A 71713-nucleotide genomic window follows, 5' to 3' on the forward strand; every position below is an offset into this window, starting at 1 on the left:
AGGCGGGTTCCTCCTCCGAATACTTCATAGAAGATGTTGAACACAATGATAGTGTCCGGCTCTGCAAAATAAGTTCCACATAACACCGTAGAGAGAATAATATTTGTACAAATCTAATCTGCTGACGTATTCCGCAGCGTGACATCATGCCGCGGCCAAGCCTTTATTCGAATCATTTTACTGTCCCACCTCAGCGCGTTTAGCGAGGCGGTTTCCTTAGCACGTCTTGTCAAAGCAGAGATCATGTCCCCTTATTCCGGGATTCTCATCAATACGGGCTTGGGTAACCCAACCGCGCCATTAATCACGGCGCTTGGGATATAAGCGAGTTTTACTTGGCTGGTGGGGGCACATACGGCCACCCATATAAGGGGATAAGGATCCACCCTTTCCATCTATGCCTTCTTCCTCCCTTGCTTATCCATTTCCGCGCACTCGAGCTCCAGCGCCCAAGTCCGCACTTCCCACCTCAACCTTCTCCAACCATGTCCGGAGCGGGAGGCAGGTGGATGGCTTCCTCCGTCATGGAGGGGCAAATCAAAAAGCTGAGGAAAGCCGGATACTTGTCCAACAACATTGCGCACCGGCTCCCAGATGAGGGGCAGCTCATCCCCACCCCCAGGCCCCATGAGAGGGTCGTGTTTCTCCCTAATTTCCTCCGCGGACTGGGCTTCCCACTCCACCCATTTGTCCGGGGGCTCATGTTCTACTACGGCCTGGATTTCCACGATCTGGACCCGAACTTCATCCTCGACATCTCGGCGTTTATCGTCGTGTGCGAGGTCTTCCTCCACATCCAGCCCCACTTTGGCTTATGGTTGAAGACCTTCAATGTCAAGCCGAAGGTTGTGGGCGGCCGGCAAGCGGAGTGCGGAGGCGTCATGTTGGGCAAGATGCTCAACGTCACCTGGCTCGAGGGCTCCTTTGTGGAAACCATAAAAGGGTGGCAATCGGGGTGGTTCTACATCACCGAGCCGCGTGACCCTGAATGGGCAGCGGCCCCCGAATTCCAATCTGGCATCCCCACACAGCTCACCTCCTGGAAAGAGACGGGCCTGTCGTGGGGCAATCCGGAAGAGGTGACCGGACTCCAAACCTGCGTCCAAAACTTGGTGGACAAGAAGGTTAAGCTTGTCAACGCAGTTCAGGTCATGCTCTTCCGCCGGTTCCTCCCGTGTCAACGACGGGCTTTCAACTTGTGGGAGTTCGACCCGGCTCAGCACCAAACTTTGTCCAAGCTCTTCGACACAATGCACGAAGATGCCTGGAAGGTGCTATTCAAGAGCTCCGAGGTTCCCCCACCCATTACCGAGGATCGCGGATTCTGCGCAAAGCGCCAAGCCAGCACGGTAAGCTCGTTTTACCCTTTATAGGATACTCGTTTTCCATAGTTTGATACTATGTGGGATTTAAGCTCCCGCTCCTTTGACAGGACTGGAAGAAGACATCCGGACGGTTTAACTGTTCGGCTCCTTTTCCCGAAGGCCCAGCTGATGCACGATTGGCAAAGCTGCTGGTTCCGGCACCTCACGTGGTGCCGGAGAAGAAGGCCAAGAAGAAGGCCACGGGAACTCGAAGGAGCTCCCGGCGCCTGGTGGTGTCGGACTCATCACCCGACGACCCCGAAGCACACTCCTCCTCCGAAGACGAGGAGGAGGAAGAAGCCTCGCCCCCTCCAGCAGGGGAGGAAAGAAAAGAAAGGCCGCCCCAACTGGGGAGGCCGGAGGGTCCAAGAAGGGGAAGACCCTTCTTCCAGACTACGCCTCCGACGTCGATGACGGCGGAGAGGAGTGGCCATCCAGGGCCAAGTCCTGGCCAAATCGTAAGTATCCGGATACCAGAATAGTTCATGGCTTTCCTTTATTTGCACAGTACCTTCTGACGCCGAATATAATCATGCAGTCCGCCCAAGGCTCAGCTCGACGATTCGTCGAGCGGCTCTCTGGATTCGTCGGATGTGAATAGTCTTTCACTCCCGACGGCTACCTCGCCCCGCCCTACGGACGATGCCGAGGTGGAGTCCCGAAAGGGGCTAAACCGGGAGGAGGTGGTCCTGGAGGCGCCGCAAGGCGACCTCCCGGACTCCAGGCCCAAAGGGGATAAAACCCCTGAGGGATCTAAGTCCGGCCCTGGGCCGGACACCGCACCGGAACCTTCAGTGGTTCCGGAGTCCGGCAGGCGGCCCCCTCGCAAGAAGGGCAAGCCTACGACGCCGGCGGCCTCCGTCCAACCGGAGGCGCCGGACAATTTGCTGGAGGTGCTTAACGGCGCCTCCATCGACGAGGAGCACCGCACTGTTATGAGTGCGGTGATCCAGAAGGTTCAGTCTGCCAAGAGAGAGCTGACAGAAGCCTGTGCCAGCCTTCTAACAGGCTTCGAGGTATGTATTTAAAACATGTAAAAATATTACCGCATAGACTGTAACCCCTGATGCTCAGTTTGATGTTCGGAAAGAAAAGCCGAACTGAGGATCTAAAAAGATATACGTAGGAGTCTAACATAAATATGTCAATATGGGAATGCAGGCTGCGCTGCTGACCTCTGTCGCACTGACTGCGGAGGTTGATGCATTGAAGCAAATCCTCAAGCGGTCCGAGAACGAGCTCGGCCGTGCCGAGAAGCAGCTCGAGGACAAGGAAGGTAGGTAGTACCTTATATAAGTATATAAAATATACCTGGTTGCAAATAATGATAGGACCAACGTGGGTGTTTACAGGGGCCACCGCCGAGGTGGCGACCCTGAAGGAAGCGCTATCCAAGGCCGAAGACAATGCGGCCGTGGAGGGCACCGAGCGAGAGAAACAAGAGGCGCGGGTGGCGGAGGTGCAGCAAGAGCTCAATGCTCTTGTAAAAAAACACGAGAGTTTAGAGCTTGACTCAAAGACTCGAGAGTCCGAACTTGCCTCGGCACTTGAAAGCGCCAAATCTGCCAAGGCCGAAGCCCAAAAAGCCCTCCAGGAAATTGAGGCGATGAAAAAGATAGCGGCGGGTAAGGCATTCTTTATGCAAAGCAAGCACGTGAAAGTAAATTACCTGTTACTTACCCGAGTCCGGAGCTCTCCAGGAGCATTCGCAGATCTACCCCGCAGTGTATCCGACGCCGCCGCATTCTACCGAGCCGAAGAAGGGAGCTCGATGGAGAAAGTGTTCTGGTCCCAGTATGCTGAGGCCGGACACCCGGTGCCCTTGAGCGACCAGCTGAAGCAGCTGGTCGAGCTCCATAAGGTAGTCGAACAGGCCATGAAGGGCCTTATAGGCCGACTGTGGCCTGGGGAAGTCCTGCCTGAGAGCTACTTTGGGCTGGTGAGGCGGCTGGTGGATGCCTGTCCATGGCTTGAAATCATCAAGTGCTCTGTATGCATTGAAGGCGCCCATAGGGCCCTTGCTTGTGCCAAAGTGCATTGGGGCAAGCTGGATGTTGAGAAGCTAGTGAAGGATGGGCCACCAGAGGGGAAGGAGCATCGTAGGCCCGAGATGTACTATGAGGGCGTCCTGAAGGGTGCCCGCCTTGTGGCGAACGAATGTTCCAAGGATTTAATTTTTGAGTAAACTCGCTCGTTTGTATCCAGTGTGCTGAAAACTTGTTCATATGCGCTAAGCAGTGCTTTTTGAATTTAAAATATTATCTTTTGTGCTGCTGTTTATTAAATCTGAGAGATGCAAGTCGTCGACTTTTGCCCCCATGCCACGAGTGCTGGGGTGTTCGGGATAAACCTGAGCGCTCTTGTTCCCATTCTTGGGTCCTTCGAGGGAGGCGCTCAGCACAACGAACAAGGCAATCGGACTTATAATGCTTTATCACTCTCACTTAGCCATAGAATTCTATAATTTTAAATTTTGGCGAAGCCCCTAGTATTCAGAAGACCGAGTTCGGGGCGCTATCCACGCCTAGGCCGGATAAATCCAACTCCTCGCTCTAAGCGGCATAAGTCTTTAGGGACTTGAAAAACCTCTCGAACAGTGAGCGGTCTCTCGCCCTATCATGACGGTCAGTTTTAGCTTTCTCTACTGAGGTGTTAACCCAGCTCAACTGGGGCACAATCGCAGTAGTTCTCCCAGCGCTACCTTAGCCGATATAGTGGAACGTAAGGTACCAAAACATGGGAGCCGGGCAAACCCAACTATTGACCCAAGACATGATTCGGAGCCGATGCATATAATGATATAAGTTCGGGGTGCCGCACTCATGAGAGTGTTCGGTCTTCTCACACCGTATTCTGGGGTACTTAAGCCCCTAGTGTATTAGCCGTACCAAAGTGTACGGTTGCATAATGTCATGACTGAACATATTTACATGAAAAATGAATGCAATAATAGACAAGAGCTATGTATTGTTTATTAAAGGGCTGCTATGAAAGCAGAACGATACAAATAGTGTGATAAGCAAGAGATGGGATTTTTTTAACATGTCCACCTCCAGGGGCAAGCTGCGGGACTTTATGTAAGACAGGTATTTAGCTCGTTAAAGAGACCACCTGGTCATTCGACGTAGCTTGCTGCCTCCCTGGCTGTTGCATCGTGTGTTCGGCGATTGTACTGTCGGACAGGCCTTCCGGAGAATGGAGTCCCTAAAGTAAGAAAAAAAAGAAATCACAAAATCGGGAGCCCCTGCTACGGTCGAGCCGCATTCTGGCATGCCATGGTTATGCCCCTCCCTGTATGCCCATGATATTTCCAGAGCGTAATTATGTAAGCATGGTACTGGTTTCGCAATCTCGCGAGGACTGGGGTAGGGGCCGCACTGCTATGCTTGCTCGAGACGTGCCAGACGGTCTTGTTATAGGTTACTCCGGGCGCGCTTGACGGTGTCCGGACGTTTAACAGCCGGACTGGAGAATTGCCTTGAGAGGATACTTTGTACTTCCGCCATGAGGGCCGCCGTGTGCTCCTCTGTTCGGAGAGAGCGTTTAGTGTTTCCATTGACCGTAATGACTCCTCGAGGGCCTGGCATCTTGAGCTTGAGGTATGCGTAGTGCGGCACTGCATTAAACTTTGCAAATGCGGTTCGCCCGAGCAGGGCGTGATAGCCACTGCGGAACGAGACTATATCGAAGATTAACTCCTTGCTTCGGAAATTATCCGGGGATCCGAAGACCACTTCGAGTGTAACTGAGCCTGTACAGGTGGCTTCGACACCTGGTATGACGCCTTTAAAGGTCGTCTTTGTGGGTTTAATCCTTGAGGGTTCTATGCCCATTTTTCGCACTATATCCTGATAAAGCAGGTTCAGGCTGCTGCCGCCGTCCATGAGGACTCTAGTGAGGTGAAATCCGTCAATGATTGGGTCTAGAACCAATGCGGCGAATCCGCCGTGACGAATGCTAGTGGGATGGTTCCTTCGATCAAAAGTGATCAGGCAGGAGGACCATGGGTTGAACTTTGGGGCGACTGGCTCCAACGCATATACGTCCCTGAGCGCACGCTTCCGTTCTCTTTTGGGGATGTGGGTTGCGTATATCATGTTCACCGTCCGCACTTGTGGGGGAAAACCCTTCTGTCCTTTGTTGTTCGGCGGCCGGGGCTCCTCCTCGTCATCGCTATGCAGCCCCTTGTCTCTGTGTTCGGCACTTAACTTGCCTGCCTGCTTGAACACCCAACAATCCCTGTTAGTGTGATTGGCTAGTTGTTCGGGGGTGTCGTGTATCTAGCACGAGCGGTCGAGTATTCGGTCCAAACTGGACGGGCCCGGAGTACTTCTTTTAAATGGATTTTTTCGTTGACCGAGTTTAGAGCCTCTGAATCCGGTGTTAACTGCCGTATCCTCAGTATTGTCGCCTTTAATGCGGCGCTTGTGCTTGTTGCGACGCGACCTGCCATTGTTGTCCTTGGTATCCGAATTACCAGGGCTCTTGGTCATGGTATTGCTACGAGCTAGCCAGATGTCTTCTCCTGCGCAAAAGCGGGTCATGAGTGTCGTGAGGGCTGCCATGGATTTCGGCTTCTCCTGTCCTAGGTGCCCGGCAAGCCATTCGTCATAGATGTTATGTTTGAAGGTTACAAGGGCCTTTGCGTCCGGACAGTCGACTATTTGATTTTTTTGGTTAGGAACCATGTCCAGAATTGTCTGGCCGACTCCTCTGGCTGTTGAATTATGTGGCTTAGGTCATCGGCGTCTGGTGGTCGCACATAAGTGCCCTGGAAGTTGTCAAGGAATGAGGATTCCAGGTCCTCCCAGCAACCAATTGACTCTGCTGGCAAGCTGTTAAGCCAATGCCGAGCTGGTCCTTTAAGCTTGAGCGGGAGGTATTTGATAGCGTGTAGATCATCGCCGCGGGCCATGTGGGTATGAAGGAGATAATCCTCGATCCATACCGCGGGATCTGTTGTGCCATCATATGACTCGATGTTTACGGGTTTAAACCCCTCGAGGATTTGATGATCCATTACTTCATCTGTGAAGCATAGTGGGTGTGCGGCGCCTCTGTACAGGGCCATATCACGAGGTAGCTCATATGAGCTTTGCCTGTCATGTTCGTCCTGGCCATATTTGCCATATCCGGCGTGATGGTTATCGTCACGTGTCGTGGGGCGCCCACGCGATCCGTAGATCGATCTTGTTTGCCTGGCCTTGTCCTCCAATATGTCTCGCAGGTCTGGCGCGTTTCCTCGTGCCTTGGTACTTTTTGAGCGGCGCCGGGGTGCGGCTTGAATGGATGGCCGAGAGGCCTCTCTGTTGCGGCCATGAGGTGGCCGGTCGGCCGCGTCATACGCTGGTGATGTAGGTTTAGTTGCTTCCTCCTCTAGTTGGGGTAGCAGCCCGCGCTTTGGGTAGCTCTTGGAGGGGCGTTCGAGTTTGTAGTCTTCGGCCGCCAAGACTTCAGTCCATCTGTCGGCTAGCAAATCTTGGTCAGCTCTAAGTTGCTGCTGTTTTTTCTTGAGGCTGCTTGCCGTGGCCATAAGCCTGCGTTTGAAACGCTCTTGTTCGACGGGATCCTCGGGCATGACAAATTCATCGTCGTCGAGGCTTGCCTCGTCTTCAGAGGGAGGCATATAATTGTCATCCTTGACCTCTCTGTCTGCCGCTCTCTCATGAGGGCTGGCTTCCCCATCCTCCTGTGCTGAATCCTGCTGGAGGGGGTTGTCTTCGGCACTGTCCGGGGTGTTATTGTCTCCGGTGCCGGAATCGCCGTTTTTGCTGTGGTGGGATTTAGAGCGGCACCGCTGACATCGGCGCTTAGGCTGCTTCTTGGAGGGGTCATCCTCCGTTGTTCCATCGCCATCCCTTCTTTTGGGGTATCCACCATGTATATGTCATATGACGAGGTGGCTTTCTAGTGCCCTATAGGCGCTGGTTCTTGGTCGTCTCCTTCATCGGCGTCCATACCGTCGATGTCTTCGGAGTCGAAGTCGAGCATGTCGGTTAAATCATCGATAGTGGCTACGAAGTGGGTGGTGGGTGGGCTTCGAATTTCTTCATCGTCCGCATCCCAACCTTGCTGACCATAGTCCGGCCAGGGCTTTCCTGATAAAGAGAGAGACTTTAGTGAATTCAGGATGTCGCCAAAGGGCGAGTGCTGAAAGATGTCCGCGGTGGTGAACTCCATGATCGGAGCCCAATTGGGTTCGATCGGAAGGGGTGCGGAAGATTCGGAGTCCGGAAAGGAGTCCGGCACCTTGGAGTCACGAGCTTCACAAAGGACAAGGCTGGTATTCGGCTCGATCACCATAGAGATTGCAGCCCCCGAGGTGGTGTCCAACCATCCATCCCCGATTGGCGCAGTCGGCTCCGAGCTAAGGGTTGGAGCGGACACCTGAGCGGTCTTCTAGGCACTGTCCGGCGGCAGAGCTAGATCATGCCCATTGTGATAGTGTGGCGCGCTCGGCCGTGGCTCGAATCCGTCGAAGATCAAGTCTTCGTGGATGTCAGCCGTGTAGTTCAAACTTCCAAATCTGACCTGATGGCCAGGGGCGTAGCTTTCGATCTGCTCTAGATGGCCAAGCGAATTGGCCCGCGGTGCAAAGCCGCCGAATATGAAGATCTGTCCGGGGAGAAAAGTCTCACCCTGGACCGCATCGTTGTTGATGATCGGAGAAGCCATCGGGCCTAAAGGTGACGACACATAGGAACTCTCAATGAAAGCAACAATGTCGGTGTCAAAACCGGCGGATCTCGGGTAGGGGGTCCCGAACTGTGCGTCTAGGCGGATGGTAACAGGAGACAAGGGACACGATGTTTTTACCCAGGTTCAGGCCCTCTCGACGGAGGTAAAACCCTACTCCTGCTTGATTAATATTGATGATATGGGTAGTACAAGAGTAAATCTACCACGAGATCAGAGAGGCTAAACCCTAGAAGCTAGCCTATGGTATGATTGTTGTTCGTCCTACGGACTAAAACCCTCCGGTTTATATAGACACCGGAGAGTGCTAGGGTTACACAGAGTCGGTTACAATGGGAGGAGATCTACATATCCGTATCGCCAAGCTTGCCTTCCACGCCAAGGAATGTCCCATCCGGACACGGGATGAAGTCTTCAATCTTGTATCTTCATAGTCCGGGAGTCCGGCCAAAGGTCATAGTCCGGCCATCCGTACACCCCCTAATCCGGGACTCCCTCACTCCCCTGTGTTCGGTGGGCGAGGCTCTTCGTTGTCGTCCTCGCTGGGCAGCCCTTTCCCCTTGTGTTCGACATTGAGCTTGCCGGCCTGTTTAAAGACCCAACAGTTTCTGTTGGTGTGATTGGCAGGCTCATCGGGGGTGCCATGAATCTGGCAAGGCCGATCAAGTATTCTGTCCAAACTAGATGGATCATCTTTGTTTCCTTTGAATGGCTTCTTCCGCTGACCTGGTTTGGAGCCACTGAATCCGGCGTTGACCGCCATGTCTTCGTTATTGTTTTGATGCTTGTGCTTGTCGTGTTGTGGCTTGCCATTGCCATCCCTGGCTTCAGAGGTGCCTGGGTCGCTGGTGCTATTGCTTCTACGAGAAAGCCAGCTATCTTCTCCCACGCAAAAGTGGGTCATAAGTGTGGTGAGGGCTGCCATGGACTTCAGCTTCTCTTGGTCGAGGTGTCGGGCGAGCCACTCATCTCGGACGATGTGCTTGAAAGCCATGAGGGCTTCGGCGTCCAGACAATCCACAATCTGGTTCTTTTTAATTAAGAACCTGGTCCAGAGCTTCCGGGCTGATTCGCCGGGTTGCTGGATTATGTGACTAAGGTCATCGGCGTCCGGGGGGTGAACATAGGTACCTTGGAAGTTGTCTATGAAGGCGTCCTCCAAGTCTTCCCAGCTACCAATAGATTTTCCTGGGAGGCTGTTCAGCCAATGCCGTGCTGGTCCCTTAAGTTTTAGGGGGAGCTACTTGATGGCATGTAAGTCATCACCGCGGACCATGTGGATGTGGAGAAGGAAGTCTTCAATCCATACTGCGGGATCTGTTGTGCCGTCATATGATTCAATGTTCACGGGTTTAAACCCTTCTGGGAACTGGTGCTAATTTACCTCATCGGTGAAGCATAGGGGGTGTGCGGCTCCTCTGTATCGAGCAACGTCACGACGCAGTTCGGATGGAGTCCGTATGCAGTTTTCGGCCCGGGTGAGGTTGTGCTTATCGTGCCAGGCCTGATGGTCGTCTTCTCGCACTAGTGCATGCCCCCTTGATCCATAATTGATCTGGTATGACCGGCTCTATTGTTCGGGTCCTGTCGTAGGTCGTGCATGTACCCTACAGTCGTTGTTTCTCTGCCTCTAGGGCGAGGTGGTGCAGGCTAGTGTTCGGCTTGGGTTGCCGCTCTGTCCCAGCCACGAGGTGGTTAGTCAGGCCCGTCAGCCACGTTACGCGCTATCGGTATAGGCTCTAGGACCTCATCGTCGAATTGGGATAGCAACCTGCGCTTTGGTTAACTCTTAGTTGGGCGCTCGAGGCCGTATTCCTCGGCTGCCAGGACATTAGTACATCTGTCATTGAGTAAGTCATGGTCAGCTTGAAGTTGTTGCCGCTTCTTTTTCAGGCTTCTTGCAGTGGCTATTAGCTGGCGCTTAAAGCGCTCTTGTTCGAGGGGTTCCTCTGGCATGATGAAATCTTCGTCGCCGAGGCTCTCGTCCTCTTCGGAGATCGGTAGGTAATTACTATCTTCCGAGCCCTCATTTCCGACAAGATCGTTGGGGTCGACTTGCCTCTCTTCCCAATCATCCTGTCCGGATGTTGGCTTGATCGGGGCGTCTTGGTCTTCAACGTTCTCCGGGGTATTATTGTCTCTGGTGCTGGTATTGCTGTCTTTTTCACGACGCGATTTTGATCGGCGTCGCTGACGTCGACGCTTCAGAGGTGCTTTAGCAGGCTTGTCCTCTAGATTCTTCTCATCGTTGTCGTCATCCTCTTTGGGTGTGTCCACCATGTATACGTCATACGAGGAAGTGGCCGTCCAGCGTACAGTGAACGGAGGGTTTTGGCTCTTCTCATCTCCGGTATCGTTGTCCATACAGTCGATGTCTTCAGAATCGTAGTTGAGCGTGTCGGTTAAATCCTTGACAGTGGCTATGAAGTGGGTGGTGGGTGGGACGTGAAATTCCCTTCTCTCAGCCCCTAGTAAGGGCTGGGTGTAGTTTGACAGTGTTTTTTCTACAATGGCGAGAGAATGCATTAAGTCCAGGACCTCCTTCAAGAGCGAGGTTTGGACAGAGAAGCGAGAGTCTATGGAGCAGAGCGGGACAGGGGTTCCTTGGCCAAGCTTGTATAACACGGATCTCGAGAGTTCGGAGTTGGTGTTCGGAGGCAAGTCTGACTTGATAAGGATAAAGGGAGCCTGGCGTGACTCCAGGCCTGCCGGTGATGTAATCCCCACTGGTTCTTTGGTGCCAGGCTCTATAGCGGCAGAGAGTCCGGCGGGCTTTAAACTCCCGTCTTCGAACCGGGTGGTGCGCTCCGGATCTAAGGCCAGAGCGGTGATTGGGGACATGAACCCTTGGAAGATCAAGTCTCCTCGGACGTCAGTGACATAGTTCAGATTTCCAAAATTGATGTGATGACCAGGGGCGTAGCTATCGATCTGCTCCAGATGGCCAATCGAGTTGGCACGCATTGCGAAGCCGCCGAATACAAAGATTTGGCCGGGGAGAAAAGTCTCCCTTAAGGCGGTATTGTTGTAGATGATCGATGGAGCCATCGAGCCTTCTGGCAATGGCACAGTGGAACTCTCAATGAAAGCACCAATGTCGGTGTCAAAACCAGCAGATCTCGGGTAGGGGGTCCCGAAGTGTGCGTCTAAGGATCAAAGGTAATAGGAGGCAGGGGACACGATGTTTACCCAGGTTCGGGCCCTCTTAATGGAGGTAATACCCTACTTCCTGCTTGATTGACTTTGATGAGTATAGGGGTTACAAGAGTTGATCTACCTCGAGACCGTAGTAGCTAAACCCTAGATGTCTAGCATGTATGATTGTTCTTTCCCTATGGACTAAACCCTCCGGTTTATATAGATGTCGGAGGGATCTAGGGTTGTACAGAGTCGGTTTAAAGAGAAAGGAAGATGCATGATCCGAACACCAAGCTTGCCATCCACGCAAAGGAGAGTCTCGTCTAGACACGGGGAAAGGTCTTTAATCTCATATCTTCACGACCCATTAGTCAGGCCCATATCACATAGCATGTACGCCCAAGGACCCCTTAGTCCAGGACTCCCTCAGCTGTGTTGATTTTGATTGGCATTATTTACCCCTGCGAGGTAGATAGGGAGGGATCTTACTTAGGGTTAACTGTGTGAGCTTAGAAGTCTTGAACATAGTTCAAAGAGAGTTCACCGTTAAATTTCGAGTTCGATTGAAACTTGATGGGCTTTGATGGACTTTAGTGGCAGTATATGGATCAACACAACCAGAGCTTAAACCTGATTTTCTTGCGGCTCTGCTTAGGGTCTACGGGGATGAGAGGTTAGCAATCCTAGTGGGAGGGGATTTTAATATAATCAGGAGAAGGGAAGAGAAGAATAATGCCAACTTCGATGGAAAATTTTCATTTATGTTTATTGTAATTATTAAGAGTCTTAATCTGAGGGAGATTGTTCTTTTGGGTAGACAGTTCACATGGGCGAACTCTCACCAAATCCAACCTATGAGAAATTGGATCGGGTCCTTACTAGTGTTGACTGGGAAACAAAATTCCCTCTTGTGACTGTGCAGGCGTACAACGTGCAATCTCTGATCATACACCATTGCTGGTCGACTCAGGCGAAGCGACGCACGCAGGCAATAAAAATACCTTTTCCTTCGAACTAGGATGGTTTGAGAAGGAGAATTTTTTACACATCATCGCAAGAGAGTGGTCCAAAGAGGTTGTTGGACATTCCTATGTGGATCGTTGGCAGAATAAGATTAGACGCTTGAGACAATTCCTAAGTGGTCGGGACAGAAATGAAAGAGGGATTTACAAGCGTGAGAAGGAGAGACTTACTCAATTAATTAATGCTCTGGACTTGAAAGCTGAATCAAGTCTACTCAGTGTAACTGAGCATGAGGAGAAAACTGAGGCTGAGCATAAACTTCATGTTCTTTGAGAAGAGGAAATGAAGTTGGCCCTTAGAGCCAAGGTGCTCAAAGGGGTCCAAGGGTATGATAATACTCAGTTTTTCCACATGATTGCCCATGAGAAACATAGAAAGAAAAAAATCATTCAGCTTGAGAAAGATGAGGGTACGATCGTTGGGCAAGACAACTTGAAACTGTACATCTCAAATTATTACAAAACCCTCTTCGGGCCCCCCGAGGACACCTTCATGTCGCTCGATGAGCGCACGGTTGGGGACATACCCTAGCTTCGGATAGATGAAAATGAGATTTTATCTGCACCGTTTTCAGAAAAAGAGGTGTTCGAGGCGGTCGCACAAATGAATCCTAATAAAGCACCCGGCCCAGATGGGTTCCCAGCAGAGTTCTATAAGAAATGCTGGCACATTATTAAGGGTGACCTCTTACCGGTGTTCAATGGTTTGTTCAATGGGCATCCCTATCTTTTTCACCTTAACTTTGGAACGATCATGTTGTTGCCAAAGAAGGAGGAGGCAGTTCGCATCGAGCAGTTTAGGCCGATTTGTCTTTTGAATGTGAGTTTCAAAATCTTTACTAAATTTGGTACTAATAGATTGACATAGATTGGTCATTCGGTGGTGAATCCGACTCAGACAGCTTTTAAGCCCGGGAGACACATCCTAGAGGGGTTTGTTGTCTTACATGAAACTATGCATGAAATTTACTCAAATAAGCTAGATGGAGTGATTTTCAGGGTGGATTTCAAAAAAGCTTACGATAAGGTCAAATGGCCCTTCCTCCAACAAGCTATGCGTATGAAGGGGTTTGCCAAATCCTGGCGGAGACAGGTTGACTCCTTTTTGCAGAAAGGTAGCATGGGGGTTAAAGTTAATGAAGACATAGGTCATTAATTTCTAACCTACAAAGGCTTAAGACAAGGGGATCCGATGTCTCCGGTCTTGTTCAACATTGCGGTAGATATGTTGGCAGTCCTGATAGGTAGGGCCTAGGATATTGGGCAAGTAGGCGGATTCGTCCCTCACTTTGTTGATGCGGGCATGTCCATCCTACAATATGCGGACGACACTATCATATTCATGGAGCATGACCTCGCAAAAGCTAGAAATACGAAGCTCATCCTTTGTCTTTTCGAACAACTGTCTGGCATGAAGATCAATTTTCATAAAAGTGAATTGTTCTGCTTTGGACGAGCCAAAGAAGAACAAGATATTTATATACAATTGTTTGGTTGTGAAATGGGTTCGTTGCCATTTCTCTACCTAGAGATCCCGATTCACCATAGCTGTCTTTCCAATAAAGAATGGAAATGTCTAGAGGATCAATTAAAAAAACTAAGTTGCTAGAAGGGCAAGCTTTTGTCGTATGGAGGGCGGCTCGTGTTAGTTAATTTGGTGTTAACTAGAATGCCTATGTTCCTTCTATCTTTCTTTGAAGTGCTAGTAGTGGTACGGAAAAGGTTAGATTTTTATCGGTCTCGCTTCTTTTGGCAAAGTGATCAGGCTAAGTCCAAATATATATTATCCAGATGAGACATCATTTGCAGACCTAAGGACCAAGGAGGGTTAGGGATCGAGAATTTGGAAATTAAGAACAAATGCCTGCTTAGCAAATGGCTATATAGGCTTTATACCGAATCCGAGGGCATGTGGGCATAGAATCTGCGTAACAAATATCTTCATACTAAGTCCCTAGCTCAGGTCACCGTTAGACCTTCAGACTCGCCGTTTTGGAAAGGGTTAATGTGAACGAAAGACTCTTTCTTCCGCAGAGTGAAATTTGTTGTTGGAGATGGTACATCTACCAGATTCTGGGACGATACTTGGGTAGGAGATTTGCCTCTAGCTCTTCAGTATCCAAGATTATATTATATTGTACAGTGTAAGGAGGCTTACATGGCTACAGTATTACAATCCCCTCTGTTGAATATTCAATTCAGAAGGTCCCTTGTGGCGGAACATTGGGGCTCTTGGTTGCATCTAGTACGAAGGTTGATGGATGTTCAACTTTCAAACTAGCGAGACGTGATTCATTGGAAGTTAACTAAGACCGGTGCGTTCACGGTGAAGTCTATGTACCTGGATTTATTTATTTTTTGCCCAATCCCGAGATCAATTCACATTTGGAAAATTAAAGTGCCACTGAGAATCAAGATTTTCATGTGGTTTGTCCATAAGAAAATGATTCTTACGAAGGACAATCTCTAGAGGCGACGGTGGGTCGGCAGTTCTCGATGTTGTTTTTGTGATCATGATGAAACAATACAACATCTCTTCATTGGCTGCCCACTAGCCAAGATACTCTGGCGCACGATTCATATAGCCTTTAACATTAGCCCTCCAACTAGCATAGCCACATTGTTTGAGACTTGGTTAGAAGGTGTGGAGCCTATTACTATGGGACGTATTCGGATTGGAATATGTGCTTTACTCTGGACTATATGGAACTGCAGAAATGATATGATTTTTAATGACAAAAACTTTACTATTTTTTTGCAGGTCATCTTTAGAGCTACTGGATGGATCCGTACGTGCTCGTTACTCACTCTTACGGACTGCAGGGAGCTTTTGGTTATTGGGTGCAACCGGTGGGAGACGGTAGCACACGATATCATCAACCGGTTTAGATGGCGGTCAACTAATAGGATAGGTATTTAATCACTCGGTCCTATGATCTGCCGGTTGTGGCTTGATGAGTTTTTCAGTTTTTCGTTTGGTTTGTTTGCTCGTTTTGCGAGTTGTACTGGATTGCGGACTTGGCTACACTTTATTTCATGTTCATAAAATGGTTGCATGCAGCATTATGATGCAGAGGTCAGGGGTCTTCTTCCTTTAAAAAAGGCATATACAAATGAATGAAAACCTTATCTATTGGATTTGGTGAGGTGTGTACCATAGCTTTAACAATGCGAAGCACGCAAAGTTCTGATTGGTCCAGTTGTTTTGTAAGGGAGAAATTATCACGGGCCCAGTACTGATCAAGTCACGCATTGGCGCTTTAGCTATATAAACACCAGTCATGGCTTACTGGCGGAGCCTCCATATATGATATTACAGAGATTGTACTGGCAACATCCTACTGAGAACTACTAGGGGTCATGCACTTGAGAAGATTGAAACGTCTCATCCTAGTTAGGCTTGTGAGACATCCGGAACCCACTCAGCGGAGGCACGAAAAGCAAAGGCCCAGGGACATGAGTAACTTTCCTGAAGAAATGTGATGGCTTAGCAGACCGGCGAGTCGGATCGGTGCTATGGAAATGGAAGGAACGTGTAGTAGTAGTCTATGATGTTTCTGGGAGCCTGAATGTAAGCATCTCCTTGAAGCGACAAGATTGCAACTGGACTCTAAGTCATTACCGTAAAGATGATTCCTGGCAGCTAGAAAGTTTGCGCCCTCAGCTAGTAGTGTTCGGTTGTTTCTCACACACGCCTCCTGTGAGTTTTTTAGGTAAAAATCCATCTATCTAGGATGACTTTATTTCATTAAAATCAATTACATCGTCAATTAACAACCCCATAATGAATTAGGTGGATCATCAACCCAAACATTAGGTTGTGTTCCATGCTCTTTACCTAAAATATGCGCAACGGAATTAGCTTCCCTTGGACAAAACACATACCTAACTCTATTAAAACTCGAAGCTTGAACGCGCGTGCGCGCGCACACACACACCAGAACAGAATAGGTGTAGCTGCAGTCGTCAAGAATCCTCCATTAGTTAATGAATCAATTATATCCTTACACGTCTGACTGCGCAATAATTCTTTGCATCCTAGTTGGTTTGCGATGTACTCCCTCTGTACTATAACACCATTTAGATCACTAAGAATTATAAAAGTGTTTAGATCACTAATTATGCAACATTTTTTAAGCCTTATTAAGGAGGACGTGGACATGCTTGCTCCATCCTCCAGAGCTTTGGCGATGTCACCCTATCAGATGCTCCATTGTCGATCTGGACATGATTTTGGACTTCCCGGCGGTTCGAGCTCAATTCCCCTTGAAGTACCTCGTCCTTCCTCTTTATATTCACCGGTTGCAGGCAGTGGACTTCTAGCATTTGCTTGATAAGCTTGTTAGAAAAATCATGACCGGTCAAGGGAAGTTCCTTATGATGGTTGGCAGAAGCACTTGGGTCAAGTCAGTTTTCACTTCACAGGCCATCCACCACCTCACTTCACTTGTCGTACCCAAAGGAACAATGTCTTCCATTGTCAAGTTGCAACGAGCTTTCCTTTGGGGTGGCACAGACAAGGTTTCCGGTGGAAAATGTAAGATCAAATAGGCCAACATTTGCAAGCCCAAGGATTTGGGCGGGTTGGGCATCCTGGACATGGTAAAATTCGCGCATGCATTGCGTCTCCGGTGGCCTTGGCTGGCTTGGAAGGACCCGAGCAGAGCTTGGGTTGCTTTAGGGCACCCGTGCGATAAGGAAGACATGGCGCTCTTCTATGAGTGCACCACCATCATCGTTGGCAATGGTCAGAGGACCCCCTTTTGGCACTCCCCATGGATTGGGGGCACAAGCCAAGAGACATCACCCCCTCCATTTTTGCACTTTCCAAGCACAAGAATGTCACTGTCCATAGGGCTCTCGAGCTTGACAGGTCGATTTCCAACATAAAGACAAGTTTGGGACTCACAGTCCAGCACGTTCTTGAATTCTATGAGCTCTGGGTGGGACTACGTGAGGTTTTCCTCGATGAGGAGGTGGGTGATGTTATTGTTTGGAAGCTTTTGTCGTCCGGCGAATACACGACATTCTTGGGATACAAAGCTCAGCTCGACGATTCTACGGTGTTACAAATTAAGTCTGCCGTATGGAACAATTGGGCGCCACTAAAGCACAAATTCTTTGCTTGGCTTATCATCCAGGATTGGGTTTGGACAGCGGACAGACTTCAATGGAGAGGATGGCCAACCTGTGGTCTGTGTCAGCTTTGTAGGAAGGAGCCAGAGACGGCAGCGCACATCATCTTCCAATGCCGATACACGATGTGCATTTGGACAGAGATCAAAAACTGGATGGGATTGACCAATCTGGATATCACTGACTGGAGCAACTTCCACACCGTGATGGAGTGGTGGCACCACACGGTGGGTGTCAATGCTAACGTGAGAAAGGGCCTTGCATCCCTCGTCATGTTGGTCTCTTGGGAGATTTGAAACGAACGAAACACACAGGTGTTTAGAAATGTGTCATCCTTGCCAATTGTAATCATGTCTAAGATTAAGAATGTTGTTGGGTTATGGGGCTTGGCGGGGGCTAAGCATCTGCGTTCTTTAATGCCGCAAGAGTAGGCTTATTTTTTGGGTCCTTTGAGGGCCGGCTATGTATTTCCATCTTTTTAATTAATGAGATGAGGAAAATCTTTTGCCTCCATTTAAAAAAATAAACACTTTCATATTGAGTACTTGTTTATAGAGGGAGTACAATCCATGGAGAACAGCTTTTAATTCTGTTGTTGGGGCGTCTGCAGTACTTGATTACCTGCATCTACGGGAATGTCCTTTGTCATTATGGATGGCAACACCCGTAGCTCCACCGCCTGAGCTGGGACCAAAACTAGTGTCCACACTAACTGCAACGAAGTTGTCAGGTGGCTTCATCCATTTAATCTTCTTCTCTGTAACACATTTGTTTGTTGCTTGCACATAGTTTCCTACCAGGATTTGCATGGACATTGTTGTGACTGAAACCTCCTGAATCGGCTCACCATGTACTTCATGTCTTCCTCTCCACCAAATATACCATGTTGTGGTCATGATCAGTTCTCTTTTATTAGCATCTGATTTGTCGTACCCGACCCAAGCCCTCCAGCAATCAAGAAATCAAATACCGCACTCCCTGCTAAGTAAAAAACACATGTTTTTCGATGTCTTCAAGCATACATGTCTTCAAGTAACCACACTACCCCCAAATATGCCTGGAGACAGGATTTTCAACACCCAAGTGCCCCCCCCTCCTCTATGAACAATAAACTCAGGAAAAATTGAAACCAAAATAAAAAAAACATGAACCTTTGAAACATCAAACATGATCAAAGATTCGACGTTCTTGCAAAGTTTCAGCCTCAAATAACATTTGAGGAGCCCTCACCTAAAAAAATCAGTGTTCAAAAATTATGTGTACTTTGGTCATAAACTTTGTAGCGAGGCACATAAACTTTGTATTCACCTTTGTCCTTGGAGGCAAACAAAGTCGCTACACCTACAAGGCTACAAGTATAAAGGTGTGCCCTAGCTGCATCAACGGACACCATCTAATCCAGTGGCCTCAAGAAGCCTCCCGCCTGGGAAACTGAGAGTACCAACCGGTCTAGACGTCCCACAACGCGCACCACATGTGAACGCTCTAGGATCTGCCATCACCATCTTCCGTCGTCCCATCTTCAGGAGGGACCACTGCATAGATCATGCCAGTCCCATCTATTGTCGACATCACCACGACGCCAGACATTGCCACCAACCCGCGCTGTCCAATCACACGCACCTGTCGGTGACACTCCGTTGCACCATGCCACCAAGTCCCGTCATCGGCCTTGCGATAGATGTAACACCGCTCCTCATCTTGTCCCCTCTAGCCAGCTCCTACTCCAAAACGATGCCCCCATGAGGGAGAACGACACCGAAGGCACCGTCATCGTCTGATCTGGGAGACCCAGATCTAGGGTTTCCCCGGGAACATCCCGATCGTGTTGGTGCAACTTTCAACGACGATGCCTTGAGAAGGACAAGACGTTAGAGACATCGCCATGACCGTAATAGGCGCGATTTTCACCGAAAGTCGCGTCGCCCCGATCACGTAGCTGGCTAGGACCGTGTAGAGCCTCGCCATGAAAACGTGTGCCACCACCGCTGCGCCGGCAAGGAACCAGCAACCCTCACCGGCCCCACACTTTGCTCATTGATGATGACCATGGCCCGTTTGAACACCAGATGTTGTTACCAAACTGCCATTCCCATTCCAGGTGATATGCCAAACAAACAGTAAACATACCACATGCCAGCTCTTACATACAGGCCATCCTGTCATAAACACATTTAAGTCGTCTGACCGGCAACTAACGTGATGTGGTAGGTAGTGGTAATCTTTTGCTAGGGCTCTGTAAAGTGGTAGTATTTTGCAAGGGTCACACCAATTGTGATAGTTGTTAGCTATTTACTCCCAGTTTCCTCGAGCATCAATCACCTCTAACCAATATGAACATTTAAGAGTCCTTGATTGTCTATTGCTCCCTCGACTGCTTGTTTAGTTAGGGAGTACATATAGAGCACCCTACACTCATAGATGACCCATCTCCTCCTACGCATAAACACCAACTTTATTCCCCCCTTCTCCCTTCTCCACCGATCCACCTTCATTTTATTTTTCCTTGGACAGAACCATAGCAGCTATAGCATCACTTTTCTTTCTTGACCACTCCAGACCAAACACCACCAACTAAAACTACACCATCGTTCCGGAGGAAGGTGTCACTAAGTCCATGCCAGGGGCGCTCACCGGGCCTCAACATCAATGCACTTAGGAAAGTGAGAGGACATCTCGGGAACAACTCGGGCATGCCAGGTACCTGGAAAGTGCTTGACAATGGCGCTGTACTTAGAAGTTCTGATGTGTTGCACGACTGTACTGTCCATGGTGACTTGCGCGCTGCTAGGTCATTTTCCTTTTTTCAGAGAAACAAGGCGAGATCGTGATGGCCAGTTAGCTCTTATCTTCCAGAATAACTCAAGTCAAAAAAAGTCAAAGTAATAAATAAAATGACGAGGGGTAATGACTTCAAACGTGGCCAACCCGTATAGTGTGGCGGGCGATGTGTACAAGTCTCGAAAACAGATTCACTGGCTTATTTACTCTTTATACTCAACTTTTTATTTAAAGTTGTTCAATCTACATAAATTGTATCTACAAACAAAGTAATAAATATACTTCAAACAAAGTAGGAATTTGCAAAATGGATAAAATCATTGCAATATCCAAGATATGTTGCATTCTCTAGTGTTGAATCGGGTATAGAACCCATGATGCTTCGTTACAATTCCAAATCCACTAAACCATCAATGGGGGAAAAGTATTATACAGAGCTTGTGGGATTGACGTGATAGGGTATAAAATGTACCCCGAGAATTCGAGACAACTCATTTGAGTGCAAATTGTTTGCAAGATTAGACAGACTATAAGCAATAAAGATGTTGAAGCCATAAAGTTCGTAAAACAACAAACCCTGTTACTTGCCAATTTTGTGAGAACTTTAGAGGTTGACTTACAAAGGATACACCGAAGGATCATGCACTTTGTTGAAATATATTCCTGAGGCCTTGTTTGGTTAAACCTCTCCTGGAGGGGATTGAAGAGGGGGATTGAGTGAGATTTTGACTTGTATGGGATTTAATCCACCCCAATCCACTTCAATCCCCTTCAATTTTGTTGCAACCGAACAAGCCCTGAAGGATAAGACATGATATGGAGCAACGACGATACGTTAACAATCGTTCATTCGATGTGCCTGTCTCAGAACATGCTCTTCATGTTCTTTGTCAAAAGGAACTATCACTTGCATATGTGTTGTATATCCTTTGTTTGTGACACTTCTGTCATAACTAGTTTTCAACAAAACATGAATGCATGTATCTATTGATGCTAACGCCCGGAGGTGCCCTTGCCTATATCTAAGTATTACGCGAAAATGGTCTGACCATGTTGCTAGTACAAGGGTGAGGGGTTGTATGAAGTCAGTGGTTGTGTCTATAATGTATTACAACATCGTGCAATTCAACTCATGTTATTGGACATGAACAAAATTTATTGCCAATCACCTCTAGTACTAGTAGTAGTAGTGATGGTGGTGGTGGTGGTGGTAAATAGACCGAGAGGCTGGGGGACGTGATGGCTTGGACAACAACCATCAACCATGTGAACATTGAAGAGTCCTTGATTTTCGATGAAGAAGCATAAACAAATGAGAACCGTAAAGATTGTTACATTCTTATTGGGCAAACTACCTGCCCATTTTGTTTCATGTTAGCAAAGGATCCATCAAGACGGTTGGTCCAAGACTTCTAAACCAAAAATAATACCAAGAGAAACTGATAATTACAACCGACAGTAGCCATGCTTCTGTCGTCTTGCTCTTAAGTAATTGCATGTGGAAGTAGCAGAGATGAGAGTGTACACGGAATAATCTTTAGTCTGAAACCGGCACATCAAGAAGACACTATCTGCAAGCTGAAGTTCCACAGCTTCTTGGCCAATTCTGCATCTACGGCTTGCGAGCTTGGGTTGGCTATATTACAATTGCCGAAGTATTCACCAGTTATTCCCTGGACTTGAGGGTGCATCGCCACATAACATGTTGTTGCAGCACCCTGAATAAACATATCATGAATGTTTTCTTCAGCCATTGAAATGCATAACATGTTCTACCAAGAAGGCAAAAACAACAACCAAATATGAAACCGTGAGGGCTTAATCACCTGTTGGACGCTTCTACTTATGATTCTTCCAACGGTGTTCATGAGAGCTGCAACACAAAAACAGTTAAAATTGTTACAACCAGAACTACCAGCACAATTTACGATTCGGAGCTACTTGCACTTTGGTTCCATATCGTGCTGGTAGCTCATAAGACTCAACTTCTAGTGATTTGAGAGTTACCGCTCACAATGGTCCTGTTCCTGAAAAGGCTTGTCACGATGACGCCCGGATGGACCGTGTTAGCCGAAATGTTCACCCCTTCATCCTGTTCACAAAATTGTTTTTGAATTATTCTTCATCAATTCATTCAGGTGGCAAAGAATCGACGTACCTTGAGAATCCGGGACAGCTCATTCATGTGAAGAATGTTTGCAAGCTTGGACTGACCATAAGCAATGAGGCTGTTGAGCCTGTAAAGTTGAGAACATGGCGAACAATGTTACTTCCCCAATTTCGCGAGGCCTTTAGATGGTTTGTTTCATTCATTCAGCTTGGTCTAACTGACAACAAATTGATTACCCTGAAGGATCATGCACTTTGTCGAAGCATATCCCTTCGGTGTAGGTCATGATATGCCCCGAAGATGACACGTTAACGATCCTTCCTTGGACGCCGCTGTCCCGGCACGCGCTCTTCATGTTCTCCAGAAGCAGGTTTGTCAGAAGGAAATGCCCTGCCATTGGAGTCAACAAGCTGAGCATCAACCTCATAACTCACAGACCACATGAGCACCGAGCGGACAACTTTGGTGTACCGATGTGGTTGGTCGCGAAGTGCAGCTCCAGGCCGTCGCAGGAACGGGTGCAGTCCCTGGCCATGACCCCAGCGTTGTTGCTGCCGAGAAAATGCGAGGAATTAAGCTCCCAGTGTGTGCAACCAATGGCGAGTTCTCTGTTGTAGAGCATTCTTGATGGATGCAAATAGCAGAGGTGGATGGGATGTTGTTGTGGATGTGTTCTTAGATTCTTACATGAGGATGTTGAGGGGCAGGTTGAGGGAGGCGAACTCTGCGGCGAATCTCCTCACGGAAGCCATGGAGCTAAGGTCCAGCTCCAGCACGTCCACCTCCGCGCCGCCGCGGATCTCGGCCTGGATGGCCTCCTTGGCCCTGACCCCCGCGGAGACGTCGCGGACGGCCATGACGACGCGCACGCCCCGCAGCGCCAGCACGCGCGCCGTCTCCCGCCCGATTCCTCTCGACGCACCTGCCGAGAGCGAGCCCGCCGGTGTCAGCTCACGAGGCTGCCAAGATTCGACGAGGACAGCATGCTGAGAGCTCACCGTGTGAGCGGAAAGTGGAAGAAGGTACCTGTGATGACGGCGACTAAGCCGCGGCCGTCGATGCCGGCGGTGACCTCCTCGGCAGTGGAGGCGCCGGCGAAGCCCGAGGGGCCCTTGCGGTAGAACCACCACATCAGTCGGCCAGCAGCGCAACAAGTTCAGATGGGCTAATGATTGGATCCCGATTCCGACGTTGTAACATATACTCGAAGACGAAATGCATGTGAGCTCAGCACTGCCAAGCTCTATTTCTTTATGACAATAGACAGAGATTCCCCCAACCCAACGGTGGATTCGGAACTGAACTCTACTCGAATTTTTTTGAAGGTCAACTCTACTCGAATTTGGAAACTTTCAGCTGAACATTCAAACTCAAGAGTCCCGTCACAAACGTACGTGCGCCAGTAAATGTGCATACAGGGTACCAGTTCCATTCGCTGACATCTACATCTACTGAGAAATTTTACATGGCCAAAATATTAGGGAAGGGATTAAAGCAACAATCTACTGGAGTAAAAGATGCAACGCGGCTACGCACAGCCATCACAAGAACACTCGGACGGCGCATCATCTAGGAATCCTTCTTATCTTCGTGGGCGTGGCCATCGCCGTTGGTGCGGTCGACGCCGTCGTCGCAGTAGTACCTCTGGAGCGCCCTGGGCAGGTAGAAGGGCAGGAGGAAGGCGAAGAGGTTGGCGCCCCAGAAGGCCATGTTGGCCAGCGCGAGCACCCTCCCGGCCACCACGCGCCGCTCCGCCACGCCGGGGCCGCCGCGCTTCTCCTCCATCTCCTGCCGGAGCCACTCCCCGGCCGCGAACATCCTGCGGACGCTGTACATCACCGGGACGGCGGCCCTGACGGGGAGCGAGAACCGCCACGGGAAGGCGGCGGTGAGCCCCTCGGTGAAGACCTGCGCGGAGAGCAGGAACGCGTGCGGGGCCGCGGCGGCGATGCCCGTGGTGTCCCCGGAGCGGAGGCCGTCGAGGATGTAGAGCGCCGGGAGCGCGGCGCCGACGAGGAAGCCGCCCACGGTGTGCGTGGCGAGGAGGAGGCGCGCGGGGCCGAGGAAGACGGGCGCGGACGGGTTGGGCTTCCCGGGGCGCTGCGGGAAGGCGAACGACGCGAGGAAGAGGAGGTAGGGGAGGAGCAGGACGGCGAAGGCGATCTCCGAGAGCGGCACGGTGGTGGAGAAGGCCAGCACGGCGGCCGCGCCCAACGTGTTGAGCTGCTTGATGGAAAAGAGGTAGTAGTGGTGGTGCGGGCGCGCCGTCGGCGAGGTGGGCTCCGGGTGCAGCGGCGGCGGCGGCTGCCCCATCGACGGCAGCATGATGCCGCCCCCCGCCGTCGGGCCCACGCCTCCAGACATCGGCGGTGACGGGAAGACTGTCGCGGCGTTGGTTGATCGGTTGCGGAGCTTGCGGTACGAGGTGGCAGCGGCAGCGTTAGCGGGAGAGTGAGTGAGGTGTCTCCTGTGCAGGAGGCGGGGGGAAGCTTAAAGCGACGGGTGGATGGCATGCGTGGCGAGCTCTGGTGCTCGGCTCGCCATGGCGCGCCGCGTGTGGAGGTTCTCTGGATTATCTTACTGGCCTCAGAGCCTGCGAGGAACAGCGCAGCTCGGGTGAGGCTACGTGTTCCCGGCGTGTCGTTCACGGACTTGCTCGGAGGACCGACAAGTGCGTGCTCGGTGCAAGGAACGTTCTCCAAACAAAGGTGATTCGAGGTTTAGAACCAAGTAGGCACTCCACTTGTGCTGCAGCAGATGATAGATTATTTCCAAAGGAAAAGAAGAGTAGATGATTCCCAAAAAGGAAAAGATGATTATAGCTCTACAGATGGCGCTTGTTTCGAACGAAATTGTCGTGTAGGCTGATTGAGCTGGGATAAGCAGACTGACGCTTCCTTTTTCCTTTCTCAAATGTTGCATTGACGCTCGTTCTCCGTACCATTTTCTTCTCTATCCAAAAGGACCATCATCATGTTTCAAATGTTACAGGTTACGATTTGCAAGGTTTGTGAGAGTAGGATCTAGTACTTGATAAAGTTCACAGCAACAAATACACTTCGCTAGAGCACCTCACGGGTTCATCCCAAATAGGTGTAGTCGACAAACAAAAATACGCTACAAAGTGATTCCGGTACGCCCGTCTCAGCTACAAGACCGGAGACTGAGTTCTGGCCGGGTCAAGGAGGCTACACCTACACGCACACAAGCTGCAGCAAAGCCTTCCAGTACCGTGAGCATGACGGGTTCTGGTGTATCGCCCTGAGAAGCCACGCCCCGGGACTCTGCATCGTTTCCAGCAGTTGCAGTTTCTTCTGCTGAGGACCTGTCGCCACCGCAGTCGACTGGCTCGCCAGAAGATGCATTTGGAAATAGAGCTCAGCAGGCCGCAATTCTGCACAAATCAAAACCAAGAAACGGTCAGATAAAATGAAATGGACGTTTTATCTGTTGGGGCTCTGAGCTTCAGTTTCAGACCTGGGGGCCAAGAGAACCACTCGAGGCGAAGGTTCTTCTCCCACTTGGCTTTGGAGCCGAGGCTGCCTTCTGCTTGGGCCAGTAGGAGTGATATGATGGGTACGGCAGCTTGAGACTTCTGCTGTGCCTTTCTGAGGCTCGAAGCTGCGCGGGTTATATACTGAGGAGCCGCATACCTCCGGGCAATCTCCATATGCATAGCTCCTGCCAGGGTGATTTTGATTCAGTATGCAATGAGAAAGTACAGAGAAGCAAACTCATCTAACTAATGTTTAGTCCCGTTCGCTATCGCCCCTTCAGATTATAAAAATATAACATAAAATTTGCAGGCAGTGGACAGGGTTCGTAAAAACTGAAGGGTTGAACAGGCTGTGTGAATTCTACTTCCCTGATTAACTTGCATAGAAATGTGATATCTAAGCATCTACTTGGTCACTGTAGTACATACTAGATGTGAAGCAGAGCCCAGCAGCTGGTCTTGTGTTATGGACAATGTTCAGGTAAGACCGCGATGCTACTGTGAATGCTCACGATCAGGAAACCAGGTGATGCGCAAGTCACTCACACAAACCAGGTGATAAACAAGTCACACGCAGTGCTACTGTGAATGCTCACTACCAGTAAACCAGGTGATACGCAAGTCACTCACACAACTTTCTAAGTTTCTTAAGCAGATTGCACGATACTGTGATCATGATGCCTACTGGAGTATGGAGGTAACAGAACATCGAGTACAAAATTTAACTCCATATAAGAGGTAACCAAAAAAAGTTTCAGGGAAAACTGACAATTAAAATAAGCTAACCAACAAACAGAAAAAAAAAAAAACAATCTGGCTTACCATTGAGGAATAAGATGCAGCTATCAGCATCCTTTTCCGCACATGCCTGTGCAAGAGCTTTTTCAGCACTTGCAAAGTCCTCGTCCCGCATAAAACACTGAGCACATGCTAGATTAAAAAGAGATGGCCATTTTGATGGGTTGCTACCATTCCTTTCAATGCATTCTTTCAGATTTATCTCTATTTCATCAGAGCCACGGTTCACTGAACATAAAGATTCAAGTTGCTTGAGCATTACCCAGCCAACCTCAGTATTCGTGCGGTTCTGCAAGCATTTCATGTATTCCTTCCTGGAGTTCGAAAGATCGCCTTGCACCACATAAGCCCGACACAGTTGCAAGTGTGCAAAGAAAGTATCCACACTCGGAGGAGCAACTGTTAGAGCATCTGTAACTTGAGCAATGCCGTTTTCATAGTCATCAGATTGCAAACTAACCTCTGAAGACAAAAGAAGTAGCAAGTACTTCTCGTAAAGGATGAGTTTATGCTCTTGTGAATTGCTACTGCTGGACATAATTTGTAAAACCAGCCTCTTCAAAGTGGCACAAATATGTTTGGGGTACTTCTCTTCACGTGCTTTTTGGAAAATAGCAAGCACAAGCAAGTAGCGTGCATCTTGGTTCCATGGTTCTTGATGGACCAACCTTCAAATGAAGTTACATCTTAGTTTGCCAACCAAAGCCAAATAAGTATAATGTTGTCAATGTCGTAAGTTGGAAAAAAACATACCTTTGCAGGTTGCGTATTCCATTGTATTGACTTAGGTACTGGTCTTCACATGTTGGGAATGAGAACTTTGGATAAGAGGTGCAGGTAGCATAGCAAGACATTGTTGCACAAGCTTGAATTTGATGCGGAGACCTTAGACCCCTATTAGATGTGTGCCCATGGGACAACGGAGTAACCCTTACTGCTTTGTGAGAAGCAGTCCAATCTCCGCTCGACAGCAGCAGAGATCCAAGATGGTTTCTGCAGCATGCAACGAAGGCAACATTATGATGAATATAGTCATAGTCATGGTTTACTGTCCCAGGGAAGATGTTACCTTACTAAACTGCAGTCAGGATACATGTGTAGAACCTTTTTCAGGTAAGACAAACCACCCTCGACCCCTAAACAGTTGTTTGATTCCCCACCAAACTACAAGCGAAATTTAATCTATATTATTACAACTAGCATACAACCAAAAAAAGGAAGAATAAAATCCACCAAGTACCAAAAACAATTAGGGTACTTACTGCCTTCCCCAGAGCAATATTTGAGTGGACTTCACTCATCACGTCATAGGATGTAAGTCTAGGAGGCGTACTCAAGTGAGGTAACTGAAAACGCTTGCTTGGCTGCAAAGCATCTAATGCAGAGATGATGAATTTCAACTCTCTGTTATAACTGGGTTGACCAGGGAGTGTATGAATGACCGAAGCTGCAGAATCCTTCCCAGCTATGTTGTATGCTAAGGTGCATATGAATCCCAATGCCCCAGTTGCACTCTCCTGCTTCATATTAGATAAGTTTTCAGCCAAGTTTTGTGATATGGAAAGAGCTTCATCATGCCGTCCAAGTTTCCACAGTGCAAGAGCATATACTTGCAATCCATCAACGTTCAGCAGTCCTAGAAATTTGAGATGACCCGTTAGTGTGTACTACCTCTGTAAACTAATATAAGAGCGTTTAGATCACTACTTTAGTATTCTAAACGCTCTTATATTAGTTTACGGAGGGAGTATGTTGTATATAGCATGTGCGAAATAAATTGATATAATAGTATAATATGCTTGCCATGCATGTTTGTTCAATTCACAAGAAAAATAGGAAATATAAGCTTTCAGTTGCTTGAAGTGGAAACTAAACAGACCTTGTGTTTTCAACTCTTCGCACTCGCACACTGCATCAGTTGCAAGACCAGCCTGCGGTCAATGCGATGATTTTAATTAAAGAAGTGGAAGTGCTTATGGGGAATTAAAAGGATAACCACCTAACTATAAGATTCATAAGTACTCCCTCTGTAAACTAATATAACAGCGTTTAGATCGCTAAAGTAGTGATCTAAATGCTCTTATATTAGTTTACAGAGGGAGTACCACACTAGGAACAGCAAGCTTATTACAGATACAGAAGTCACAGTAAACACATTTTTTCAGATTTACAGTAAACAGCATGATTTAAGCTTCTTGCTCTGAAATAAATAATTTTATCAAACCATGTGATAGTATTCTTACCTTACATAGTGATCGGGCAAGATTCACTGAAACATCAACAAAAGGATATCTATTGTCTAACTTGGACCCGCGCACCATGTCTAAAGCAAATTTCGCATGTTGGTAAGACGTGATTGCAGATTGAAAATCTGATCGCACTTCAGAGACCAGGCCATTTATATTGTGTGATTCTGGGTAATGAGGCGCTCGCTGAACAGCCTGTCTTACAGCCATCAATACCTACACAACATAAAGCACCACATACACAGAGACTGACATGTCAAAGAAGGAAAAGAAGCATGTAATAAGTGTAAACAACATAAGCATTGCTCAAGAAAGATTACATATACATAACCTGGTGCTCTAAATACCCAAACCCAAGCACTAACTTATGTAGGCATAGGTATAAACATGTGCCTAGTGAAACCATCTGTAGCACTAACTTAGTGACAATGCCAACAATTCAACAACACTATGATGTAAAGATGAGACCATATAATAACTACCACCAGGTTAAACGGCTGCTTTAAAAAAACATCACTTCATTTTGAGCATGAAGTGGCCAATATTTACTTCGAAATTAACTTTCAACAACACCAGAAAAATGAAATTGAACATACCTGAGGTGACAGAAGTTCACCAGAACGAGCTGCAATTGTTCCAAGGCCAATCTGGAACTCTGGCAGCTATGCAAATATGACATGAGAATGAGATAAAACTAAAGTACGGAAATAACTAAGCAAAGTATTAAATTACATTAATAATAACAGACAGCTCAGTAAATTGTACTTACAGGTAGTATCTGCACAGCTCTCAAGCAGCTTTCATAAGACTCATTTACTGCACCAGCCCTTTAAGATCATGCCAAAGATTAAATAATTGTAAGCAAAAATTAAGTGCAGCAGTATAAGGGCCTTTTTGGCTTTCAGCAAAAGATGTAGGGGATGGTTACCTAGATTGGTGATTGTTTTCTGCCGACATTCCAGCCCATGGCAAGGCCAATGATGGATCAATGCTTCGAGCTCGATCAAATGCTTGTCTGGCCAATTGCTTGTGACCTGATTGTCTGTAAATCTGAAGGTCCAAATTTTAGTTACCTTCCTACTAGTAAAAAGAGCCAACCAGGCAACCAACTACTGCATAAATAGCAGTACCTTTCCAAGGTATGCCCAAGCTTCAGAGAGAGACGTATCCAACTGCAGTGCCCTGATAAGAGAATGCTGCTTTAAAGCCTGATTACTTGAGACTGAACCCAATGTAACCCAGAAATCCTTATTAACTGGTTCCAGCATCAAACCACCCAATGACATTTTTTCTGGAAGCTCCCTGTTGTACAGAAAACATAGTGTGTCATCAGAAATCTCCCAAACAAAGCGAGCATCTGATGAGCAAAGAAGTTTACCAAACAATGGGGTCTACAGAGTTATTTTCCTCCATGGTACAAATGAGATCAAGACAAATAGCAGTATCAATGTGAATATTAGCTTCCCAAGGAGTGAGGCGCAAAGCTCGTTGATATGAGAGTTTTGCACTATTTGCAGCTGACAAACATGTATTTCTCCACTGAAGGACGGAAGCTTTGAAATTTTGTTCATCCATGCCCCTCTTAATATGCCTATCCTCCCACGGAGAACACCTTGCAAGTGCGAGCTGACATAAAATGTGAGACATATGATTGAATACTTCAAGTTATAAGGTGCCAAGTAAATTTAGGTGATCAATTAATGGTAATAGAGGTACCTGAGTATCTGCATGCAATTTCCAAACACAGGAAAGGTTTCCAGTCAAGGAAGTGCAAACTTTAGCAGTTTCTGATGCTTCCTACATTAAACAACACCCAGGTGATACATGGACATGAAATGCTATTGATTCAGAACAAAGTATCATATACCAAAATACCTTCAGCAGATTAGCTGCCCAGGTAAAGGCCCCAATAGTTACACAATGCTTTGACCACGCAAGCAATGCCGAGGCAAGTCCAAAGTATGCAGAATGATTATGAGGAGCCATCTCCACGGCAGAACGGAACTGTTCGACTCCCTAATATTGTGTAAAGTACAATATCACAGAAGTTATTACCGGTAGCAGCAGCAGAGTCATAGATGCTTAAATTGGTCTTTGCTAATCAAAACCCGTAGGTATCCAACACAACTGATTAACTGAAAAAACTTCCTACCTTTCTGAAATAGCCAAGCATTAGCTGGATGTTTCCACTTTCAATCAAAGCAAAGACCCTGGAACTATCAAGTTCAATAGCTCGCCCATATGACTGCCAACCAAAACTGAAGTAAGCATATTCAGAAGACTCACTACAATACTAAATTGTTTATGATCCTCGAAAGTGAAAACAGCACACCTTTACTGCAGCAGTAAACATGCCCAAACGGTGGTAAGCCAGACCAAGTGCCTAATACCAAATATGGAATGTTAAACCAAATACATTGTAAAGACAGAATGAACGCATGACTTGGGTTTCATCAACTTTGACAAGGAAATAAAACACGCACCTCCCATAAATCCGCACATGTTGGGTAACCTCGTATTGAGTGTTGAAGGCTCTGTATAGCATCTGACCACTTCTTTTGATGAACCTAAATTTGCCATATCGTGTCAATACTTACCATGGATATGTTCCGTTATGCAGTTTACAGAAAAGATAATCACAAGAAAACTGTTAACAAATTATACACACAAGCTTAACCTTATCAGTTTAAAGTATAAACAAAGAACACTCGTAGCTCCTTGATTCAAGGAAACAAAACAGCACAATTGTTAAAGCCTAGAAAGGGCTATAAGCCTAGTCATTGAAGGATAGACAGGCATAACAAGATCTGAAATATCTCTAGGGTCGGAACAAAAAAGGGGTTGAGCACCAGGAAGGAACAGTCACCCAAAGGGCCAGACTGCCAAATGACCTGGGGAGAACCCTCTGAACTGGTCGATTAAAACGAGCAGGTGACGCATGTGAAGCAGGCTCCCAAAAGGCATCAGAACATTTGATATTTTTATGATAAGCGCATTTCAGACAACTGTTTTACTGCTGCTTTGGAACTTGTTTTGTTTTATACTTCTATTGATGCAGCAGTGCAAAAAAAAAAGGTGAAAAGGACAAGCCAGTACCCCATTGTTTTACTCTATGTACCTTGGTAAGCCAGTATGGAAGTATGCACTGCCCACATGTCTTTGCAGTGATGTACTGATGTCCACTAGAGGCACAATTGACTCTTCAACGTCCTCTCTATCAGTATTGCATAGTTGGCACCAACTCTGAGCTGCCCTTTCCTAGAATCAGCCACCTCGACTTTACAGCTTATACTGTGCCTTCAATTCACTTCAGCAAAACCAACTGGTGTGCTAACTAGGTTCAATAGCCCCATGGCAGTACTTAAGATTTCAGATCAAACATAAAACGAGGGTTCTATTTACTCTTTAGTTCCACCATTTGTAATCTCCTGATGTATTGACCATGTATAGTTTTATGAATCTGCCTATGCTCATTATTTTTGCTCTTAGTTTAGTATCTATCTATATAGTGTACTGTGTAAGAGTAAATATGGATATTGTGCGTTGGCAATGGCACGATGCTACATCCAATGGTCAAGTCAAGATCGGGCAAATCCTGCTGTTTAAAACCCTTGGAACAAACCCTTAGTACACCAGATCATGTCACATTGTATTTCAGGATGGTAGTTACACGGAACATTCACCGGCAGCAAGCACTACTGGCGCTGGAACATTGCAGCGTGTGGTGATGCCGATGGCCCAATTTTGACAGATAAACTGTTTGGATTTTATCGGCCCATAATTGCATAGAGATTAGGGATTTCAGTATCACTGTGCACAGATGGGGCTAATTAAACATACTTGTATATATAAAGCATACTGATGCATATTTATTTTTTACCATATTTCTAATCATAAAAATGCTACGCGAAGTCACGTGTATTTTGCCTATAATAAAATTGAGGAATATAACACACAAAGCAACAAGTAATAACAAACATTACTTGTAGAGTTGTACATCACCTATTCAGCAATAAGTACCAAACTTAATCCTGAATGACCTATTGCTGGTGGATTTTGCTTATCAGCAGTATGGATTTTGCTTATCGGCAGTATGTACTCCGTATTCGATTATCCCTCACTGTACATGAGATGAAAATATGTACCATAAAAGGAAAATTTAAACCAGCAGTACTGAGGAGTGATCCCTGGTCGAACAGGTGACTCATTGAACCAAGACCTTAAGCAGTTTGATGACCAGGCTGATTATACCATAACTAAACCTATACAGCATACCTAAGAAACTACTGCAAGAAGGTCATTCGATGGTTCCTACTGATGTAGTTCCTGCTAAACATCTTCTGTTATTATCAGATAATTTCATTATGCTATCACACCTACAAACCTCGTCGCTGATTTATAGAAAAGTATTAACAGAGAAAAAGATTATTGAAAATTCCTGCTTCCCTATCTAATCTCTACAGGACAAAGGCCTGAAGTTCTCTCTAACTAATGCCTATTGGCTTTGCTTCCATAGACTCTAACTTAGGAGGTTCCGGCCCAATTCAAATGTATCCATTCAATCGAAATGAATTCTTCAAATTTGCACATGATGTTGCCATGATCACTTCATCAAGCAATATAAAATGAGTAAAAGCAGCTGTCACTCGAGTGCACCTGCAAGTAGCCGAGTCTCCGGAAGGCCCAAAATGCGCGCGGCGACTTGCCGGCAGCCTCCTTGCACACGGCGAGCTCCAGGCTCTCCTTCCCCTCCGCGTCAAGCAAATCGCAGAGCGCCTCCTGCACTCACCAGCCACCAGACAGAGACAGGCCGCGTCAAAACACCACCGCGAGCAAACCAACCAACAAACGACTTCAATGCAACACGCAGCGCATGTGTGTGCGCCCGCATTCAACCACACCCACCCCGGCCTCGGCGTCGTCGGGGTCGAGGGCCACGGCCCGCTGGTAGCACCTGGCCGCGCGCTGCGCGTCGCCGGCGCGGGCGTAGTGGTGGCCGAGGGAGCGGAAGTGCCCGCCGTCGTTGGGGTTCAGCTTGGCGGCCGCGAGGAGGCGCTCGGCCTCCTCCTCCGCGCCCTGCTTCGCCGCGGGGGCGGACATGGGGGCCGGCGGGCGGGTGGGCAGAGCTGAACCCTCGGAATCTCTGGAGAAGGAGGTGCTGCGGTGCTACTGGTACTCCGCCGAGCAGCAAACGAATCAGCGGCAGACTGGGATGGGATTGAAGGATGAATGAATCCAACTTGGAGTGGATCTCCGCGCCCCCACTCTACGCCGGTACAGTGGAGCGTTGGAGGAGGAGGAGGCTGAGGGAGGGATTTTCTTCGGGCCGGTGGTGCTCCGGTGGAGGGCGGAGAGGGTAAGAGGAGGGGAAGAGGGAAAGTAAAAGCACTGTTGGGACTTGGGCCAGGAACTTGAGGCCCAGATCGACCGGACAATGGCCCGGTGGACATGTGATTGTGTGGATAGACTTTGATGTAACCCTAAAAAAGTGACGTGACAATGGCCCATTTTGGTTCTCGGATGTATATGCTCTCGGATGAACAGTAAATTTAAAATAAATGTAGTGTCAGAAACGCTGTTATATTATGTAACGGAGTGAGTAGTAAATATAATTTAAATTTTCTATTTTTTAGATGTTTTTGTAACAAGTGTGCTTGACAATTTTTATGCTGGAATAGCAGTGTTTCGTCAGTGAAAGAAACAAAAGTGAATGTAACATTTGAAGGTAACAATTGACGCTTGACTTATTTATTTATTTTTTGCAGAGGTCAAACGCTTAAGCTTTTCACCTAAAAATTTGCAGGTAGCATTTTGAGTGTGACAATGAACTCATGTAATTTTTTATATTCTTTTTGAATTTACAGAAAACATTTTTGATGCACAGGAGCATATGCTCCCAAAAGGCGAAATGAATGTCTATGTGTGAATAGAGTAACAATAGAGTAATTATTTGAGGGAGGTCTAGTTTGCCCACCGCAACTTTTTTTCAGGGTTGGTGTAACAACTTACGGCATCCCTAGCCATCAAAAGTTAAATATGGAGAGAAAAATATGCTAACCCAACAAGTCAAAAATAATGAAGACAAAGGCAAAGAAAGAAGAAAAGAGCAGGCCTTGAGTATATGCTAAGATCACACTTTTATCTTTATATGATCTGAAACCATTTCATTTTCTCAATTTTTCACATTGGTGACCTTCCACTTAAACCATTAAACGTAAGCCATTGCTGGCAATCTTTGTACCGTATATAGTGCTACCAATCGTCAGAGTTTCTCAATGCCAATGTGGGACATGACCAACACTAACAAACTGATTATCGAATGATAATCACGATGATCTTTTTTAGAGAGCGTGCAATGAACTAAGCCAAATGAATCATTTGAGAAGCTACACGCACTAGAAGAACGCTCCTGCGTTGCAACGGGACCGTATTAACTTTAAGAGTTCAATATTACGATATACCTTTTTTATCATCAAATCCTCACACACACACTCTCCCCCCTCCCTCTTCCTCACTCTCTCTCTCTAACACACACACACATAGCCTATTCTCCCCGTTAATAAGACTTATTCAATTGCAATAATGTGTGGACTTGTGGTGAGCTTGACTAAACTAATGGATAGTGTGATATATTCTCCAATCATTTAACAATGAAATTTCAGAAATGGGAAGATTATGTAACACCTCAAGTCGTTAGCTACAGTGACCTCCCCCTAATGATGTCATGTCATCAGGCTTGCTAAGCCAAACTGCCACTTGATAAAAATCAAAGCCCAATTCAAATTTAAAATAAAGTCAAATAAATTATTTCGTCAAACAGTAAAACTAAAATGTACACCATATTCTATAAATTCCACCGATCTTTGACATGTTGAGCCCAACATTATTTGACCCAAAAATTAAATCTTGTCAAATTAATAAGAGGTCCAATAGTAGTTAAAATAACCAATTAAATATAAACCTAATTTTATGTATTTTCTTTTGGCCCCAAACTTTTTGTGCCACCTAAAAATATTGTGCTCGAATTGTGTGCATAGTTCACAATTAACAAAATCCATTTAGTTGATATAAGAATAAATAGAAAACGGTGTTAAAAAGGAGAAACGGATTAGAATACATTAAAAACCAAAAGGACGATGAAAAGGGGGATTCCTCCTACCCTACTTCATCTGCCTCCGCTACTTCATCTGCGCCAACGAGATCAAGTCCAGCACCCCCAGATCGACATCGTTGCCATCTTCCTCAACCTTCGGCCACCGTGACATTGCCGTTCGATCCGCGCCGCCCCGAGCTCCCCTGTCTTCCCCTAGGGTGTCATTGACACCGTCGTGATCTCCTCTTGCCTTTCCCCAGTTTCCCCTCTCGTTTGCTCTCGTTAGGTATTTCGCCGTGGCCGAGAACCGTCGTCCGCCATGGCCATTGCAGGGGTAGCCACTGAGCTCCTCGGATTAACCCCGTGGCACATGCCCGCTCCTATGCGCGCCCATGCCCGAGCCTTCAGCTCTTCTTCTGCGCCCGCGGGGCCACTCCCTCTCTGGCTCTCCATGCCCACGCACGTGCCACACCGTGTCCGTCGCGTCCGCCGTTGCCATCACGCTCGCCATAGCCACCGCACCACTGTGCCCCGCGCGACGCACACCCTGCCCGCGCGTCACACTCTCGCTGGTTGCGCTCGCCCCGTCTGCTGCCGGCTATCCCTTCGCTCGCCCCGCTGTCGCGCCCCTGCTTCGCGTCACCTCCTCTCACGGCCATCTTCTGCCGGCCGCATCTCTGCCCTCCATCGTAGGCCGCTCGCCTCGCCTACTGCGTGCTTCTTCCTGCTGCTATGCGCTGCTCTACCACTGGTATGCTGTTGCGCCATGCCCTCGTCACCACCGTGGACAAACGTGGCAGAGGGATTGTCAATGGAGTACGAGGAGGAGGTGGCGGAGAAGGTGTGGAGAGGCAAGAGGTCTAGGGTGGCGTCAGCTGGCTGTGGTGGAGGTGATTATGCGAGAAGGAGCCGGAGCGGAAGGAGAGGTCACAATTGGAAAGAATCGCAAAAAAATCATAACCCGGAGATCTCAAAAAATGCTAATATCGATGGAGGGATGATTTTTTTAATAGGTGGAAAACATAGGAAATATTGGATGTTATCAAGGAAAGGTAAAAATTTAGGAAAGTTAGGATTTTGAACTGATTTCTATGCAAATGGGGTTTTATTGTTTGGTAACATGATATCAGTACCTGCCCGTTTGTGATGTGTCTGATTAGAAAAGTTTGCAAATGTTAAGAAACTATTTATTGGGAGGAAAGTTTGTGACGTGTCTGTTATTTGTTTCCTAAAAAAATTTCACTAATGAGAGAAATCGATTGATTTAGATAAGTTAGGAAAGTTAGATTCAAATCTATTATTTGTTTCTTAAAATTTTGTTATTTGTTTCCTAAGAAAAATTGAACCAATAAAAGGAATTGATTAATATGAATAATTTAAGGAAGTTAGATCCGTGATTTGTTATACGTTAGGAAAGTTCTGGTTGTAATAAAGAGTGGAGAGAAAAATAAACCCATGGACCAGGATGGGAGGGGGTGGTGGGAGGAGAGACGAGAAAAACCAGCGAAAATAAACCGTGAAGACTATTCACCAACTGCTCCATTAAGAGTAGAGATATGCATCATAATGTGAATAGATAAATCACATTACAAATATCATCAATATGCACCCAATAAATTAACTACCATATTCAACATACACAGAAATGGCAAGAAGTTTTTTGCGTCATTGTTTTTTGAGAAAAGGGAATCAAACATGGTCGAGTCACCGGCCCACATCATTTTTCCTTTAGGTTCTCCTCACGCTTCCCCCGTCGGGTAAGATTTTATCTAAAAGAAAAAAAGTCAATTTTACTACCCTAAACAAAGTTGGTGGTTCACATCACCCCCCCCCCTCTAATTTATTTTTCTGCCGCTTTCACCCCCTGATCAAACCCATACCGGACAAAAAACATGGGTGCTTTCTCTCGACCTGGAGCTAACGTGGCGGTGGTCAACGGTGGTTTTTCCGGCTGGTGTGGTAGAGTTGCCCCCGCCGTGGGAAGAATTCCCCATTCTTTCTTTCTCTCCCGCAACGAAATTCCTAACCCTAGCTTCCATGGGCGGCGGCAGCGTTACCTCCACCACCGTGTCCGTCAATGGCGTGAGCGCTGACTGTTGGGGAACGTAGTAATTCAAAAAAAAATCCTACGATCACACAAGATCTATCTAGCAGATACATAGCAACGAGACGAGAGAGTGTGTCCACATACCCTCGTAGACCGAAAGCGGAAGCGTTTAGTAACGCAGTTGAAAGATCTAGGATGTCGCCTAGAGGGGGGGTGAATAGGCACTTTAAAATAATTACGGTTAAGGCTTGAACAAATGCGGAATAAACCTAGCGGTTAATTTGTCAAGCACAAAACCTAAAACATCTAGGCTCACCTAAGTGCACCAACAACTTATGCTAAGCAAGATAAGCAACTATGTGATAGCAAGATATATGACAAAGAACAATATGGCTACCACAAGGTAAAGTGCATAAGTAAAGGGCTCGGGTAAGAGATAACCGAGGCACGCGGAGACGACGATGTATCCCGAAGTTCACACCCTTGCGGATGCTAATCTCCGTTTGGAGCGGTGTGGAGGCACAATGCTCTCCAAGAAGCCACTAGGGCCACCGTAATCTCCTCACGCCCTTGCACAATGCAAGATGTCGTGATTCCACTAAGGGGCCCTTGAGGGCGGTTACCGAACCCGTACAAATGGCAACCCTTGGGGCGGTCACCGAACCCGTACACTTTGGCAACCCTTGGGGGCGGTCACCGGAACCCGTCAAATTGCTCGGGGCGATCTCCACAACCTAATTGGAGACCCCGACGCTTGCCCGGAGCTTTACACCACAATGATTGAGCTCCGAACACCACCAACCGTCTAGGGCGCCAAGGCACCCAAGAGGAACAAGCTCTAGGGTGCCCAAACACCCAAGAGTAATAAGCTTCTCAAACTTCACTTCCACGTATCACCGTGGAGAACTCAAACCAATGCACCAAATGCAATGGCAAGGGCACACGGAGTGCCCAAGTCCTTCTCTCCCAAATCCCACTAAAGCAACTAATGCTAGGAAGGAAAATGAGAGGAAGAACGAAAGAAGAACATGAAGAACTCCAAGATCTAGATCCAAGGGGTTCCCCTCACTTAGAGGAGAAAGTGATTGGTGGAAACGTGGATCTAGATCTCCTCTCTCTTTTCCCTCAAGAACTAGCAAGAATCATAGGAGGGATTGAGAGTTAGCAAGCTCAAAGAAGGTCAACAATGGAGGAAGAACACGAGCTCAAAGGATAAGGTTCAATGGGGAAGAAGACCCCCTTTTATAGGTGGGGGAAAATCCAACCGTTATGCTCACAGCCCGCACATAGCGGTACTACCCCTTTGAAACACAACAGCGAGGAGGCAAAAAGGCCAGAAGAACCATCGGAGCGGTAGTACCGCTTGACCTCACGGTACTACCGCTAGGGGTAGCGGTACTACTACTAAGGGTAGCGGTACTACTGCTTGCGAGCGGTACTAAAAAATTACATCCGGGCCTACCACCGCAGGACTTGGGACGAGTTTTTGGTCTGAGCGGTACTACCGTTGTAGGAGCCGCGGTAGTACCGCTCTAGAGCGGTAGTAAAAAATTACATCCGTTCCAATTCGCGGTAGTACCGCTGCAGTCTTTTCAGAACACCAAAACTGCCACAACTTTTGCAAATGGACTCCGAATTCGATGAAACCAAGTTTGTTGGAAAGCTAGCGACAAGGGCTAACACAATATTGAAAGAAATATCAATAAGAAGCAAATTAGAAAAGGCCCATAAGAAAATGGTGAGAACCCTTCCTCGGATAAGACCGGTAAAACCTCCAACACCGAAAAACATCATAGTAGACGCATGCGAACTCCGTTTTCGATGAACTCAAGCTTGTCATCAAGATGACCATAAGCTCTAAGACTCAAACAGGGAACCAAACAAGAACCAAGAAACATGATGCAAGGATGCAATGGTTTGAGCTCTCTACTAACGATACGATCAAGCTACCAACTTGAGAGCCCCCCTTGATAGTACGGCAAACGATCCTATAACCCGGTCTCCCAACTACCACCATGAGACCGGTAAAATAGAAAACCTATCAAGGGAAAACCTTTGCCTTGCACATGGTCCACTTGAGCTAGATGATGACGATCTTGACTCCCTCAAGTTGGACCACCTTTCTTGATTGCGTTGGCTCGATGAAGACTAGATGATTGCTCCCCCATAGTCCACTATGGATGAGCCACTCTTCGGAACATCTTCACAAGTCCATTGACACCACAATGGATGGCAAGATTCAAGCACTTGATCTCTTCGTGATGCTCCACTTGAACTTGCACATGGCAATCTTGATGACGATCACCACTTGATGCCATCCTTTCCATGGGTTGTATGATATCTTCCTCTTGATGCAAGCCCATGGACACGTACCTAACCCCACATAGAACTCTCACATAGACCATGGGTTAGTACACAAAGTGCAATGGATAATGCTTACCATACCATGGGATCACTTGATCCCTCTCGGTACATCTTCTACGCTTTGTGAGTTGATCAACTTGATTCACTCTTGACTTAGTCTTGATCAACCTTGAATCTTTCCAACTCTCTTCATTTGGATGATGTCTTGAAGGTAAACATGAATGATCACACAATCTTATTCTTCAAGACATGCTTGCAATAAACTCAACACTCACATGACCAATCTTTGGATAGTTCCTTAATAGGACCTTAGTCAACTCATAAACTCCTTGAAACCAACACATGGACTTCAAGAAAAGCCTATGGACAAATCCTTAAAATATAACTCAAGACAACCATTAGTCCATAGAGATTGTCATCAATTACCAAAACCAAACATGGGGGCACCGCATGTTCTTTCAATCTCCTCCATTTTGGTAATTGATGACAATCACTTTCAAGAGAGTTTATATAAAAATTATGCATCACAATGCAATGCAACAACCAATGATGCAGGAGAATGAGATGCAAATGCTTAGGAACAAAATCAAAGCAAGGAGAAAACTTTGAAACCTTCTCCACAAAACTCTCTGAAACTTCTCCCCCATTGGCATCGATTGCCAAAATGGGCGAAAAGCTTAGAAGGCCAAAATAAATTGTGGTCCTCCATAAATTGTGTATTTCTCAACAAGAGTGGAATGCAATACACATATCCAACTGTCAATACTTGGAGGAAGACAAACTATATTGAGGCCCAAAGATTGCAACAGAGAGATATGCCACAAAGACATAACAAAGAGAGACACAAGCAATCAGAAGATACCAATTGAAGCAAGCAATCAACGGATATCAATTGAACCAACTAGACCAATGATCCTACGTGCCACATGAATAAAGATATTATGATATGAGTAGAGGATTGTTCTAAAGAAACTAGAGAAGCTCCCTATGATTTGTGCACATCAAGAATTTTTGTATTTGGATACAAAGTGCAAAATAGGATCATAGCTCCCCCAAAATCAATAGAAACTCACAACCAGTGCAAGTGGGCAAATAGGAGACAAAGCCTAGCACTTGCAACAAGCACATGGTTGAGCAACATGTAACAGAGGCGACTAAGAATAGGCTCAACCAACACCGATGTGTGTGAGTCAAGGCAATGCACTTGAGAAGACTAATGTACGGATGAGCATTAAGCATCAATATAGTCTTGAAAGAATGAGATACACGGTGCAAGGCATGTCATTCCCACACACAACTAGCAAACTGGTTCACAAGATCACTAATAAGCATATAAAGAACCTATGCTTGTGACAACCCATGGTGAAGATAGAAGATGAAAGCCTCGTAAAGATAAGCATGAGGAAATAATCTTCACCACACAAGAGTGCATCAAGATGCAACGATATAAGACACACACTCAAGGCAAAAGCTTTCACGGAGCCACCAAAGAAATAACATAAGAAAGACAAGGTGGACGTGAAAGAAAGGATATCACCTAGAGATGTAATTTCTCTCAAGTGTATAAGGGTCTAGGTAGACGAAATCATGACGATATATATCTACAAAGAAGGATGTACACCCGAAATAGTTACAACACGAAGGAACAAGATATCCAAAAGTAAGTCATACATATACCAATAAGATATGCGCTTGGAAGCATAGCCCAAGGCTAGATACGGTCTTATTGTATATAAATGAATTCCTACCACACAACCATCAAAGACATCACAACTAGCAACAAGAGATCATTGTTGGGATGCTTTGAGAAAGGAAACAAGTATCACAAGAAAGAAAGAATAACATGCCATGATACAACCCACACACGATTGATGCCATAATGTGTGCATGTAGTAGATGATGATACTTGTTACCGAGATAGCACTGGAAGGATGTAGTAGATACCAATTGAAGGTAGAAAGTAGTTCATTGATCATCCTAGCTTGACTCCAATAAGCACATGGTGACAAGACCTTCCTTTTGAATGAACCGAGTATCCAATGCATCTCCAATTGTTCCTAGAACAACAACACAAACAAAATGGCACCCAAACTCATTGGGACCAAAGAGTTAGAGAACCAACAATACATAGGACAAACTCCACATAGATATGTGCATATAGATATGAAAATGAATCTCATGCACATCTCATCCAATTTGAGACTTGGTGGAGTTTCCCCTATATATTGGGTTAAAGAAAGAAAACATGCCAAAGGAACTACATGAAGTTAAAATGCATGCTCAAGACTTTCGAGAATCAATACCAAAATACAAGGAAAAACCAAGTGAAAAGGATACCAAATGGAGAAATCATCACTTGGAAGATATCATTAAAATATACATCAAGGAATGAGATATCCATTGGAACACACAAAAAAGATGTCAAACTCCCAAAGGAGAGGATGGTTCCAAACAAACCAAGCTCTCTACAAAGTTTCATGTTGGCACAAAGTACCAAAAGAAACGACTTGCCATCCACCAACACACACTTAATATGGATCACAATATGAGTGTTTTATAGAAAATAGGATAGCTCCCCCAAGACTAGTGCATTATAGAGAATTTGCATTTGAATACAAAATGACAAGGTGGGATCACCACTTTCACTATATCTAGAAAACACTAAACAAGATCAAGAAAATAACAAGATCCACAAGTGGTATGGAAAACAATGGGAGTTGACACAATCCTAGGCACGAGATAAGGCCAATAAAAGCAAAGGCCAATGTAAAGATGATCAATGATTTCTACCACACATAAGTGAGTACCAATTGTCATAAGACAAGAAGTATTTGGAAATAATTCCCGTTGGTAGATAGCAAGGATATCCAACATCATCTTCACACCAAACACAAGCAAATTGCAACTTGTAGAGCTAACATGCCACCTAGAAACAAGATAATCTACAATATCAACACTAGGTGACAATATCTCAAATGTACACATTTTCTAGGCTAGTAATATACATAGCATATTACTCCCCCATAATGTGATACCAATGAAGAAAACTTAACAAGAGGCAATAAGAGGATCCAACAAGAGATAATTAATGGACAATTTAGAATTTGAATTTCTCATGAGAAGACATACCACATAGTGACTAGATAATCTTGTAATATCAATACTAGATGGTATTCCTCATGTACACACACTTATAGGAGTGTGAGGTGCACAAAGCACATCACTCCCCCATAATGGGATATTCCATTAATCTCTCACAAGAGCCAACTAAGATACAAACAAGATGCACAAAGGCTCAACACACAACTCACACGTACATGAAGTGCACACCAACATACATAAGCAAGTTGGAAGCGCAACATATACAAACACATGCAAGGAACAAAACCAAAACATGCAAGGGGGCAAGTAACTTTCAAAGTAAACAATTTAAGTACAAATTACCGCAAGGAGGCACATTGGATATAAGATAGAAACTTGATAATCCAATTGACTTGGCTTGTGACAAAAATAATGATGAAGTCCCCTTAATTCTTCATAATGTAGCCAAGTCTCCAATGCCCTCCAACAACACGTATTGATCGAGTTTGAGCTTGTTGGTCCCCAAGCAAGTTGGGTCCTAAGAGGTTAGTCACAATAGGCTTGGCAACCCAAATGATTCTTTTCTTGACACCACTTTGAGTACCAACAAACTTGGCAAACACATTGCCAACCTTATCCTTCCCAAGAGAATAGATATCATCAATAGTAATTGGGTTGGATAAGTTACCACTAGTGCATGAAGAAGCGACGTGGCCTTTCTCACGACATAAGTAGCAACGTCTACTCTTCACTTTCTTCTCACTTGATTTCTCAACTTGAGAAGCATTAGCTCGAGTTTTCTTGGGAAGAGGCCTTTCTTCAACTTGAGGTTGAGCATGAAAGTGAACTTGTGGCCGCTTCCCTTGTTGCTTGTCACTAGTGGGCTTCTTCTTAAATGGGCAAGATCTAACATGATGCCCTTCTACTTTGCACTTGAAGCAAACAATCTTGGCCGAATTCTTGACTTTTTCTTGGCCCTTCCTTTTGTTCATCTTGGACTTATTCTTCTTATTGGAGTTGAATCCAAGTCCACCTTTGTCATTGGGGGATTTTTGCGCACTCAAGATATTGTTGAGTGTGGATTTCCCTTGATGACTCTTTTCCAAGTCTTTCTTCAAAGAAGTGACTTGGGCCTTGAGCTCTTTGATTTCCTCTACATGGTTAGTCTCAACACAAGTACTAGAGGAAGTATAAGCTTCATCGTTAGAGCAACAAGGCAAGGAAAGCAATTCATCACAAGATGTACCAACATTGTGAGTAGATGAATTACAAGGACTAGCACATGGCAATATACTATTTTGACTAGAAGTAGTGCTAGTATCCACATGAGGCTCACTAGATGTTACCTTAGCAATCATGGCCTCATGAGCTATCTTTAGCACACTGGGATACTAGAAGATCATCATGAGAGCTTGAGAGCTTTTCATGACTTTCTTCCAATTTCCCATAATTGCTAGATAGCACCTCAAGTTGAGCCCGTAGCTCAGCATTCTCCTTCAAAATGGATGCTTCACAAGTAATAGAGTTAGTAGCACAAGCATCATCATTTACAACAATAGGAGAGGACAACTTGGCAAGCTCTTTTAAATAAGAAGCTTCAAGTTGGGCATGAGACTCGGTGAGTTTGATGAGCTCACCCTTGATGATCCTTGAGCCATTTTCGAGGTGCTCAAAATCCTCAAGGAGTCTAGCATGAGAAACTTCAAGCTTAGCATTTTTAGTTTTGAAATCATTGGCCACCTCAAGAGCTCTATCATGAGATTCCCTCACTCTAGATAATTCTAGAGCAAAAGTCTCCTCAAGAGATTCGGAGGTGGTTTGTTCATGTTCAAGAGCTTGAGATAGATCCGCGATCTCATTTGCGTAATCACGCCCATGAGCTTCCATTTTCTCAATGGTGGCCTCATGCTCCTCTAGATGAGATTCCAACTCCTCAATGTATTTCTTGCCATCAATGGCAATGGACATTATTTCCATGAAGTTGGAACGAGCAATTTTATTATTATGAAGAGCTTTAAAAATCATTTCCCCCTTAGTTTTTAAGGAGGCAACATTATCATTCTCTTCATCATTATCCTCATCATCATTAGCATCAACATCATCATCAAGAGACATATTGGGGTACAAAGTAGGAGATACCTTTGACGCCTTAGCCATAAGGCAAAAATCAATAGATGAGGAAATCTTGTTCCATGGAGTGTTCAGTTTCCTCTACATTGTTAGCACAACAATTCGAGGAAATAGATGCATTTTTATCATGGCAACAAGACATAGCAAGCATATCATCATGAGATTTAGTCAAGCAATTTCTACATGATATGCAAGAACTATCAACACAAGCATGTGAAACATTTGGAGTGCTTGAAGTGTTAAAGCCCAAAGAAGGAGCATTGCAATAATATAGTGATGAAGGATCATCCACAATAAGCATACTATCATCATTGCAATGACCAACACTACTCTTTAAAGCATAGAAAAGCACATTAGAAGCTTGAGCATTGAGATAAGAGTTTTTCTCATCCTCTAAAGATAATCTTTGGGGATCCTTTGGAGGAGAAAAGCCGATATCTACAACTCGCTCTAAATTTGGGTCCATGACCCTAAAGAGATTAAGCATGCGAATTACCCAAACATCAAAATTTGTGCCATCAAAACTAAGAGTGTCAGAGAATCCTAATCCCCTAGTCGACATCTTTACTCTCTAGGCGGTAAAGCCTAATAAAGAGAGACGAGGCTCTGATGCCAATTGAAAGATCGAGGATGTCGCCTAGAGGTGGGGGGTGAATAGGCGCTTTAAAATAATTACGGCTAAGGCTTGAACAAATGCGGAATAAACCTAGCGGTTAATTTGTCAAGCACAAAACCTAAAACAACTAGGCTCACCTAAGTGCACCAACAACTTATGCTAAGCAAGATAAGCAACTATGTGATAGCAAGATATATGACAAAGAACAATATGGGTACCACAAAGTAAAGTGCATAAGTAAAGGGCTCGGGTAAGAGATAACCGAGGCACGCGGAGACGATGATGTATCCCGAAGTTCACACCCTTGAGGATGCTAATCTCCGTTCGGAGCGGTGTGGAGGCACAATGCTCCCCAAGAAGCCACTAGGGCCGCTGTCGGTGTCAAAACCGGCGGATCTCGGGTAGAGGGTCCCGAACTGTGCGTCTAGGCGGATGGTAACAGGAGACGAGGGACACGATGTTTTTACCCAGGTTCGGGCCCTCTTGATGGAGATAAAACCCTACGTCCTGCTTGATTAATATTGATGATGTGGGTTACAAGAGTAGATCTACCACGAGATCAAGGAGGCTAAACCCTAGAAGCTAGCCTATGGTATGATTGTTGTTCGTCCTATGGACTAAAGCCATCCAGTTTATATAGACACCGGAGAGGGCTAGGGTTACATAGAGTCGGTTAGAATGGTAGGAGATCTACATATCCATATCGCCAAGCTTGCCTTCCACGCCAAGGAAAGTCCCATCCGGACACGGGACGAAGTCTTCAATCTTGTATCTTCATAGTCTTGGAGTCCGGCCGATGATGATAGTTCGGCTATCCGGACACCCCCTAGTCCGGGACTCCCTCAGTAGCCCCTGAACCAGGCTTCAATTACGACGAGTCCGGCGCGCATATTGTCTTCGGCATTGCAAGGCGGGTTCCTCCTCCGAATAATTTATAGAAGATTGTGAACACCAGGATAGTGTCCGGCTCTGCAAAATAAATTCCACATACAACCGTAGAGAGAATAATATTACACAAGTTCAATCTGCTGATGTATTTTGTGGCGTAACGTCACACCACTACCAAGCCTTCAAATTGTTTTTATTGTTCCATCTCAGCGCGTTTAGCGAGGCGGTTTCCTTGGCACGTCTTGTCGAAGCAGAGATCGTGTTCCCCTTATTCCGGGATTCCCATCAATACGGACGTGGGTAACCCAACCGCGCCATCGATTGCGGCGCTTGGGAGATAAGCGAGTTTTATCAGGCCGGTGGGGACGCATGTTTCCGTCTGCCCATATAAGGGGATAAAGATCCAACCTTTTTACCTACGCCTTCTTCCTCCTTGGCTTATCCATCTCTGCGAACTCGAGCTCGAGCGCCCAAGCCCGCACATCTCACCTCAACCTTCTCCAAATATGTCCGGAGCGGGAGGCAAGTGGATGGCCTCCTCCGTCACGGAGGGGCATATCCAGAAGCTGCGCAGCGCCGGATACTTGTCCAGCGACATCGCGCATCAGCTCCCCGACGAGGGAGAGCTCATCCCCACCCCCAGGCCCCATGAGCGGGTAGTATTCCTTCCCCATTTCCTCCGCGGACTGGGCTTCCCACTTCATCCCTTCGTCCGGGGGCTCATGTTCTACTACGGCCTAGATTTCCATGATCTGGCCCCGAATTTTATTCTCAACATCTCGGCGTTTATCGTCGTGTGCGAGGCCTTCCTCTGCATCCAGCCCCACTTCGGCTTGTGGCTCAAGACCTTCAGTGTCAAGCCGAAGGTTGTGAAGGGCAGCCAAGCGGAGTGCGGAGGCGCCATGGTGGGCAGGATGTCCCACGTTACGTGGCCGGAGGGCACCTTTGTGGAAACCATCAAGGGGTGGCAATCGGGGTGGTTCTACATCACCGAGCCGCGTGATCCCGAATGGGCAGCGGCCCCCGAATTCAGATCCGGCATCCCCATACGGCTCACCTCCTGGAAAGAGAGTGGCCGGATCTGGGGGGATTCGGAGGAGCTGACCGGACTCCAAGCCTGTATCCAGAAGCTGGTGGACAAGAAGCTCAAGCTTGTCAATGTAGTCCAGGTCATGCTCATCCGCCGGATTCTCCCGTGCCAACGACGGGGCTTCAACATGTGGGAGTTCGATCCGGCGCAGCACCAGACTTTGAATGGGCTCTTCGACACTATGTATGAAGAGGTCTGGAAGGTGCTGTTCAAGGGCGCCGAGGCTCCCACATCCGCTACCGAAGATCGCGGATTCAGCTCGCAGCGTCCAGCTGACGAGGTAAGTGATATTGCCCTTTACGGGACGCTTGTTATTCATAGTTTGACTCTATGCGGGATCTAAACTCCCTTTCCTTTGACAGGACTGGCTGAAGAAGGCCGCACAGGCTATCTGTCCGGCCCCATTACCAGAGGACCTAGCTGACGCCCGCCTAACGGGGCTGCTGGCTCCGGCACCCCACGTGGTGCCGGAGAAGAAGGCCAAGAAGAAGGCCACGGGGACTCGGAGGAGTTCCCGTTTTCAGGTGCTATCGTACGATGAATCCGAGGCCGACTCCTCCCACCAAGGCGAGGAGGAGAAGAAGAAAGCCTCTCCCCCAGCGGGAGGAGGGAAGAAAAGGAAGGCCTCCCCAACAAGGGAGGCCGAAGGGTCCAAGAGGGGAAAAACTCTTCCCCCGGACTGTTCCGCCAACGCCAGTGACGACGACGAGGACTGGCCTCCAAGGGCCAAGCCTCTGGCGATATCGTAAGTATCCGGACTCCCGAATAACTTCAAGGTTTTCATTTTCCACCACATTATGTCTTTCTAATGCCGCATACAACCCTGCAGTCCGCCTAAGGATGATCTCCCCACTTCGTCGAGCGGGTCCTTAGGGGCGTCGGATATGGATTCTCTTCCGACTGCCTCCACCCCCCGTGATGCGGACGATGCCGAGGTGGGATCCCAGAAAGGGACCCACCAGGAGGAGAGGGCCCCGGAGGTGTCGCAGGACAACCTCTCGGACTTTGCACCGGACTCAGCCCTGGAACCCATAGTGGCTCCGAAGTCCGGCGGGCGACCCCTTCGTAAGAAGGGCAAGACCGTGACGCCGGCTGCCTCCGTCCAACCGGAGGTGCCGGATAATTTGCTAGAGGCGCTCAATAGCGCCTCTATTGAAGAGGAACACCGCACTGTTATGAGTGCGGTGATTCAGAAGGTTCAGCTCGCCAAGAGCGGGCTGACCGAAGCCTGCAGCAACCTTCTAACAGGCTTTGAGGTAAGAATTTCAATATATGTAAAATGGTACCGCATAGACAGTAGCCCCTGATGCTCGGTTCGGTGTTCGGAAAGAAAAACCGGACTGAGGATCTTTAGAAAGATAAACGTAGGAGTCATGAAAATATGTCAATATGGGATTGCAGGCTGTGCTGCTGACCTCTGCCGCACTGACTGCGGAGGTCAAAACTTTGAAGGAAAACCTCGAGCGGTCCAAGAACAAGCTCGGCCATGCCAAGAAGCAGCTCGAGGAAAAAGAAGGTGAGTAATACCTTATGAAAATTGTACCTTACAGAAAAGGATTTGGTTGCAAGAAAAATGACAAGGATAACTGGGGTATTGCAGGGGCCACTAACGAGGTGGCGACCCTGAAGGAGGCGGTGGCCGCGGCCGAACGCAATGCGGCTGCGGAGCGCACCGAGCGAGAGAAACAGGAGGCGTGGGTGGCGGAGGTACATCAAGAGCTCCAGGATCTTGTGAGGAAACATGAGAGCCTGGAGCGTGACTCGAAGACTCGAGAGTCTGAGCTTGCAACGGCTCTTGAGAGTGCCGAAGCCGCTAAGGCCGAAGCCTACAAGGCCCTCCAGGAGATCGAGGCGGTAAAGAAAATAGCAGCGGGTAAGGCATTTTTCGTGCAAAGTAAGCATGTGAGTGTTAATTACCTGCCACTTACCCGAATTCGGAGCTCTCCAGGAGTGTTCGCAGATCTTCCTCGCAGCGTGTCCGATGCTGCCGCATTCTACCGGGCCGAGGAGGGGAGCTCGACGGAGAAGGTCTTCTGGTCTCAGTATGCTGAGGCCGAACATCTGGTGCCCCTTAGCGACCACCTAAAGCAGCTGGTTGAGCTCCACAAGGCGGCCGAACAGGCCATGAAGGGCCTCATAGTTCGGCTGTGGCCTAAGGAGGCCATGCCTGGGAGCTACTTCGGCCTGGTGCGGCGGCTGGTGGATGCGTGCTCGTGGGTTGAAGTCATCAAGCACTCCGCCTGTATTGAAGGTGCGCGTCGGGCCCTTGCCCGCGCAAAGGTGCACTGGGGCAAGATGGATGCCCAGAAGCTTGTGACGGATCCCCCACCGGAGGGCAAGGAGCATCGCACGCCCAAGATGTATTATAGGAGTGTGCTGAAGGGCGCCCGCACTATTGCGGGTGAGTGCTCCAAAGATGTAATATTTGAGTAGACTCGCATTTTGTTATCCTGTGCGCTGAAAACTTGGTTCATTTGCGCTAAGCAACGCTTGTTAATTTAAAATATTACCTTCTGTGCGGCTGTTTATCAAATCTGAGAGATGGCAAGTCGTCGGCTTTAGCCCCCATGCCACGAGTGCTGGGGTGTTCGGGATAAATTTGGGCACTCTTGTTCCCATATTTGGGTCCATCGAGGGAGGCGCTCAACACAACGAACAAGGCAACCGGACTTATAATGCTTGAACACTCTCACTTAGCCATAGAATTCTATAATTTTAAATTTCGGTGAAGCCCCTAGTTTTCGGAAGGCCGAATTTGGGGCGCTATCTACGCCTTGGCCGGACAGAATCCGGTTCCTCGCTCGAAGCGGCATAAGTCTTTAGGGACTCGCAAAGAACCTCTCGAACAGCGACCAACTCTCGCCTCATCATGACGGTCAGTTTTAGCTTTCTCCACTGAGGCATTAACCCAGCTCAACTGGGGCGCAATTGCAGTGGTTCTCCCAGTGCTACCTTAGCCGATAAAACGGAACATAAGGTACCAAAACATGGGAGCCGGGCAAACCCAACTATTGACCCAAGAACATGATTCGGAGCCGATGCATATAATGCTATAAGTTTGGGGTGCCGCACTTGTGAAAGTGTTCGGACTTATCACACCATCACGCGGGAAACATAAGCCCCTGGTGTATTTAGCCGTACCAAAATGTACGGATGCAACATGTCATAGATGAACATATGTGTAAGAAAGAAATGCAATTAGAAGCAAAAATGTGCTGCATTGCTTTACTCAATAAAAACTGCTGTAAGTGTAGGACGATACAAGTGGTGCGATAAGCAAGGGATGGGACTGTTTAACATGTCCCCCTCCAGGGGTAGGCTACGGAATAATGCATAAAGCAGATTTAATGCTCATGATGGAGACCACCTGGATTTTTGTTGTAGCCTTTCTCCTTCCCTGGCTGTTGCATCGTGGGTTCGGCATGTCTGCTACCGGACAGGGCCTCTGACGAACGGAGCCCTGTAGATAAAAAATAAAAGGAAAAGAAAAAGAGATGACACACTTAAGAGCCCCTGGTGCGGTTGAGCCGCAGTCTGGGCTTATCGTGGTCGAGCCCCTTGCCCCATGCCCATGGTATCTTCAGAGCGTAATGGAGTACGCAAAGGGTTTGTCTTAATGTTTTACAGGGGCTGGGGTTGGGGCCGCACTGCTACGCGTGCTCGGAACGTGCCAGGTGGTCGTGTTGTAGGTTACTCCGGGCACGCTTAGCTGTGTCTGGCCGCTTGGCAGCCGGACTCGAGAATTGCCTAAAAAGGCTGCTTTGTACTTCTGTCGTGAGAGCCACTGTATGTTCCTCCGTTCGGAGGGAGCGTTCAGTGTTTCTGTTGACCGTGACGACTCCTCTAGGGCCTGGCATCTTGAGCTTGAGGTATGCGTAGTGCGGCACCGTGTTGAACTTTGTGAATGCGGTACGTCCGAGCAAGGCATGATAGCCGCTGCGGAACGGGACTATGTCGAAGATTAACTCCTCGCTTCGGAAGTTATCCGAGGATCCGAAGACCACTTCCAGTGTAACTGAGCCTGTACAATTGGCTTCTACACCTGGTATGACGCCTTTAAAGGTCGTCTTGGTAGGTTTAATCCTTGAGGGGTCTATGCCCATTTTGCGCACCGTGTCCTGATAAAGCAGGTTTAGGCTGCTGCCGCCGTCCATCAGGACTCCGGTAAGATGAAATCCATCGACGATTGGGTCTAGAACCAATGCAGCGAACCCACCATGGTGAATGCTGGTGGGGTAGTCCCTTCGGTCAAAGGTGATCGGGCAAGAGGACCATGGATTGAACTTCGGGGCAACTGGCTCCATCGCGTATACATCCCTGAGTGCACGCTTCCGCTCCCTTTTGGGTATGTGCGTGGCATATATCATGTTCACCGTCCGCACCTGTGGGGGGAAACCCTTCTGTCCTCTATTGTTCGGCAGTCGGGTCTCTTCCTCGTCGTCGCTATGTAGCCCCTTCTCGCTATTTTCGGCAATGAACTTGCCTGCCTGCTTGAACACCCAACAGTCCCTATTGGTGTGGTGAGCTGGCTTTTCAGGGGTGCCATGTATCTGGCACAAGCGGTCGAGAATTCGGTCCAAATTGGACGGACCCTGAGTTGTTCTTTTGAATGGCTTTTTCCGTTGACCGGGTTTAGAGCCTCTGAATCCGGCATTGACTGCCGTATCCTCACTGTTATCACCGTTAATGCGGCGTTTGTTTTTGTTGCGACGCGACCTGCCACTACGGTCCTTGATATCCGGACTGCCAGAATTTTTGTTGAGGTTGTTGCTGCGTGCTAGCCAGCTGTCCTCACCCGCACAGAAGCGGGTCATGAGTGATGTAAGGGCTGCCATGGATTTCGGCTTTTCCTGTCCCAGGTACCGGGAAAGCCACTCGTCGCGGATGTTATGCTTGAAGGCCGCGAGGGCCTCGGCATCCGGACAGTCGACGATTTGGTTTTTCTTGGTTAAGAACTGTGTCTAGAATTGTCTGGCCGATTCGTCTGGCTGCTGAATTATGTGGCTTAGGTCATCTGCATCTGGTGGTCGCACGTATGTGCCTTGGAAGTTATCGAGGAATGCGGCTTCCAGGTCCTCCCAACTCCCGATTGACTCTGCTGGCAAGCTGTTAAGCCAGTGCCGGGCTGGTCCTTTAAGTTTGAGTGGGAGATATTTGATGGCGTGGAGATCGTCTCCGCGGGCCATGTGGATGTGGAGGAGATAGTCCTCGATCCAGACCGCTTGGTCTGTTGTGCCATCATAAGATTCAATATTGACGGGTTTAAACCCTTCTGGGATTTGATGATCCATTATCTCATCTGTGAAGCACAGTGGGTGTGCGGCGCCTCTGTACTGGGCGATATCGCGACGGAGCTCAAAAGAGCTTTGTCTATTGTGTTCGGCCCGGCCGGACTTACTGTGTCCGGGGTGACGGTGATCGTCACGTATCGTGGGGCGCCCACATGATCCATAGATCGATCTTGATTGTCTTGCCTTATCCTCCAATATGTCTCGCAGGTCCGGAGTGTTCCCCTGTGGCCTTGTGCTTTTCGAGCGATGCCGGGGTACGGGTCTAGTGAAGGGCCTTGAGGCCTCTCTGTCGCGACCATGGGGTGGTCGATCAGCCGTATTGTCTCCTGGTGAAGCGGGATCATATGCCTCCACCTCTAATCGGGGGAGCAGCTTACGTTTGGGGTAGCTTTTGGAGGGGCGTTCGAGTTCATGCTCTTCGGCCACGAGGACTTCGGTCCATCTGTCGGCTAGCAGATCTTGATCAGCTCTAAGCTGCTGCTGCTTTTTCTTGAGGCTGTTTTCTGTGGCCATAAGCCTGCGTTTGAAACGCTCCTGTTCGACGGGATCCTCAGGCACGACGAATTCGTCGTCGTCGAGGCTTGCCTCGTCTCCGGAGGGAGGCATATAGTCCTCTACCTCTTCTTCAGCCGCTCTCTCATGAGGGCTGGCGTCCCCCTCCTCCTGTGCTGAATCTTGCTGGAGTGGGTTGTCTTCGGCGCTATCCGGTGTATTATTGTCTCCGGTGCCGGAATCCTCATTCTTGCTATGGCGGGATTTAGAGCGGTGCCGCTGACGCCGGCGCTTGGGCTGTTTCTTGGAGGGGTCCTCCTCCGCTATTCCTCCGCCGTTCCCATCCTTTGGGATATCCACCATGTATATGTCGTATGAAGAGGTGGCTTTCCAGTGCCCGGTGGGCGCTGGTTCTTGGTCGTCTCCGGCATCGTCGTCCATACCGTCGATGTCCTCAAAGTCGTAATCTAGTATGTCGGTTAGATTGTCGACAGTGGCTACCAAGTGGGTGGTGGGTGGGCTCTGAATTTCTTCGTCGTCCGCATCCCAACCGTCCTGGCCGCAGTCCGGCCAGGCCTCTCCTGATAATGAGAGGTACTTTAGCGAACTCAAGATGTCGCCAAAAGGTGAGTGTTGAAAGATGTCCGCCGTGGTGAACTCCATGATCGGCGCCCAATCGGATTCGACTGGAGGGGGCGCGGGAGGTCCGGAGTCCGGCAAGGAGTCTGGCACCTCGGAGTCACGAGCTTCATGGGGGACAAGATCGGTGTTCGGCTCTATCGCCGTAGAGGTTGCAGCCCCCGAGGCGGTGTCTAGCCATCCATCCTTGGTCTGCGCAGCCGGCTCCGAGTCGAAGATCAGAGCGGGTTCGAGTGCGGCCTCCAGGATACTGTCCGGCTGCAGAGCTAAATCATGCCCATCGTGACAATACGGCACGCTCGGCCGTGACTTGAATCCGTCGAGGATCAAGTCCCCGCGGATGTCAGCCGTGAAGTTCAAACTTCCAAATCTGACCTGATGGCCAGGGGCGTAGCCTTCGATCTGCTCCAGCTGGCCAAGCGAATTGGCCCGCAGTGCGAAGCTGCCGAATACGAAGATCTGTCCGGGGAGGAAGGTCTCACCCTGGACTGCATCGTCGTTGATGATCGAAGAAGCCATCGAGCCTATCGGTGACGACACAGAGGAACTCTCAATGAAAGCACCAATGTCAATGTCAAAACCGGCGGATCTTGGGTAGGGGGTCCCGAACTGTGCGTCTAGGCGGATGGTAACAGGAGACGAGGGACACGATGTTTGTACCCAGGTTCGGGCCCTCTTGATGGAGGTAAAACCCTACGTCCTGCTTGATTAATATTGATGATGTGGGTTACAAGAGTAGATCTACCACGAGATCAAGGAGGCTAAACCCTAGAAGCTAGCCTATGGTATGATTGTTGTTCGTCCTATGGACTAAAGCCATCCGGTTTATATAGACACCGGAGAGGGCTAGGGTTACACAGAGTTGGTTACAATGGCAGGAGATCTACATATCCGTATCGCCAAGCTTGCCTTCCACGCCAAGGGAAGTCCCATGCGGACACGGGACGAAGTCTTCAATCTTGTATCTTCATAGTCTTGGAGTCCGGCCGATGATGATAGTTCGGCTATCCGGACACCCCCTAGTCCGGGACTCCCTCAGCCACCGTAATCTCCTCACGCCCTCGCACAATGCAAGATGTCGTGATTCCACTAAGGGACCCTTAAGGGTGGTCACCGAACCCGTACAAATGGACACCCTTGGGGGCGGTCACTGAACCCGTACACTTTGGCAACCCTTGGGGACGGTCACCGGAACCCGTCAAATTGCCTGGTGCGATCTCCACAACCTAATTGGAAACCCCGACGCTTGCCCGGCGCTTTACACCACAATGATTGAGCTCCGAACACCACCAACCGTGTAGGGCGCCAAGGCATCCAAGAGGAACAAGCTCTAGGGTGCCCAAACACCCAAGAGTAATAAGCTTCTCAAACTTCACTTCCACGTATCACCGTAGAGAACTCAAACCGATGCACCAAATTCAATGGCAAGGGCACACGGAGTGCCCAAGTCCTTCTCTCCCAAATCCCACTAAAGCGACTAATGCTAGGGAGGAAAATGAGAGGAAGAACGAAAGAAGAACACGAAGAACTCCAAGATCTAGATCCAAGGGGTTCCCCTCACTTAGAGGAGAAAGTGATTGGTGGAAACGTGGATCTAGATCTCCTCTCTCTTTTCCCTCAAGAACTAGCAAGAATCATACGAGGGATTGAGAGTTAGCAAGCTCGAAGAAGGTCAACAATGGAGGAAGAACACGAGCTCAAAGGATAAGGTTCAATGGGGAAGAAGACCCCCTTTTATAGGTGGGGGAAAATCCAACCGTTATGCTCACAGCCCGCACAGAGCGGTACTACCGCTCCAAGGAGCGGTACTACCGCTAGGGTGGTAGTACCCCTTTGAAACACAACAGCAAGGACGCAAAAAGGCCAAAAGAACCGTCAGAGCGGTAGTACTGCTTGACCTCACGGTACTACCGCTAGGGGTAGCGGTACTACTGCTAAGGGTAGCGGTACTACTGCTTGCGAGCGGTACTAAAAAATTACATCCGGGCCTACCACTGCAGGACTTGGGACAAGTTGTTGGTCCGGAGCGGTACTACCGCTGTAGGAGCTGCGGTAGTACCGCTCTGGAGCGGTTGTAAAAAATTACATCCGCTCCAATTCGTGGTAGTACCGCTGCAGCCTTTTCAGAACACCAAAACCGCCACAACTTTTGCAAACGGACTCCGAATTCGATGAAACCAAGTTTGTTGGAAAGCTAGCGACAAGGGCTAACACAATATTGAAAGTAATATCAATAAGAAGCAAATTAGAAAAAGGCCCATAAGAAAATGGTGAGAACCCTTCCTCGGATAAGACCGGTAAAACCTCCAACACCGAAAACATCATAGTAGACGCATGCGAACTCCATTTTCGATGAACTCAAGATTGTCATCAAGATGACCATAAGCTACAAGACTCACAAAGAGAACCAAACAAGAACCAAGAAACATGATGCAAGGATGCAATGGTTTGAGCTCTCTACTAACGATACGATCAAGCTACCAACTTGAGAGCCCCCCTTGATAGTACGACAAACGATCCTATAACACAGGCTCCCAACTACCACCATGAGACCGGTAAAATAGAAAACCTATCAAGGGAAAACCTTTGCCTTGCACATGGTCCACTTGAGCTAGATGATGACGGTCTTGACTCCCTCAAGTTGGACCACCTTTCTTGATTGCGTTGGCTCGATGAAGACTAGATGATTGCTCCCCCATAGTCCACTATGCGTGAGCCACTCTTCAGAACATCTTCACAAGTCCATTGACACCATAATGGATGGCAAGATTCAAGCACGTGATCTCTTCGTGATGCTCCACTTGAACTTGCACATGGCAATCTTGATGATGATCACCACTTGATGCCATCCTTTCCATGGGTTGTATGATATCTTCCTCTTGATGCAAGCCCATGGACACGTACCTAACCCCACATAGAACTCTCACATAGACCATGGGTTAGTACACAAAGTGCAATGGATAATGCTTACCATACCATGGGATCACTTGATCCCTCTCGGTACATCTTCTATGCTTTGTGAGTTGATCAACTTGATTCACTCTTGACTTAGTCTTGATCAACCTTTAATCTTTCCAACTCTCTTAATTTGGATGATGTCTTGAAGGTAAACATGAATGATCACACAATCTTCTTCTTCAAGACATGCTTGCAATAAGCTCAACACTCACATGACCAATCTTTGGATAGTTCCTTAATAGCACCTTGGTCAACTCATAAACTCCTTGAAACCAACACATGGACTTCAAGAAAAGCCTATGGACAAATCCTTAAAATATAACTCAAGACAACCATTAGTCCATAGAGATTGTCATCAATTACCAAAACCAAACATGGGGGCACCGCATGTTCTTTCAGCAGTTGATGTAGTCGAACGTCTTCACGATCCAACCGATCCAAGTACCGATCCAAGTACCGATTCAGCACACGTTCAGCACGATGACGTCCCTCGAGCTCTTGATCCAGTTGAGGACGAGGGAAAGTTCCGTCAGCACAATGGCATGGTGACGGTGTTGATGATGTTACCGATGCAGGGCTTCGCCTAAGCACTACGACGATATGACCGAGGTGTTAAACTGTGGAGGGGGGCATTGCACACGGCTAAGAGATTGTTTGTTGTGCTTTGGGGGTGCCCCCTGCCCCCGTATATAAAGGAGGAGAGGGGGAGGCCGGCCGGCCATGTAGGGTGCACCAAGAGGGAGGAGTCCTACTAGGACTCCAAGTCCTAGTAGGATTCCACTTGGTGGAAGGGGGGAGGAAGGAAGGAAGAGGGAGAGGAAGAGGGAAGGGGGGGCGCGCCCCCTCCCCTAGTCCTATTCGGACTCCCCATGGGGGGGCGGGCGCGCCTCCCCTATGTGGGTTGTCCTCTCTCTCCCCCCTATGGACCATGATGGCCCATTGCTTCCTCGGGGGGTTCCAGTAACCCCTCCAGGACTCCGTTTTTACCCGATACCACTCGGATATCTTCCGGTGTCTGAATAACATAGTCCATTATATCAATCTTTATGTCTCAACCATTTTGAGACTCCTCATCATGTCCGTGATCTCATCTGGAACTCCGAACAAACTTCAGTCATCAAAAACACATAACTCTTAATACAAATCGTCATCGAACGTTAAGCGTGCGGACCCTACGAGTTCGAGAACTATGTAGACATGATTGAGACACATCTCTGATCAATAACCAATAGCGGAACCTGGATGCTCATATTCTACATATTCTACGAAGATCTTTATCGGTCAAACCGCACAACAACATATGTTGTTCCCTTTGTCATCGGTATGTTACTTGCCTGAGATTCGATCATCGGTATCATCATACCTAGTTCAATCTCGTTACCGGCAAGTCTCTTTACTCGTTCCGTAATGCTTCATCCCGTGACTAACTCATTAGTCACATTGCTTGCAAGGCTTATAGTGATGAGCATTACCGAGAGGGCCTAGAGATACCTCTCCGATACACGGAGTGACAAATCCTAATCTTGATCTATGCCAACCCAACAAACACCTTCGGAGACTCCTGTAGAGCATCTTTATAATCACCCAGTTATGTTGTGATGTTTGATAACACACAAGGTGTTCCTCCGGTATTCGGGAGTTGCATAATCTCATAGTCTAAGGAACATGTATAAGTCATGAAGAAAGCAGTAGCAATGAAACTGTAACGATCATAATGCTAGGCTAACGGATGGGTCTTGTCCATCACATCATTCTCTAATGATTTGATCTCGTTCATCAAATGACAACACATGTCTATGGTTAGGAGACATAACCATCTTTGATTAATGAGCTAGTCAAGTAGAGGCATACTAGGGACAATATGTTTTGTCTATGTATTCACACATGTACTAAGTTTCCGGTTAATACAATTCTAGCATGAATAATAAACATTTATCATGATATAAGGAAATATAAATAACAATTTTATTATTGCCTCTAGGGCATATTTCCTTCAGTCTCCCACTTACACTAGAGTCAATAATCTAGTTCACATCGCCATGTGATTTAACACCAATAGTTCACATCTGTATGTGATTAACACCCATAGTTCACATCGCCATGTGACCAATAACCAAAGGGTTTACTAGAGCCAATAATCTAGTTCACATCGCTATGTGCTTAACACCCAAAGAGTACTAAGGTGTGATCATGTTTTGCTTGTGAGAGAAGTTTAGTCAACGGGTCTGCTAAATTCAGAGCCGTATGTATTTTGCAAATTTTCTATGTCTACAATGCTCTGCATAGAGGTACTCTAGCTAATTGCTCCCCAATTTCAATATGTATCCAGATTGAGACTCGAAGTCATCTGGATTGGTGTAAAGCTTACATCAACGTAACTCTTTACGACAAACTCTTTATCACCTCCATAACCGAGAAATACTTCCTTAGTCCTCTTAGTTAACTAAGGATAACTTTGACCACTATACAGTGATCCACTCCTGGATCACTATCGTACCCCCTTGCCAAACTCATAGCAAGGCACACAACTGGTCTAGTACATAGCATGGCATACTTTATAGAACCTATGACTGAGGCATAGGGAATGATTTTCATTCTCTGTCTATCTTCTGTCGTGGTCGGGCTTTGAGTCTTACTCAACTTTACACCTTGTAATACAGACAAGGACTCCTTCTTTGACTGATCCATTTTGAACTCTTTCAAAATCTTGTCAAGGTATGTACTCATTGAAAAATCTTACCAAGCGTCTTGATCTATCTCTATAGATCTTGATGCCCAATATGTAAGCAGCTTCACCGAGGTCTTTCTTTAAAAATCTCCTTTCAAATTCTCCTTTATGCTTTCTAGAAAATTCTACATCATTTCCGATCAACAATATGTCATTCACATATACTTATCAAAAAGGTTGTAGTGCTCCCACTCACTTTTTGTAAATACAGGCTTCACCGCAAGTCTGTATAAAACTATATGCTTTGATCAACTCATCAAAGCGTATATTCCAACTCCGGGATGCTTGCACCAGTCCATAGATGGATCGCTGGAGCTTGCACACCTGGTTAGTACCTTTAGGATCGACAAAACCTTTTGGTTGCATCATATACAACTCTTCTTTAAGAAATATCCATTTAAGGAATGCAGGTTTGACATCGTTTTGCTAGATTTCATAAAATATGGCAATTGCTAACATGATTCGGACGGATTTAAGCATCGCTACAGTTGAGAAAATCTCATTGTAGTCAACACCTTGAACTTGTCGAAAACCTTTTGTGACAAGTCGAGCTTTGTAGATAGTAACACTATTATCAGTGTGTGTCTTCCTCTTGAAGATCCATTTATTTTCTATGGCTTGCCGATCATCGGGCAAGTCCATCAAAGTCCACACTTTGTTCTCATACATGGATCCCATCTCAGATTTCATGGCCTCAAGCCATTTTGCAGAATCTGGGCTCATCATCGCTTCCTCATAGTTCATAGGTTCATCATGGTCTAGTAACATGACTTCCAGAATAGGATTACCATACCACTCTAGTGCGGACCGTACTTTGGTTGACCTACGAGGTTCGGTAGTAACTTGATCTGAAGTTTCATGATCATTATAATTACCTTCTTCACTAATTGGTGTAGGAATCACTGGAACTGATTTTTGTGATGAACTACTTTCCAATTCAGGAGAAGGTACAATTACCTCATCAAGTTCTACTTTCCTCCCACTCACTTCTTTCGAGAGAAACTCCTTCTATAGAAAGGATCCATTCTTAGCAACGAATATCTTGCCTTCGGATCTGTGATAGAAGGTGTACCCACTAGTTTCCTTTGTGTATCCTATGAAGACGCATTTCTCCGATTTGGGTTCGAGCTTATCAGGTTGAAGCTTTTTCACATAAGCATCGCAGCCCCAAACTTTAAGAAACGACAGCTTAGGTTTGTTGCCAAACCACATTTCATACGGTGTCGTCTCAATGGATTTTGATGGTGCCCTGTTTAACGTGAATGTAGTTGTCTCTAATGCATAATCCCAAAATGATAGTGGTAAACCGGTAAGAGGCATCATAGATCCCACCATATCTAATGAAGTGCGGTCACGATGTTCGGACACACCATTACGCTGTGGTGTTCCAGGTGGCATGAGCGGTGAAACTATTCCACATTGTTTTAAATGAAGGCCAAACTCGGAACTCAAATATTCACCTCCACGATCAGATCGTAGAAACTTTATTTTCTTGTTACAATGATTCTCCACTTCACTCTGAAATTCTTTGAACTTTTCAAATGTTTCAGACTTGTGACCGCATACATCGGTATGTATTATTTCCAATAAGTCATTAACTCGTTCCATTGTTCCGGAGAACGGAGTTTTAGTTATCTTGCCCATAAGGCACGGTTCGCAAGTATCAAATGATTCATAATCAAGTGATTCCAAAAGCCCATCAGCATGGAGTTTCTTCATGCGCTTTACACCAATATGACCTAAACGACAATGCCACAAGTATATTGCACTATCATTATCAACTTTGCATCTTTTGGCATCAATATTATGAATATGTGTATCACTATGATCAAGATTCAATAAACCATCAACATTGGGTGTATGACCATAGAAGGTTTTATTCATGTAAATAGAATAACAATTATTCTCTGTCTTAAATGAATAACCGTATTGCAATAAACATGATCTAATCATATTCATTCTTTAACGCAAACACCAAATAACATTTATTTATGTTCAACGCTAATCCTGAAAGTGTAGGGGGTGTGCGATGATGATCATATCAATCTTGGAACCACTTCCAACATACATTGTCACTTCACCCTCAACTAGTCTCTGCAACTCCTGGTTCGAGTTACTAATCTTAGCAACTGAACAAGATACCCAGGGGTTACTATGAGCACTAGTAAGGTACACATCAATAACATGTATATCAAATATACCTTTGTTCACTTTGTCATCCTTCTTATTCACCAAATATTTGGGGTAGCTCCGCTTCCAGGTACCATTTCCTTTGCAGTAGAAGCACTTAGTTTCAGGCTTAGGTCCAGCTTTGGGCTTCTTCACGGGAGTGACAACTTGCTTGCCATTCTTCTTGAAGTTCCCTTTCTTTCCCTTTGCCCTTTTCTTGAAACTAGTGATCTTGTTTAATCATCAATACTTGATGCCTTTTCTTGATTTCTACCTTCGTTGATTTCAGCATCACGAAGAGCTTAGGAATCTCTTTTGTCATCCCTTGCATATTATAGTTCATCACGAAGTTCCAGTAACTTGGTGATGGTTACTAGAGAACTCTGTCAATCACTATCTTATCTGGAAGATTAACTAACACTTGATTCAAGCGATTGTAGTACCCAGACATTCCGAGCACATGCTCACTAGCTGAGCTATTCTCCTCCATCCTTTTAGGCAAAGTACTTGTCAGAGGTCTCATACCTCTCGACACAAGAATGAGTCTAAAATACCAATTTCAACTCTTGGAACATCTCATATGCTCTGTGGCATTTCAAAACGTTTTTGAAGTCCCGGTTCTAAGCCGTAAAGCATGGTGCACTAAACTATCAAGTAGCCATCATATTGAGCTAGCCAAACATTCATAACGTATGCATCTGCTCCTGCAATAGGTTTGTCACCTAGCAGTGCATCAAGGACATAATTCTTCTGTGCAGCAATGAGGATAAACCTCAGATCACAGACCTAGTCCGCATCATTGCTACTATCATCTTTCAGCTTAGTTTTCTCTAGGAACATATCAAAAAACATAGGGAAGCTACAATGTGAGCTATTAATCTACAACATAATTTGCAAATATATCAGGACTAAGTTCATGATAAATTAAAGTTCAATTAATCATGTTACTTAAGAACTCCCACTTAGATAGACATCCCTCTAGTCATCTAAATGATCACGTGATCCATATCAACTAAACCATGTCCGATCATCACGTAAGATGGAGTAGTTTTCAATGGTGAACATCTCTATGTTGATCATATCTACTATATGATTCACGTTCGACCTTTCGGTCTCAGTGTTTCGAGGCCATATCTGCATATGCTAGGCTCTTCAAGTTTAACCGAGTATTCTGCACGTGCAAAACTGGCTTGCACCCGTTGTATGTGAACATAGAGCTTATCACACCTGATCATCACGTGGTGTCTCGGCACGACGAACTGTAGCAATGGTGCATACTCAGGGAGAACACTTATACCTTGAAATTTAGTGAGGCATCATCTTATAATGCTACCGCCGTACTAAGCAAAATAAGATGCATAAAAGATAAACATCACATGCAATCAAAATATGTGACATGATATGGCCATCATCATCTTGTCCCTTTGATCACCATCTCCAAAGCACCATCATGGTCTCCATCGTCATTGTCTTGACACCTTGATCTCCATCGTAGCATCGTTGTTGTCTCGCCAACTATTGCTTCTACGACTATCGCTACCGCTTAGTGATAAAGTAAAGCAGTTACATGGCGATTGCATTTCATACAATAAAGTGACAACCATATGGCTCCTGCCAGTTGCCAACAACTCTGTTACAAAACATGATCATCTCATACAACAATTTATATCACATCATGTCTTGACCATATCACATCACAACAAGCCATGCAAAAACAAGTTGGACGTCATCTACTTTGTTGTTTCAAGTCTTGCGTGGCTACTACGGGCTTCTAGCAAGAACCGTTCTTACCTACGCATCAACACCACAATGATTTTTCACCAAGTGTGCTGTTTTAGCCTTCAACAAGGACCAACCGTAGTCAAACTCGATTCAACTAAAGTTGGAGAAACAGACACCCGCCAGCCACCTATGTGCAAAAGCACATTGGTAGAACTAGTGTCATGAACGCGGTCATGTAATGTCGGTCCGGGCTGCTTCATCGAACAATAGCACTGAATCAAAGTAAGACGTTGGTGGTAAGCAGTATGACTATTATCGCCCACAACTCTTTGTGTTCTACTTGTCCATAAAACATCTACGCATAGACCTGGCTCGGATGCCACTGTTGGGGAACGTAGTAATTCAAAAAAATTCCTATGATCATGCAAGATCTATCTAGCAGGTGCATAGCAACGAGACGGGAGAGTGTGTCCACGTACCCTCATAGACCGAAAGCGGAAGCGTTTAGTAACATGGTTGATGTAGTCGACGTCTTCACGATCCAACTAATCCAAGTACCAAACTTATGGCACCTCCGTGTTCAGCACACATTCAGCACGATGACGTCCCTCGAGCTCTTGATCCAGTTGAGGACGAGGGAGAGTTCCGTCAGCACGACGGCGTGTGACGGTGTTGATGTTACCGGCGCAGGGCTTCGCCTAAGGACTACGACGATATGACTGAGGTGTTAAACTATGGAGGGGAGCACCGCACATGGCTAAGAGATTGTCTCCTTTTGGGGTGCCCCCTGCCCCCGTATATAAAGGAGACAGGGGGAGGCCGACCGACCCTATAGGGCGCGCCAACACTACAAAATAAATACACTTCCGTGATGATATGTGTTTGTCACAGTAGGTCGCATTTTTTGTCATGCATGTACATCCATGACGATTTTATGACAAAATCAAGATAGTCATACCTGTGCTATCGTAGAAGTGTTCCATGACATTACCAAAATTATCATCACGGAAGTGTCCACTTCCATGACGATAAATCGCGTGTCACACAAGTGCTTTCGTCAAGGGTGACCGACACATGGCATCCACCGTAATGGAACTCCGTTAAGCTATCGGGTCGGGTTTTGGATCCGATAACCCGTTAACAGCCCCAACCAATGGGGATTTTCCGCGTGTAAAATCATCATTGGCTAGAGGAAACACGTGTCGGCTCATCATTGGGACAGATGTCATCCACTCATTAGACAGAAGGCGCCTATGATACGTCGGCACGTGGCATGGCCCAACAGAGGCCCATTCCTGTGAAAAGGCCGGCCCGTCTGACTTGGTCAAAAGGTGGCAGGCCGGCCCATGGAAAGCCTGTTAACGAACTGTTCGCATATAGCCCATTTACAGCCCGCTAACCCAAGGCCCGTTACGCCCTATCCGAATTAGGCCCAGTAGCGTCATCTGGGCCATCCAATATGATTCCATCCCGTTTTCACTTCTAGCCCATGTATGGCCCATGACGTCTTTCGGCCCATATGAGGCCCTTTGTAATTCTTGGCCCATTAACGGCACGTGGTGAAACTGGCCTGTAATGAACAGTGTATCACTTTACACCCATTAACGACCCGTGGTGAAACTGGCCCGTAGTGAACAGTGTATCACTTTATACCAATTAACGACCCGTTATTCTGTTGGGCTGTTTCCAGCCCATGTTATCTTTCAGCCTTCTAAGAGCCCATTTATTCTTGGGCTCATTTCCAGCATTCGTTTACTTACGGCCCGTTACTGTCATTTTCTGCTTATGGGCCAAATTCAGCCCGTGGTTACAGTAGGCCCGTTTGTGGTCCATTAATATATTGGACCATTTTCATAGCGTCATCAAATACAGCCTATTAACGATGGCCCATTATGGTCGGCCCATGAACGGACGATTCCAACTCTAGCCCGTTTACGGCCATAATGCGGCCTGTTATTGGCCCATGTTTGGCCAATTGATCATACGGCCCGTATAAGGCCCATTGATGATACGCCCCATAGAAGGCCCACTGTTTCTACGGCCTGTCGAAGGCCCACTGTTTCTATGGCCCGTAGGAGGCCCAGTGTCACTACAATAAATATTAGCCCATGGTTATTGTGGCCTAGTTTTAAAAAATAGGTTATTGCAGCCACTAGCAAACCGCGGAAAAAGAACTGCAATGACTACAAGCAAACAAATAAACAAGACAACAAGCAAATAAATAAGCAAGCAACCTATGCTAGGCTATCACGGCTATCACACATATTACATCCACTGGGCATCAAAGTTCGCCACCAATGCAAATAAACGTGACGACAAAAGAATATACAAAACTGAGAGCACTTCAGAAGGCACTAGGCCTGACCAGGTCAGGCCCCCCAAACAGCCGAAGAAGCTGAGTAGACCTCAGTTGTGTCAACGATAGATGCATCAACACTAGATTTATGTCATGATGGTGCGCACGACAGTCCTCTGACATCTTCATTGCATCTTTGACTTCAAGTCGGAGCTGAGCTGAAGCAAGCCTTTCCGCTTTAAGTTGAGACTGAAGAAGTCGAACTGATTGAGGCAGCGACTGCACAGAGGTTGTCTCACACCTAATGGTGAGTAGCTTCAACTCACTATCTTCATCAAGACAGGACCTTGGGGTCATCTCGCTGTCCTCAAGAAAGTTTGGCTCACTATCTTCCCTAAAGTTCTGCTTGGCGTAAGAGACACGACTCTGAAAGAGAAACAAGGAGACACGTAACAGGTTTCACAATTATATAAGCAAATAAATGGATCTGTTCTGCATAAGGAACATGTTTTTACAACTACAATTTGAAACTGGTAGTTGTTGCAAACATCCAATCAGATGTACATAGCAAAGCAAACAACAGTGGAGGAAATGATGCCTATCCAAATCTATACTAGAACAAAGTTTGAAGGCTTGAGAAGGATGAACTTACATTACATGTTAACACGGGCTGGACAAAGCCCTTCTCAATGTTGATGGAAGGATAATTCAATAAATTCCCCAAAGAAAATTCTTTATAAGCGTTGCCATTATTCTACATTTTGCAAAGAGTAAATATAGATCAAATAATATTGGAATAAACAGAGGATAATGAAGCTCAGGTGCAGACTGATGATACATAATCAAATAGCAATGAATTAAGTACAACGTTACAAGGCAAAAGGGAGAGAGGTACTGACAAGAGCAATGCAGAGCCCAATATTGTTTTGAGATTGTATGATCCTTTGAGCAAGGAGATTCATCTGAAATTAGTTTTCATACAAGAGAGAAGGTAAGGCACAAGCAGAAATTTAGGAGTTCAAATTTTGAATTGATATCATAGACAGTACCTGACGCTGGGCTCCCAACAGTTCTAATAGGGGTTTGGCCACTGGAGTAGGGGTAAAGTGTGGTACAATTGGGCCTATGTTTTCTGTGGCTGCTGATCTATCTGATTTAACAGGCATCACTACCTTTTCCAAATACCTAGTTTGTACTCCTTGAGGATCTGCACTCACCCTCTTCCTTCTGGACATCTATTACAAAAGAACAACATTTGACTGGAAAAACATAGTGTGACGACACATGGAATAGGTACAGAAAATGGATAGGTATGGCATATACTCATATATGATGCTTAAACTAAGCAGATGGTGTAACAAAGTAGATAGAAGTAATGCAAGAGGTCAGATGCAAAATATGTGCGACCAATACAACTTTGCAAAGTTAGAGCAAGCACCTTGATGGGTGAATAAGATAGGCCATCCTCCACCATGCCAAGTTTGTTAGCCAGTGGAGTCTTCCGCAATATTCCTCTCGTGCGCCCATTCTCATAATCATTTTGATAATGTTCAATATCTGTCATGCATGAAAACATAAAAACAAGTGAGATTTTCTTTGTAATGCAGAAGTGATTCTAATCCAATACTGCCTCCCTGTAAACCCCTTTGTGCTATCTCTACAATTATTTTAAGAGATGCCATGCATGTTGTGTGCATTAATATAATGTGGTCTACTACTCAAAATATGAGAGCTCCAGAAGTGATGACACTTCGCAGATGACATCTTCAACATATAGTAAAGAAGAACAAGTCGACCTGACCTGACATATTCAAAATATACTAAGGGAACTCGACCTGACCAGTCAACCGCAAGAGAAGAGTATCATCTTAAAGAAGAGCAGAAGAGCAAGCAGATTGAAGATATTACAAGTCTTTCAATACAATGTTGGTTGGCCACCCATGATGAACCAGAGCGCACAGAGAAATACTATTCTTTCCGGTCTCTCCATATGTGGCTCACATGCATTTCGAAACTAAACTAGGAACATTTAGCTAACCAATTAAACATCTCTCAGTTTTACTAATATCAACAATAATATCAGATATGAATTTGTACAACTAAGCTTGTTTAGCTCGATGGGTAGAGCAGTGCTATTACGACACGAACCATGTAGGCTGATTGTGGTCATCATAAAATGGGGAAACCATAAGCATGATGAGTACAGTGTTGACCGTGGCAGTGGGATGGCAGATCTGAAGCTGCAAACTGCGCAAAGGGTAGTTAGCAACCGATGTTTGCTTTGAAATAACAACTAAGATTTGGTATGGACAAGAAAGTACGGTCAACAAGTGACAAAGAAATGCAATTATGCTGTCTCTCTATATGTCGTGACATGCATTTGGAAACTCAAGTGGGACCTTTAGCTAACCAATTAAATGTGTCGGTTAACTAATATCAGTATCATATCACTATCATACTTGAAAAACTAAGCTTTTGAATTTTGAGTGTTGTGTTGTTTAGCTTGAAGGGTGGAGTAATGCTAGTACGACAAAAAGCACCTACGCAGATCATAGTAGAGTAGATAAAAGGGGAAAACCCTAAGCATCAAGAGAAAAATCAGGAAAGTGGAACTAGCTGGACCAGTGGGTGGAGCACATGCTTTTCGAAATGAATATAGGAACATTAGGTGACCAATAAAACGTTCTCTATTTTAGTGATATGAGCATCATATGCGATTCATATTTCAACACGTAAGCTTTGGGTTGAGGTCTTGAGGAGCAGTGCTAGCATGACACGAAGCACCTACGATGATGGTAGTGAATATAAAGGGGGAAAACCATAAGCTTTACGAGTATAGTGCCCGTGCCATGGCGGATCTGAAGGTGCAAACCGGACAAAGCTACTTTGCAACCAATGTTTGCTTTCAACTAGCCACTACGATTTGGTACGGACAAGAAAAGTATAGTAAACAAATTACGATCTATTTTCCGGGTGAGATCAATAACTTAAGCACATATGGAAGAGTACCACCTCTCTTGCGACGCCGTGTAGGCCTATGCTGATACGTTGAGGGTGTTGCGGGTGCGATGGCCGTCGGCGGTGGGGAAGAAGACTTTAGACGGCAGACGACCGGGTCGGGGCATATATCCTGTTGCCGTGGACGAGGCGGTCGTAGGAGCGGTAACGGCAAGGTGGACGACGTCGCCGATGAAGCGAGAGGAGGCGATGAAAGGATCCTGGTCCAGTGACGTGGATGAGAGATGTCCATCTCTTGCAGTGGACGACGGGGTAGGGGTAGCGGCTCCGGCAAGGTGGAGGACGGGGTGGCGGACGGAGGAGGCTGGCCGCAGTGCGGAGGTTGTCGTGCCGCCGACGGTGTATGAATGGGGAAATGGAGGGGAGGGGGGATCTCAAACTTTGGGACGCGCTTCTCTGAAATGTGGGAAAGTTACGAACTTATCCCCCGTTTAAAATTTCGGACATCGCGTCGGTTGGGGATAGGACGGTAATCTCGCATCTCCCAAATATTTACCGGTAACTATTTCGGGCGAGGAGAGGGTGTTTTGCCACCCACGGTTGGCGCCCACGGTGTATGAACGGGGCTGACAGGTAGGGCGGTTGTGTCACGTCTGAGGGAAGTTACACATCTGCCCCTATTTAAAATATTAGCCTACATCGATTTCAGACGAGGAGAGTTTGTTTTGCCGCCCACCGTGTATGAATGGGGAAATGGAGGAAGAGACACATGTCTTTCAGACGAGCTTGAATCAAATGTGTTTTGCCGCCCACATTTGGCGCCCACCATGTCTGAATGGGCTCAGAGGCCGTCGTGTCACGTCTGATTGAAGTTACTAGTCTACCCCTATCGACAGCAGTGTAAATCCGGTCGATAAGGATGTCAAGTGTCAGGGGTAGACAATAATTTCCATCTCGCAAACACTTGCTTCGGGCAGCCCACAAATTATAGTGGGTGTTTAGCCGCTTCATTCAAAACTTGGGAGAATAAGCATTCAAGTTTGCCCTGGGCCCTGGCAAACTAAATTCAAATCCAATTTGTATTCAATTACGAATATCCACAGATAATTCTATGTTTTGTTATTTATTTCTTCAAAACCACAACAAAGATTTATTCCACCTTTATATATGATTATGATTTAGAAATGCCGTGATCTTCGAATTCAGTAGGTTGGATACACTCTGAGTCAAACAGTTATTTCATCCAATACAATATGCTCACACAAAAGACAGCTGACCTTATGTCAATCATACAAGTTCTGAGGATTACCTCGCCTAAAAATTTTGGATCATTACAACACATGGACAACATAGGGGGTCTTGCAACATAATCCATTCAGAGACATGACACAACATGCAAAATTTCAACTGGTATCTAAAGAAGAACCGGGATTACCTTGGGCTTCAGATAGCAGAAACAGCAGGACCTCCTCCATCTTCAAATGCAACATTCTTACTTCCTCCAATTCTTGGGTTGCTTGCATAATGCGTGCCGCTAATTCCGTAATTTCCAGCCTCAAGATAAAGATTACCTCATTCATGGCAGCCACACCATCTCTTTCTGCCTCTAGTAGAGCCTCAAGCACTATAATATCTGTGCTTAGACTGCTCTCCGGTGGTGTTGCCTCTGAACTGCTACCATCTGGTAACATGGATGGCACACTGCTTCCATAAATAGATTCTGGGGTTGTACATTGTGTCCTAGTGTGAACGGCATCCTGAAAGGTTTCCACTGGACATAAGTAAGAGATAGTTATCGTATGATCCAGGCAGTAAGCTTACATGGTAAACAACGGACGAATTATTGCCGAGCATGGCAAACTATATTTAAATCGTTGGAAGCAGCATCAGCCGAAAAGAAAATAAATGGTAAGATGAAACTAGGGATGTAAGTGGCAAATAAACGACAACGGCCAGTCCCATCTAGTTAGTTTTTGCTACCTCACAAGTTCATTTTCCTTAAAAAACAAAAACTCTTTTGAACTATCATACCACTAGTGGACTTTAATCAGGATTAAACGGGACCTAGTTGACATCCCTAGTTGAAAGGGAGTGTACCACCGCTATATTTAAGTTGCCAAGGCATCTAAGCAGTTGAAATAATCTGAGAAAGCACTTAACAGTGTGGCCTCATATAAACTACGAAGACAGTATTGTGATGAAGTTGAGAGGAAAAGTTAAGGACTCAAATGAAATAGGCATGCATTTCTTTACAATAGTACAGGAGGCACTGCTGACATATTGGCCAACTCAGGTATAGCGTAACAACAAACAAGCATTCAAATCAAGCAATACAGCAAAGCAGACAACTGAACTATTTGTAAT

At 46.7% G+C, this 71713-nt stretch overlaps 3 protein-coding genes across 4 annotated transcripts; all 3 read right to left on the reverse strand.

The window, feature by feature from the left end:
- Positions 1-21404: 21404 nt before the first annotated feature.
- LOC119338537 (short-chain dehydrogenase TIC 32, chloroplastic-like) lies at positions 21405-23540 on the reverse strand. Of its 2 annotated transcripts, none has more exons than XM_037610862.1 (8): positions 23274-23540; positions 22935-23169; positions 22719-22798; positions 22484-22637; positions 22296-22374; positions 22145-22229; positions 21964-22010; positions 21405-21855 (listed from the first exon to the last, which is right to left on the reverse strand). In XM_037610862.1, exons 1-8 carry the CDS (start codon positions 23377-23379, stop codon positions 21694-21696), a joined length of 948 nt encoding a protein of 315 aa, XP_037466759.1. In that variant the 5' UTR covers positions 23380-23540; the 3' UTR covers positions 21405-21693. The 2 variants fall into 2 exon arrangements, with proteins under 2 accessions (XP_037466759.1, XP_037466764.1); XM_037610867.1 differs by having other exon boundaries at positions 21754-21855; positions 22152-22229.
- Positions 23541-23629: 89 nt separating this feature from the next.
- Positions 23630-24983, reverse strand: LOC119338553. The gene has a single exon (XM_037610872.1). It carries the CDS (start codon positions 24609-24611, stop codon positions 23817-23819), a length of 795 nt encoding a protein of 264 aa, XP_037466769.1. The 5' UTR covers positions 24612-24983; the 3' UTR covers positions 23630-23816.
- A 198-nt stretch (positions 24984-25181) lies between these two features.
- LOC119338530 (tetratricopeptide repeat protein SKI3-like) lies at positions 25182-34147 on the reverse strand. The gene is made up of 20 exons (XM_037610858.1): positions 33693-34147; positions 33444-33566; positions 31271-31354; positions 31120-31170; positions 30940-31032; positions 30663-30803; positions 30504-30584; positions 30166-30413; positions 29918-30089; positions 29716-29837; positions 29557-29614; positions 29384-29449; positions 28785-29003; positions 28421-28472; positions 27804-28177; positions 27611-27705; positions 27295-27534; positions 26566-27209; positions 25725-25928; positions 25182-25641 (listed from the first exon to the last, which is right to left on the reverse strand). The coding sequence occupies exons 1-20, from the start codon at positions 33885-33887 to the stop codon at positions 25442-25444; spliced, it is 3462 nt and encodes a 1153-aa protein (XP_037466755.1). The 5' UTR covers positions 33888-34147; the 3' UTR covers positions 25182-25441.
- Between the last annotated feature and the right edge of the window lie 37566 nt (positions 34148-71713).

Source organism: Triticum dicoccoides, chromosome 1B, assembly GCF_002162155.2.
Source record: "Triticum dicoccoides isolate Atlit2015 ecotype Zavitan chromosome 1B, WEW_v2.0, whole genome shotgun sequence".
Taxonomy (NCBI): domain Eukaryota; kingdom Viridiplantae; phylum Streptophyta; class Magnoliopsida; order Poales; family Poaceae; genus Triticum; species Triticum dicoccoides.

What these genes read in the sequence shown, in the direction of transcription:
- LOC119338537 (XM_037610862.1), bottom strand. Translation starts at nt 23,379, where the DNA reads ATGTGGTGGTTCTACCGCAAGGGCCCCTCGGGCTTCGCCGGCGCCTCC. An exon ending in AAAGTGCATGATCCTTCAGG is followed by an intron (nt 22,375 to 22,483) that starts GTAATCAATTTG and finishes TCAACTTTACAG; the next exon opens with GCTCAACAGCCTCATTGCTT. An exon ending in TAAGTAGAAGCGTCCAACAG is followed by an intron (nt 21,856 to 21,963) that starts GTGATTAAGCCC and finishes ATGTTTATTCAG; the next exon opens with GGTGCTGCAACAACATGTTA.
- LOC119338553 (XM_037610872.1), bottom strand. Translation starts at nt 24,611, where the DNA reads ATGTCTGGAGGCGTGGGCCCGACGGCGGGGGGCGGCATCATGCTGCCG.
- LOC119338530 (XM_037610858.1), bottom strand. Translation starts at nt 33,887, where the DNA reads ATGTCCGCCCCCGCGGCGAAGCAGGGCGCGGAGGAGGAGGCCGAGCGC. An exon ending in TGCTTGGCTATTTCAGAAAG is followed by an intron (nt 30,804 to 30,939) that starts GTAGGAAGTTTT and finishes ACACAATATTAG; the next exon opens with GGAGTCGAACAGTTCCGTTC. An exon ending in TTGCCCGATCACTATGTAAG is followed by an intron (nt 28,473 to 28,784) that starts GTAAGAATACTA and finishes CATTGACCGCAG; the next exon opens with GCTGGTCTTGCAACTGATGC.